This window comes from Gorilla gorilla, chromosome 3 (genome assembly GCF_029281585.2).
Source record: "Gorilla gorilla gorilla isolate KB3781 chromosome 3, NHGRI_mGorGor1-v2.1_pri, whole genome shotgun sequence".
NCBI lineage: Eukaryota > Metazoa > Chordata > Mammalia > Primates > Hominidae > Gorilla > Gorilla gorilla.
In genome coordinates this window covers 95,487,290-95,559,378 of record NC_073227.2, presented here as the reverse complement: position 1 = coordinate 95,559,378, position 72,089 = coordinate 95,487,290, and positions in this window count along the sequence as shown.

Genomic DNA, 72,089 nt, shown 5'->3' with positions numbered 1-72,089 from the left:
TTGAGGTGTGGTGGGAGATTCCTGGCTGCTTTGTTTACCTACTCAAGCCTCAGCAATGGCGGATGTCCTTCCCCCAGGCTCACTGCCACCTTGCAGTTCGATCTCAGACCGCTGTGCTAGCAGTGAGCGAGGCTCCGCAGGGGTGGAAGTCTCCAAGCCATGTGTGGGATATAATCTCCTGGTGTGCTGTTTGCTAAGGCCTTTGGAAAAGTGCAGTATTAGGGTGGGAGTGTCCCAATTTTCCAGGTATCATCTGTCACGGCTTCCCTTTGCTAGGAAAGGGAATTCCCCAACCCCTTGTGCTTCCCGGGTGAGGTGAGCCCCACCCTGGTCCGTTGGCTGTACCCACTGTCTGACAAGCCCAAGTGAGATGAACCCGGTACCTCAGTTGGAAATGCAGAAGTCACCCGTCTTTTGCGTCACTCATGCTGGGAGCTGTAGACTGGAGCTGTTCCTATTCAGCCATCTTGGAACCTCCGGATAAAGGTTTTAAACAGACATATCTGGGTGAAGAAAAATATCTGAGAGTTGTTGATATGTGGATAGTAATTGAATCTGTGAGGTAGGGTGAGTCTGCCTAGAGGAAGGGTGTTAAATAAAGAGGTAAAGGGCTTAGGAAAGAGGAGGGCCAACAGTTTAAAAGACTGGAGGAGTAGGAACAGTAAAGGAGGAGACAAATAAAAACCAGATAAAGGGGGAGACATTTTAGAGCCCAAAAACAAGAATCTTTTTCTCATAGAAGCTACTCATTGAGAGTGCTTCTCCTGAAAGGTCAGGAAAAAAAATGGTTGAAAGTAGCCCATTGAATTTTACAACCTGTAGGTGATCATTGATGACCCTGGTGAGAGCAGTTTTGGTGTCATGGTCAGGTCAGAAGTGGTCTGGGGCAGGTAGAGAAACGGGTGGAGAGGGCATGCTGCTCTTCAAGGTCCTAGAGCCCACTCCCCAGAGCCCATGCCTCACTAGGTGCAGGGGAGATGGGTGGTTAATGGATGTGGGTGAGCATGAATTGTGGCAGCTGTGTTTCTGGAGGAGGGCTGTCATGAATTTTCCTGTTGGCTGTTATAATTTTTATAGGGGTAATTTGTTTTGCTTTGTGACTTTTTAAGAATTTGCACTAAAAGAAAAATGAGAGGCTTTCCAGGGACAGCTTCTTTGACAACCCAGCAGCACCACACACATCCTGAGAAAGTTAAGGCTTAAAGGGGATGTGAAAAATTTACAGGAAATTTATTAGTTGTGTTTCAAGCTGTGCACAGTGCAACAGACTAACAGTATATTAATACCTTCCTGGGAGGCTGCCATTCACCTAGCTGCAGAATTATGGAGATAAAAATGGTCTGTGAAGTGAGAAACTCACTCAGGATATATAGTGGGGCTGTTGGAAGAAATGACCCTAACACTCATGACAATCTTCTGGCTTTTTACAGAGAATAATTCTTCAGAGAAGCCAGCCTATTCTTAAAAAAGTTGCTGAGGAGCAATGCTGCAGGGCTCACATAAGAGTAATTGTGACCCTGTCTTGTCTGAACAAATGGGAGTTGCTGACCTGGGAAGGTAAATATAGATGCCCCTAGAATTAGGAGAACTGACAATTTCAATTTAATTTTTTTCTTGACTTTGGTGGACACCATGATTTTCTTTCTTGCATATTTCACTTTCTAATTGTGTTTCCCTCAACTTAACATGAAAATAAACTTGCTTCATCAAAGTACACCTGTTTGGATTGAGTGCAAAGCACCCAGGAACTTCTGAAGGATGGAGAGAATCCAGTTTGGGTTGTTTTAATTTTCCTATGGAGATTCTACAACAAGGAAAATCCATAGGCAGATGATCTATAAATGACTGTGCAGTGGGTGGAGTAATCCAGGTCTTTTAGCCTGTTCTTGCATTGCTATAAAGAAATACCTGAGACTAAGTAATTTATAAAGAAAATAGGTTTAATTGGCTCACGGTTCTGCAGGCTGTAAAAGAAGCATGGTGCCAGTAACTACTTCTAGTGAGGGTGTCAGGAAGCTTATAATCACAGTGCAAGGCAGAGGGGGAAGAGATGTGTCACATGGTGAAAGTGGAAGTGAGAGAGAAGGAGATACTTCCACACTCTTTTAAACAACTGTATCTCGAGTGAACTCAGAGTGAGAACCCACTGTCACAAGGAGGGCACCAACCCTCCTTGTAATTCAGAAGATATCTGCTCCCATAATCAAAACACCTCCCACCAGGCCCCACCTCCAACATTGGGGATTACATTGCAACATGAGATTTGGAGGGGACAAACATGCAAATCATATACTTCCATCATCCCACCTCTGGCCCACCAAATCTTATATTCTTCTCATATTGCAAAATACAATCATCCCTTCCCAGTAGTCCCCCAAAGTCTTTACTCATTTCAGCCCCAACTCAGAAGTCTGAAAGTCTAAAGTCTCATCTCTAATTCAAGCCAAGTTTCTTCCACCTATATCCTGTAAAATCAAAACAAGTTATTTTCTTTCAAAATACAATGGTGGTATATGCATTGGGTAAACATTCCCATTTCAAAAGGGCAAAATCAGCCAGAAAAAGGGGCAATAGACCCCACAGAAGTCTGAAACCCAGGAGGGCAATTATTAAATCTTATGCTCCAAAATAATCTCCTTTGGTTTCAAGTCCCACATCCAGGGTACACTGGTGCAAGGGATGGGCTCCCAAGGTCTTGGGTAGCTCTGCCAATGTGGCTTTGCAGGGTGCAGCCCCTGTGGCTGCTTTCTCCAGTTGGATAGGGTGCCTGTGGCTTCTTCAGGCTAAGAGAGCAAGCTGCCAGTGGATTTACCATTCTCAGGTCTGGAGGGTGGCAGCCCTCTTCCCACAACTTCACTAGGCAGTGCCCTGGTGTATACTCTGTGTGGGGGCTTCAGCTCCACATTTTCCTTTGGCACTGCTCTAGTAGAGTTTCTCTGTGGGGGCTCCACCCCTGTAGTAGGCCTCTGCTGGGCACCCAGGATTTACCATACATCCTCTGAAACCTAGGTGGGAACTGTCAAGCCTCCTTCACTCTTACATTCTGTGTGTCCATGGAATTAGTGCCGCATGGAAGCCACAAAGGCTTATGGTGGCATGTGCTCTCCTGATCAGCCACCTGAGCCATAGTTGGAGCCCTTTGAGCCTCAGTTGAGCTGGAGAGGCCTGAATGTGAGGAGCAACATCCTGAGGTCTTGCAGGGCAGTGGTGTCCTGGGCCTGGCACCCAAAATTATTTTTTCTCCTAGACTTCTAGACTTTTGATGGGAGAGACTGCCTCAAAAACTTCTGAAATGCCTTTGAGGCCATTTTCCCAAAGTTTTGGATATTAGCATTGGCTCCCTTTTAGTCCTGCTAATCTCTTTAGCAAGTAGTTGCTCCACAGCCCACTGCAAATTTCCCACACTTTTATGCTCTTCTTCCCTTTTAAATATAAGTTCCAACTTTACGTCATTTCTTTGCTACTGCATCTGAACATAGGATGTTAGAAACAGCTAGGCCATATCTTGAATGCTTTTTTGTTTAGAAATTTCTTCCACTAGATACTCTAAGTCATCGCTCTTAAGTCCAACCCTTCACAAATTCCCAGCACATAGTCATAATGCAGCCAAGCTCTTTGCTAGGGTGTAACACAGATGACCTTTACTCTACTTCCCAAAAACTTCCTAATTTCCATCTGAGACCTTGTCAGTCTGGACTTTACTGTCAATATCTCTATAAGTATTTTGGCCAAAACCATTTAACCAGTCTCTAAGCAGTTCAAAGTGTCCTTTATCTTCCTGTCTTCTTCTGAGCCCTCCAAACTCTTTCAACCTCTGCCTGTTACCCAGTTCTGAAGCTGATTGTATCTTTATAGCAATACTCCACTCCTTGGTACCAATTTTCTGTATTGGTCTATTTTTGTATCACTGTAGGAAAATATCTGAGGCTGGGTAATTTACAAAGAAAAGATGTTTAATTGGCTCATAGTTCCACAGGCTGTGAAGGAAGCATAATGCTGGCCATCTGCTTCTGGGAAGGCCTCAGGAAACTTATAATCATGGCGGAAGGTGAGGGGAGAAGCAGGCGTGTCATTTGGCGAAAGTGGAAGTGGGGTGGGGAAGTACCACACTTTTAAGCAACCAGATCTTGGATGAACTCATAGTTTGAACTCATTACCATGAAGAGGGCACCAAACCATTCATGAGGAACCTGCCCCTATGACCCAAATGTCTCCCATTAGGTCTGACCTCCAACATTAGGGATCACATTTCAACATGAGATTTGGAGGGGACAAAAATCCAAACCGTATCACCAGTGGTGACAGCAGAATATGTAAAGAAAGTGACATAGAGCTCAAGAATCAGGAACTGAGCTGATAGCTAGGGTACAAAGGTGTTCCCAGACTAAGGTCCAACCATTTGGAATGTTTTACTCCTTATTCATCAATGAGTACGACAGATGAGTTTATCTAAAAATTCCTAAACATGTTTTGTTCTGTGGACTCATTCAGTGCCACGGTCTGAATGAGCGTGGTTGCTTTAACTAAGAGTTTTCATGTGAACCTAAAAATTATTTTAGAATCTAGGAATATAAATTAATTCCAAGACCCACCACATATGGAAAACAGGAATATGTCAAGGATTTGTTAAGAGGTTGCATAGGGGTTACTGAGCCTTCAGGCCTTGATTATTAGCAGTCTTAGCTATGAGAGCAAGGACCAATTTTCTAAAAGTCTCTAAAATACTGCATAATTGTGGAATTAAAAGATAGAAGCAAGCAACTAAAGTGCACTTCCTAAACATGAGTGGTCCCTCCTGAGTCTCTTAGGTAAAACAATTTTGATTTTATTTTAAAATGCCATATTCTTACATATTTTTTTGATGATGTCTTTTTAGGACTCTTTTGATCTCAAACATTGTGTTGTGCTCAAAGGAACCTCCATGATGGAATTAGTTTCAGAACACAGACTTGAAAATGAACCCTAGATTTAAAAATGGGAATATGTTTAGCAGCTAAAGCCATATGAAGCGTCACTCCACTTTTAACGCTTTTTCTTCCTAATCTCTCCTTTAAAGGCAAACTCTTAAGACGAAGAATTTCCATACATTTGTCAAATGCCTTCAAGTTGAAAGTCTCATCAGAATCCTAATGGATGCAGAAATAACACCAACTTTCAGATTAAATAACTACCTCAAACTCTAAGTTATAGTTTTTGTTGCTGGAAAATTATCTGATTCTCATACCTCAGTGGTTTGGAAAAACCAATAAAAATCAAATGATATGACTGCTATGTAGTTGGCTTACTTTAAAATTTGCCTTAGGATTGGATAATCAATAAAATCTATTTATTATATATCTAGCTGAATGAGAACCATACTCTGAAATAAGGTTTATTTATTAGGCAGTTTATTCACATACATTTCATAATTTAAAAAATTTTGAAGTGTATATGCACAGATAAACATACATTTGGACATATATTCAAATACACACACACAGAGGGAGAGAAAGAGAGACTGCAAATTAGAGAGGAAGATAAGAGCACCACAGGTAGGGCATACTTGCAGGTGCACATTTAATTGCAGATTTTCTGAATTATGTTCTTTATTCTATCAAATCATTCAGGCAAACATTTCTTTAGTCCTCCTGGTTTCAGTGACATTAGAATGCATCTTAAGAGCTTGTAGGAGATTTGCCCTGTCCCCACTGGTCTTTGGGATAATTACTTTGGATGATTTTCCTTAATCCTTCTCCTTGGTGATTCTGTAGGGTGCCTCAGTATGCCTCTTTGCTGACATTCTGCCTGCTTCTTGTAATTGCTTCCTGCTCTGTGCTCCTTTGTCAGAGACCCTGAGGCGAGATGAGGAATAGTAATTGTCACTGATCTCATAACTTGTCCTCAGAGAAGCAATGCCATAAACAGGCCTCATATTTAAAATACTACAGTATGTATTTCTGCCCAGTAATGTACTCAGGGTTTAAATATAATGCATGTTTTTCCAAATGGTGGGCATTAAGGGAGAGTTTAATGTACTCAACAAGGACACAGACATTTGAGAAGTTGGGTCATTTTTCAGGGGGTACAAAAGATGTTGCTCAGATAGGAAGAAATGAAGGGAAAAATAAAGATGTCAAAAATTTTGTTTTAGTAGTAATATTGTTTTCTACCCAAGAATTACAGAATCTAAGGGTTGAAGGAACACTTTCGAACGCTGTCTAAACTCACACCCAATGCTTGAACCCCTCTGAAGCAGGTTCACGGTGCACTGGTATCAATCCTAGGGGAGGACTCTAAATATCTCACCACACTACACCTTGGGCTGTCCCAATTTCTATCACTTGCAGTAGTCTGGTGAGACAGAGCACTCATACACAAGTTACACAAAGCAGGTTTATTCCTTATAGATAGGCAGCGAGGGACAACAGATGCCTAAGATTCGTGATGAGCTGGTCCGCCCAAGGCTCAGGAAAGCTGCCCAAGACAGATGGAATCTTGACTGTGTGTGCCCCAGTTGCACTGAAGCTGAGGGACCCTGAAAAGCAGCCCGCCCTGGGTTTCATATCCTAGGGGTAACGTGACTTGCTGGAATAAAAATTTGGGGAGGTCAGTGGCTGTGAACAGCATTTTCTTCCTGGGGCATTTTAAGTGGCTCAGCACAGGTTATAAACAAATCAAACTTTGAGTTGGTGGTAGGTAATGGGGAGAAAAGCAAAAATTAACTGAGCAGCTCCTGTGTGCAGAGAACCGTGCCCAACAGTGTGTGGATGTCAGGGTGCACACAGGTGTAGGCTGGGCCCCTCTCATAAAAGTTTGAAACTCACTCACCCGTGGAGTAGTCCAAGGGTGGGATGAACAGAAAACACTCTCTACCAATAGCTGGGTTGATAAGTGAGGGGCAGGAGAACAATAAAGGAAGTGTAGAGCAATTCCACAGAGACCCTGGCCTTTGGCGGCAATGTCTGTGTGTACACGTACGACAACAAAAAGAGACAAGCATGGCTGTCTTTAGAGAAAAGTCCTGAGATGGTGGGGGATGGGAAGTAAAGTCAGATCACCATGGGCTTAAGCCCAAATATCTAGTGAAAGCAATGACTGTTGTTCCTTTTGTGTGTTCTTTGTCAGAACATAAAGAGAATACAGCTGTTCTGTCTGCAGAATTTCTTTTCTTGGCCCCATGAAAAATGATATCAGAGTATTTCATTTGTCTTCCATTTTTTGAAGCTGAAGCAGTCCAGTGTTTCCTTAGCCTGATCAAATGTCCCTTGCAACAATATTGACTTAGACGATGACAAATAAAGATATTTTCTCTAAGGTAAATCCTGTCACTCATGACATTAGAACAGGTATGGGCTAGCTGGAAATGCCTCTTTTAACATTGCTAACATGAAGAACAAATGGATTTGAAAAATGTACGCGCTCTTGGTGAAACTTTCTTTCATGTAAAATACAATTTATTTTAAATTCAGAAGGTGATCTATTTTATAGACTATAAAATGCTATGATTAAATTTCATAAAGCCAAGTGCTGGTATATTATTACATAAAAAAGACGATAACAACATTTTTCTTTTCACTTTGCTTTAAAAGCCAGAGGGGAAAAGAACTACCAAAAAATATAGACTTAGCATCCAGGAACATTATAAAGAAGGTGTCCAGATTAAGCAAAGAGTGTTAAAAAAAAAAAGGCATTTACTAATTTGGGTATGCTCTTCTGAAAGCGTCTACACAAAGCCACTTTCCTTTTCAAAAATGTGCACTGTGCTTCAGAGAGCGCTTGTACCTTTGGTTTTGCACAGGTTTCCAACACCATAACCAGGGATGGATAAAACGCCTTGGGCACTCTTGCAAGGATCATGGGACTGAAGAAACTTCTCTTGACTTGTTTCTTGTTCCCATCCTAACCTCCTCCTAGACCTTCTGTCTTCTAAGTTTGTTACTAATCTTTTTCTACTCTATATCATCCGTTAGTTTTGATGTGTAGCACTTTCCCCTGTGATGCGATTTATATTTGATATTTCCACTGCCTCATGCCACACTGTATTCGATGATTTCCAGATCTGGTGGACATCCAGAGACTTTTACATTGAGACAGCCTCCTGTGGATGGCATTCCTGCAGCATCCTTCTTTCTCTCTTGAGCAGAACTTAGACAAAAACAAGCACATTTGCAGCAAGTTTTAGGGCATTAAGGAAAAAAAAAAGGGATTGTGGCAAAGGATACGTTGCTAGGTGAAGTAAATACTTATAGACAGAAAAGAAATCCTGTGGATTATTTGTTGTTTGTTTTTTTTACTATTAAAGCACTTCAAGGTCAGAGAACAACCAGATCAATGTGAAATCAAATGAACTATTAAAAATAATAGAATTTAGTAAGGCATTTGTATACAAGATAAAGATATGAAAATCAGCAGTTTTTCTCTGTTCTGGCAAAAAGCATCTAAAAGTGGAAATGGAAGAAAAGTTCCATGTTTGATATAGCAACAATATCCATAAAATATGTAGCAATAAAGATAATAAGATATAGGACTTATATGAAGAAAATCATAAAACTGTTATTGAAAGACATAAAGCAAGAGCTGAACAAATGGAAAGACACACCATGTTCTGGGATAGGGAGGCTTAAAATCACAAAACATCAATTTCATCAAAATTAATAGATAAATGTACAATTCTCAGTAAAATTCTAAATGCGTTTTTTCTTTATATAATTGAAAAAATAATGTTAAATTTATATGGGCTAGGTGCAGTGGCTCATGCCTGTAATCCCAACACTTTAGGAGACTCAGGCAGAAGGATCGTTTGAGGCCAGGACCTCGAGACCAGCCTCAGAAACATAGTAAGACCTCCATCTCTGCAAAAAATAAAAAAAATAGCTGGACATGGTGGTGTGTACCTTTAGTCCTAGCTACTCAGGAGGCTGAGGCTGGAGGATTGCATGAGTCCAGGAGTTTGAGGCTGCAGTGAGCCATGATTGTGCCCCTGAACTCCAGGCTTGGGGACACAGCTAGACCCTATTTCTAAAAACAAAGTTTATATGGAAAGACAAATAGTCATGAACAGAAAATTTTTTGGAAAAACAACTAACCAAAAGTGACTGCTTCTCAAATATCAGAACATACTATAAAGCCACAGTAAGAAAATAGATATTATTGCTAAAATAATAGACCAATAGCTCAGAAAAATTGAAGAAAGAATCAGAGTAGAACCAAGTACACAGGAGAATGTGCAGAATTCACCCAAAATATATTCATTGCAAGCTTTCTATATACGAGGTTTTTATTCTAGGCATGGAAAATTTAAGCATTGCTATGTAGATGAGAAAAGGATAGATTATTTAATGAGTGAATATGGCGTAACTGACCATTATGTGGAGAAAAATAAAATTAAACCTCTCCTATGTTCTATATACAAATACATTCCAGTGTCAAAGTATAGTTTTTAAGAAGTTAAAAACATAACTCATATAAATATAGGTTTGAAGCAGGTCAAAGATTTATTTAGTTCATTAATGAGGGAACCAGCAGATGGTAAAGCTGGTTCAAAAAGTATTTGGAGAACAGAGATTTATATAGTTAGTCTAGGACAGGCAGGCTGGAACAAGCATACTAAGAGATGAAACTGGTTAATGTTCCTCAGGGAAATAAAACTGTAAGTTGAATTATTTCTCCATTTGACAGAAATAATTTGCACTCTATTGGAGAAAAACCTACAAGTTTACATGAAAAGGCACAGAGTCTGGGTCCTAATCAATAGTAAATAGCAAGTCAAAAGTGCTACATCTTCTGGTCTCTAGGGCCAAGAGATTTAAAGAATCCTCTAATGGACCTGTTAGCATGCTAGTATGACAGTGAAAGCATAGGCAGTCATTCTTTTGCTGTATTTCTAAGTTTTGGATATTAAAACGAATACCAGATATATTAAAGAATTAAGTGTAGACAATAAAGCAACTAAAAAAAAAACACCTGCAGGGAGTGAGGAGATTTAAAACAAGACAACATTCAGAAGCTATAAAACATAAGCTCTTTAAAGTTGGGGAAAAAGTTTTTGCATGGAAAAAGATACTATAAACAAAATCGATCAATAAAAGTTAGATTTGGAAAAATATTTATAATGTAGGGATGAGCAAAGGGTTAAGTAAAAAGAGTTCTTACAGATTGCTAAGGCTGTAAACACTCAATGGAAAAATGGGTAAAGGATATTCAGAGGCAACTACTGAAAAAATGAAGATGTTCAAATTCACTACAGACCAGGGAAATACAAATTAAAGTAACAATGAGATAACATTATACCTGACAAAATACCAGAACTTTAAGAGTGCTATTTCTTGCTGGTGGGCATGCAGGGGAAATAATATTATCATACTCTGCTTATGGAAGTCGAAATTGTTATAAACTTTTGGAAAATAAACTAAGAAAAGCTATTAAAATAAAAAATACACATACCCCTCAACCCAGAATATCTCACTTCTGAGAAACTTTTTGAAAGAAAAGCACCAGGTATAAGAATGTTCAAGGACATTTATCAATAGGGAATGCTGACTAAATTATGAAATATTCATCCTTTATAATATTATGCCTTGATTAAACAAAAAAGAATTGGACCTATATCAGATGATTGGAAGGGGCTTCCATGAGTTGTTATGAGAAAAGCATGATACAGAAAAGTTTATATAATCTCATTTTTATAAGACAAAAATGCAATTTCCATCACATATGTTTGTGTGTATATAGATGCTTATGTATAATTACATCAGCATGAAGAGAAATATATAAAGATAAATTTCCTAGGCAGTTAATGTGGATAACAAGGGAAGAGAGAGAGAAAGAAAACCAAGCAAATTAAGGAAACAAAAATAACAAGGTGGACTGCAACAAATGCAGTCAGGCCTGGGCTTTAGGGTACAGATGCAAAAGCCTCTGTTAGGAAGGTTTTCTGTGTGCTTTGCCTGTGGAATATCTCTTTCCTTTTGCCTGTCCATCACACAAGATCTGACTTATTTTTGAATTTGGATTTGTGTCTCTTTAAAATGCTAAGATGAGCCTTAAGCTGGGTACAGGAAAACCAGTCATATTCAGGTTCCAGGCTGATGAGGAAACAGGCTCAAGGGCTTAAGTCACTTTCCAAAAGTCACTTCCTTTTTTGGCTCTGTAAGATGAAGTGATTTCATTTGTCAAGCTCTGAAATTCTTTGGGGAAGAGCAAGCTGACTTATTTCCACACAGGTGAGGCAAACTGCTCTGCCTTGATGTTTTTCTGTTCTTTACTTCCTGGGCAGCTGCCACTGCAGGGGCTGAAAATAACCCCGGGACACTGAATTAGAGAGGTATCCCATCACTGTGGACCTGGGAGCCAGAGTCCTGCCTCTGCTATCTTACTGTCAAGGAGGAAACAGCTTAGAACAGGCTCTTTCTTCCCAGGACAACCCGCACTACACAGGTGGCCTGATTTGGGCTGGATGAAGCAGATCCTGCACCTGACATTTCCAGAGCCTCTCGGGGCACAAAGCCCCTTATTGCTGTGAAGGGAACTTGACAACATTCTAATTTTGTGATTTTAAAAGTAATGCAGGTTAAATATAAGATATTTAAACATTCAGTGAAGTATATCAAGGAAAAATTAATTTTTTTGTAATCTCATGTGCAGAGATCACAACTTTTAGTGTTTGGTATATATAGGTTCTGTCATTTTTTTCCCCTTTCACTTTTATTGCATTTATTCATTTAACAAGTATTTATTGAGAATTGGTTATGTGCTAGGGACTATGCTTGGATAAAGAAGTGAGTAAGGTAGAGAAGTTTCTGCCCTAATATATTATATTTGAGCCTATTTTTTAAAAAAAACATGGTTATCATACTATAGATATATTTAATATCCTGCCATTTTTACTTAATATTGATCACCAGGGTACTCCAAAATCTCTACAGTAGTCTTTGTGACATCGATTGTAATGTGTACATGTATCACCTCCTCCCTCTATTTAACTCCCTGAGGTTGAATGGGTGGTGCCATTTTCTTGCAGATCTACTTCTTGGCCACTCTTGATTTTGCCAGGACAAGCAACAGAGACAAGCTGAACCCAAAAATGTCTTTCCTCAGGATTTTTGAATTGAGAGCCAGTGAGCATTTCCAATCTGGGGATGGAGATAGGAGAATTTGAAGGGTGCAGCAGTCAGATCTGTTGTTAAGCTGGCATAGGAGAAAATGAGACTGAAAGATAGACATTGGTAGAAGTGTGTGTGTGTATGTGAGAGAGAGAGAGAGAGATGGAGAGAGAGAGAGAGAGAGGGAGAGAGAGAGAGAGAAAGAAGTAGAAAAAGAGAGAGATTCAGAGGGAAAGAAGAAGAGATATATAGAGAGAGATAGAGAGAGAGATATTGAGGCCAGGCATGGTGGCTCATGCCTGTAAACCCAGCACTTTGGGAGGCCAAGGCAAGAGGATCACTTGAGGGCAGGAGTTTGAGACCAGTCTGGGCAACATAGTGAGACCTCATCTCTACAAAAACAAAAACAAAAAACAAACAAACAAAAAATTTAGTTGGGCATGGTGGTGTGCACTTATAGGTCTAGCTACTCAGGAGGCTGAGGCTGGAGGATGACTTGAGGTCAGGAGTTTGAGACCAGCCTGGGCAACATAGCGAGAACCTGTTTCTACAAATTTTTTTTTAAAATTTAGCTGCACATGGTGGTATGCACTTACAGTCTTAGCTACTCAGGAGGCTGAGGTGGAAGGATAGCTTGAGCCTCGGAGTTCAAGGCAGCAGTGAGCTATGCTCACATCACCACTGCACTCAAACCTGGGCAACAGAGCAACACCTCATCTCTGAAAAAAATTAAAGAGAGGATTTTGTTCCAAGATGGCCGAATAGGAACAGCTCCGGTCTGTAGCTCCCAGTGTGATCAACACAGAAGATGGTGATTTCTGCATTTCCAACTGAGGCACCTGGTTCATCTCATTGGTACTCGTTAGACAGTGGGTGCAGCCCATGGAGAGTGAGCCAAAGCAGGACGGGGCATTACCTCACCTGGGAAGTGCAAGGGGTTTGGGGATTTCCTTTCCTAGCCAAGGGAAGCCGCGACAGACTGTACCTGGAAAATCGGGACACTTCCGCCTAAATACTGTGCTTTTCCAATGGTCTTGGCAAACGGCACACCAGGAGATTATATCCCGCGATGCCTGGCTCAGTGGGTCCCATGCCCATGGAGCCTTGCTCACTGCTAGTGCAGCAGTCTGAGATCGACTGGTGAGGTAGCAACCTGGCAGGGGGAGGGGTGTCTGCCATTGCTGAGGCTTGAGTAGGTAAACAAAGTGGTTGGGGAAGCTCGAACTGGATGGAGCCCACCACAGATCTGCAAGGCCTGCTGCCTCTGTAGACCCCACCTCTAGTGGCAGGGCATAGCTGAACAAAAGGGAGCAGAAACTTCTTCAGACTTAAATGTCCCTGTCTGACAGCTCTGAAGAGAGCAGTGGTTCTCCCAGCACAGTGTTTGAGCTCTGAGAACAGACACACTGCCTCCTCAAGTGGGTCCCTGACTCCCATGTAGCCTAACTGGGAGACACCTCCCAGTAGGGGCCAACTGACACCTCATACAGGTGGGTGCCCCTCTGGGATGAAGCTTCCAGAGGAAGGATCAGGTAGCAATATTTGCTGTCCTGCAGCCTCCGCTGGTGATACCCAAGCAAACAGCATCCCGAGTGGACCTCCAGCAAACTCCAACAGACCTGCAGCTGAGGGACCTGATTCCTAGAAGGAAGACTAACAAACAGAAAGGAATAGCATCAACATCAACAAAAAGGACATCCACACCAAAACCCCATCTGTAGGTCACCAACATCAAAGACCAAAGTTAGATAAAACCACAAAGATTGTGAGAAACCAGAGCAGAAAAGCTGAAAATTTTAAAAACCAGAGAGCCTCGTCTACTCCAAAGGATTGCAGCTCCTTGCAAGCAATGGAACAAAGCTGGATGGAGAATGACTTTGATGAGATGACAGAAGTAGGCTTCAGAAGGTTGGTAATAACAAACTTCTCTGAGGTAAAGGAGGCTGTTCGAACCCATCGCAAGGGAGATAAAAACCTTGAAAAAAGATTAGACGAATGGTTAACTAGAATAAACAGTGTACAGAAGACCTTAAATGACGTGATGGAGCTGAAAACCATGGCATGAGAACTACGTGATGCATGCACAAGCTTCAATAGCCAGTTCAATCAAGGGGAAGAAAGGGTATCAGTGATTGAAGATCAAATTAATGAAATAAAGGGAGAGGAGAAGTTTAGAGAAAAAAGAGTAAAAAGAAACATCCAAAGACTCCAGAAAATATGGGACTATGTGAAAAGACCAAATCTATGTTTGATTGGTGTACCTGAAAGTGACAGGGAGAATGGAACCAAGTTGGAAAACACTCTTCAGGATATTATCCAGAACTTCCTTAACCTAGAAGGCATGCCAACATTCAAATTCAGGAAATACAGAGAACACCACAAAGATGTTACCTCCTCAAGAAGAGTAACCCCAAGACACATAATTGTCAGATTCACCAAGGTTGAAATGAAGGAAATGTTAAGGGCAGCCAGAGAGAAAGGACGGTTACCCACAAACGGAAGCCCAAGAGACTAACAGTGGATCTCTTGGCAGAAACGCTACAAGGCAGAAGACAGTGGGGGCCAATGTTCAACATTCTTAAAGAAAAGAAATTTCAACCCAGAATTTCATATCCAGCCAAACTATGCTTCACAAATGAAGGAGAAATAAAATCCTATACAGACAAGCAAATGCTGAGAGATTTTGTCACCACCAGACCTGCCATACAAGAGCTCTTGAAGGAAGCACTAAACATGGAAAGGAACAACTTGTACCAGCCACTACAAAAACATGCCAAATTGTAAAGACCACTGATGCTAGGAAGAAACTGCGTCACCTAACAGACAAAATAACCAGTTAACATCATGAGAGGATCAAATTCACACATAACAATATTAACCTTAAATGTAAATGGACTAAATGCCCCAATTAAAGACGCAGACTGGCAAATTGGATAAAGAGTCAAGACCCATCACTGTGCTGTATTCAGGAGACCCATGTCATGTGCAGAGGCACATATAGACTCAAAATAAAAGGATGGTTTTGCATATGTTGCACCAGCCTTGCATCCCAGGGATGAAGCCCGCTTGAACATGGTGGATACGATTTTTGATGTGCTGCTGGATTCGGTTTGCCAGTATTTTATTGAGGATTTTTGCATCGATGTTCATCAGGGATATTGGTCTAAAACTCTCTTTTTTTGTTGTGTCTCTGCCAGTCTTTGGTATCAGGATGATGCTGGCCTCATAAAACGAGTTAGGGAGGATTCCCTCTTTTTCTATTGATTGGAATAGTTTCAGAAGGAATGGTACCAGCTCCTCCTTGTACCTCTGGTAGAATTTGGCTGTGAATCCATCTGGTCCTGGACTTTTTTTGGTTGGTAGGCTATTAATTATTGCCTCAATTTCAAAGCCTGTTACTGGTCTATTCAGAGATTCAACTTCTTCCTGGTTTAGTCTTGGGAGGGTGTATGTGTCGAGGAATTTATCCATTTCTTCTAGATTTTCCAGTTTATTTGCATAGAGGTGTTTATAGTATGCTCTGATGGTAGTTTGTATTTCTGTGGGATCGGTGGTGATATCCCCTTTATCATTTTTTATTGGTCTATTTGATTCTTCTCTCTTCTTTACTAGTCTTGCTAGCAGTCTATCAATTTTGTTGATCTTTTCAAAAAACCAGCTCCTGGATTCATTGATTTTTTGAAGGGTTTTTTGTGTCTCTATTTCCTTCAGTTCTGCTCTGATCTTAGTTATTTCTAGCCTTCTGCTAGCTTTTGAATGTGTTTGCTCTTGCTTCTCTAGTTCTTTTAATTGTGATGTTAGGGTGTCAATTTTAGATCTTTTCTGCTTTCTCTTGTGGGCATTTAGTGCTATAAATTTCCCTCTACACACTGCTTTGAATGTGTCCCAGAGATTCTGGTATGTTGTGTCTTTGTTCACATAATCCAGCATATAAACAGAACCAACAAAAAAACATATGATTATCTCAATAGATGCAGAAAAGGCCTTTGACAAAATTCAACAGTGCTTCATGCTAAAATCTCTCAATAAATTAGGTATTGATGAAATGTATCTCAAAATAATAAGAGCTACCTATGACAAACCCACAGCCAATATCATATTGAATAGGCAAAAACTGGAAGCATTCCTTTTGAAAACTCGCACAAGACAGGGATGCCCTCTCTCACCACTCCTATTCAACATAGTGTTGGAAGTTCTGGCCAGGGCAATCAGGCAGGAGAAGGAAATAAAGGGTATTCAATTAGGGAAAGAGGAAGTCAAATTGTCCCTGTGTGCGGATGACATGATTGTATATCTAGAAAACCCCATTGTCTTAGCCCAAAATCTCCTTAAGCTGATAGGCCATGTCAGCAAAGTCTCAGGATACAAAATCAATGTGCAAAAATCACAAGCATTCTTATACACCAATAACAGACAAACAGAGAGCCAAATCATGAGTGAACTCCCATTCACAATTGCTTCAAAGAGAATAAAATACCTAGGAATCCAACTTACAAGGGACATGAAGGACCTCTTGAAGGAGAACTATGAACCACTGCTCAATGAAATGAAAGAGGATACAAACAAATGGAAGAACATTCCATGCTCATGGGTAGGAAGAATCAATATCGTGAAAATGGCCATACTGCCCAAGGTAATTTATAGATTCAATATCATCCCCATCAAGCTACCAATGACTTTCTTCACAGAATTGGGAAAAACTACTTTAAAGTTCATATGGAACCAAAAAAGAGCCCGCATTGCCAAGTCAATCCTAAGCCAAAAGAACAAAGCTGGAGGCATCACGCTACCTGACTTCAAACTGTACTACAAGGCTACAGTAACCAAAGCAGCATGGTACTTGTACCGAAACAGAGATATCGACCAATGGAACAGAACAGAGCCCTCAGAAATAATGCCACCTATCTACAACTATCTGATCTTTGACAAATCTGACAAAAACAAGAAATGGGGAAACGATTCCCTATTTAATAAATGGTGCTGGGAAAACTGGCTAGCCGTATGTAGAAAGCTGAAACTGGATCCCTTCCTTACACCTTACACAAAAATTAATTCAAGATGGATTAAAGACTTACATGTTAGACCTAGAACCATAAAAACCCTAGAAGAAAACCTAGGCAATACCATTCAGGACATAGGCATGGGCAGGGACTTCATGTCTAAAGCACCAAAAGCGATGGCAACAAAAACCAAAATTGACAAATGGGATCTAATGAAACTAAAGAGCTTCTGCACAGCAAAAGAAACTACCATCAGAGTGAACAGGCAACCTACAAAATGGGAGAAAATTTTTGCAATCTACTCATCTGTCAAAGGGCTAGTATCCAGAATATACAATGAACTCCAACACATTTATGAGAAAAAACAAACAACCCCATCACAAAGTGGGCAAAGGATATAAACAGACACTTCTCAAAAGAAGACATTTATGCAGCCAAAAGACACATGAAAAAATGCTCATCATCACTGGCCATCAGAGAAACGCAAATCAAAACCATAATGAGATACCATCTCACACCAGTTAGAATGGCAATCATTAAAAAGTCAGGAAACAACAGGTGCTGGAGAGGATGTGGAGAAATAGGAACACTTTTACACTGTTGGTGGGACTGTAAACTAGTTCAACCATTGTGGAAGTCGGTGTGGCGATTGCTAAGGGATCTAGAACTAGAAATACCACTGGACCCAGTCATTCCATTAGTGGGTATATACCCAAAGGATTATAAATCATGTTGCTATAAAGGCACATGCACGCATATGTTTATTGTGGCACTATTCACAATAGCAAAGACTTGGAACCAACCCAAATGTCCAACAATGATAGACTGGATTAAGAAAATGTGGCACATATACGCCATGGAATACTATGCAGCCATAAGAAATGATGAGTTCTTGTCCTTTGTAGGGACATGGATGAAGCTAGAAACCATCATTCTCAGCAAACTATCACAAGGACAAAAAAACCAAACTCTGAATGTTCTCACTCATAGGTGGGAATTGAACAATGAGAACACATGGACACAGGAAGGGGAACATCACACACTGAGCCTGTTGTGGGGTGGGGGCAGGGGGGAGGGATAGCATTTCGAGATATACCTAATGTTAAATGACGAGTTACTGGGTGCAGCACACCAACATGGCACATGTATACATATGTAACTAACCTGCACATTGTGCACTTGTACCCTAAAACTTAAAGTATAATAATAAAAAAAAGAGGATAATAAATCAGAAAAAAAGAAAATGTACTAAACATTTATATTTGACTAATGTAATTCCTTACAGCAATAAACAGTAAAACATACCAATTAAAAAAATAAATAAAAAAATAAAGGGATGGAGGAAGATCTACCAAGCAAGTGGAAAGTAAAAAAAAAACAAACAAACAAAAAAAAACAAACAGGGGTTGCAATCCTAGTCTCTGATAAAACAGATTTTAAACCAACAAAGATCAAAAGAGACAAAGAAGGCCATTACATAATGGTAAAGGGATCAATTCAACAAGAAGAGCTAACTATTCTAAATATATATGCACCCAATACAGGAGCTCCCAGATTCATAAAGCAAGTTCTTAGAGACCTACAAAGAGACTTAGACTCCACACAATAATAATGGGAGACTTTCACATCCCACTGTCAATATTAGACAGACCAATGAGACAGAAGCTTAACAAGGATATCCAGGAATTGAACTGAGTTCTGCACCAAGCAGACCTAATAGACATCTACAGAACTCTCCACCCCAAATTAACAAAATATACATTCCTCTCAGCACCACGTCGCACTTATTCCAAAAATTGACCACATAGTTGGAAGTAAAGCACTCCTCAGCAAATGTAAAAGAACAGAAATCCCAACAAACTGTCTCTCAGACCACAGTGCAATCAAATTAGAACTCAGGAGTAAGAAACTCACTCAAAACTGCACAACTACATGGAAACTGAACAACTTGCTCCTGAATGACTACTGGGTACATAACGAAATGAAGGCAGAAATAAATATGCTCTTTGAAACCAATGACAACAAAGACACAATGTACCAGAATCTCTGGGACACATTTAAAGCAGTGTGTAGAGGGAAATTTAAAGCACTAAATGCCCACAAGAGAAAGCAGAAAAGATGGAAAATCCACACCATAACATCACAATTAAAAGAACTAGAGAAGCAAGAGCAAACACATTCAAAAGCTAGCAGAAGGCTAGAAATAACTAAGATCAGAGCAGAACTGAAGGAGATGGAGACACAAAAACCCTTGAAAAAAATCAATGAATCCAGTAGCTGGTTTTTTGAAAAGATCAACAAAATTGATAGACTGCTAGCAAGACTAATAAAGAAGAAAAGAGAGAAGAATGAAATAGACACAATAAAAAATGATAAAGGGGATATCACCACTGATCCCACAGAAATACGAACTACCATCAGAGAATACTGTAAACATCTCTATGCAAATAAACTAGAAAATCTAGAAGAAATTGATAAATTCCTGGACACATACTCCCTCCAAAGACTATACCAGGAAGAAACTGAATCCCTGAATAGACCAATAACAGGCCCTGAAATTGAGACAATAATTAATAGCCTACCAACCAAAAAAAGTCCAGGACCAGACGGATTCACAGTGAAATTCTACCAGAGGTACAAGGAGGAACTGGTACCATTCCTTCTGAAACTATTCCAGTCAATAGAAAAAGAGGGAATCCTCCCTAACTCATTTTATGAGGCCAACATCATCCTGATACCAAAGACTGGCAGAGACACAACAAAAAAAGAGAGTTTTAGACCAATATCCCTGATGAACATCCATGTGAAAATCCTCAATAAAATACTGGCAAACCGAATCCAGCAGCACATCAAAAATCTTATCCACCACGATCAAGTTGGCTTCATCCCTGTGATGCAAGACTGGTTCAACATACGCAAATCAATAAATGTAATCCATCACATAAACAGAACCAACAACAAAAACCACATGATTATCTCAATAGATACAGAAAAGGTCTTCAACAAAATTCAACAGCTCTTCATGATAAAAACTGTTAATAAACTAGGTATTAATGGAATGTATCTCAAAATAATAAGAGCTACTTATGACAAATCCACAGCCAATATCATACTGAATGTGCAAAATGGGAAGCATTCCCTTTGATAACTGGCACAAGATAGGGATGCCCACTCTCACCACTCCTATTCAACATAGTATTGGAAGTTCTGGCCAGGGCAATCAGGCAAGAGAAAGAAATGTATTCAATTAGGAAAAGAGGAAGTCAAATTGTCCCTATTTGCAGATGACATGATTGTATATTTAGAAAACCCCATTGTCTCAGTCCAAAATCTCCTTAAGTTGATAAGCAACTTCAGTAAAGTCTCAGGATACAAAATCAATGGGCAAAAATCACAAGCATTCCTGTACACCAATAAGAGACAGAGAGCCAAATCATGAGTGAACTCCCATTCACAATTGCTACAAACAAAATAAAATACCTAGGAATACAACTTACAAGAGATGTGAAGGGCCTCTTCAAGGAGAACTACAAACCACTGCTCAATGAAGTAAAAAAGGACACAAACAAATGGAAGAACATTCCATGCTTATGGATAGGAAGAATCAATATTGTGAAAATGGCCATACTACCCAAGGTAATTTATAGATTGAATGCCATCCCCATCAAGCTACCAAAGACTTTCTTCACAGAATTGGAAAAAACTACTTTAAAGTTCATATGGAACCAAAAAAAGAGCCTGCATTGCCAAGACAATCCTAAGCAGAAAGAACAAAGCTGGAGGCATCATACTACCTGACTTCAGACTATACTACAAGGCTACAGTAACCAAAACAGCATGGTACTTGTACTAAAACACAGAGATAGACCAATGGAACAGAACATAGGTCTCAGAAATAACACCACACATGTACAACCATCTGATCTTTGACAAATCTGACAAAAACAAGAAATGGGGAAAAGATTTCCTATTTAATAAATGGTGGTGGGAAAACTGGCTAGCCATATGTAGAAAGCTGAAACTGGATCTCTTCCTTTCACCTTATACAAAAATTAATTCAAGATGGATTAAAGACTTAAATGTTAGACCTAAAACCATAAGAACCCTAGAAGAAAACCTAGGCAATACCATTCAGGACGTAGGCATGGGCAAAGACTTCAAGACTAAAACACCAAAAGCAATGGCAACAAAAGCCAAAATTGACAAATGGGATCTAATTAAACTAAAGAGCCTCTGCACAGCAAAAGAAACTACCGTCAGAGTGAACAGGCAACCTATAGAATGGGAGAAAATTTTTGCAATCAACCCATCTGACAAAGGGCTAATATCCAGAATCTACAAAGAACTTAAACAAATTTACTAGAAAAAAACAAACAACCTCATCAAAAAGTGGGTGAAGGATATGAACAGACACTTCTCAAAAGAAGACATTTATGCAGCCAGCAGATACATGAAAAAATGCTCATCATCACTGGCCCTCAGAGAAATACAAATGAAAAGCACAATGAGATACCGTCTCATACCAGTTAGAATGGTGATCATTAAAAATCAGGAAACAACGGCCTGGAGAGGATGTTGAGAAATAGGAACACTTTTACACTGTTGGTGGGACTGTAAACTAGTTCAACAAATGTGGAAGTCAGTGTGGCAATTCCTCAAGGATCTAGAACTAGAAATACCATTTGACCCAGCCATCCCATTACCAGGTATATACCCAAAGGATTATAAAGCATGCTAATATAAAGACACATGTACATATATGTTTATTGTGGCACTATTCACAACAGCAAAGACTTGGAACCAACCCAAATGTCCATCAATGATAGACTGGATTAAGAAAATATGGCACATATACACCATGGAATACTATGCAGGTATAAAAAATGATGAGTTCATGTCCTTTGTAGGGACATGGATGCAGCTAGAAACCATCATTCTGAGCAAAGTATCACAAGGACAGAAAACCAAACACCACATATTCTCACTCATAGGTGGGAATTGAACAATGAGAACACTTGGACACAGGATGGGGAACATCACACCGTGGGGCCTGTCATGGGCTGGGGTGCAGGGGGAGGGATAGCATTAGGAGAAATACCTAACGTAAATGACGAGTAATGGGTGCAGCAAGCCAACATGGCACTTGTATACCTATGTAACAAACCTGCACGTTGTGCACATGTACCCTAGAACTTAAAGTATAATAAAAAAAATTAGAGAAAGAGAGAGAGAGAGAAAGGCAATAGTCCTAAAATCCTCCCAGCACTGGGCTCTGTGCTCTGCCTGACTTCTTGGCTGCCTGTCCTTTGGACACCTGAGTTTGACAATGTATTCTGCTTTTGTTTAAGCTATTTTGACTTTGGTTTCTGTCACTGGCCATTATGAGACTTGCCTTCTAAAAGAGCAATATATACTTGTTTATTTATATTTTGGACATAGTTTTAGTTTCATTTAGTGTCTTTTTTTGTTTTTAGTAGGAATTTGAGGGAGTAAAAAAATGGAAAGAAAACCAATGATGATGTGAATATAGAGGCCGCATCATTTAGGCAGTATTTGGTCTTGCTCATAGGGATCACCTTGAAGCTGGAAGTTATAGGACTGAGAAATACCTCGAGTTAGCTACCATCAAACTTTCTAAAACCACAGAACCCTTTGAAATACTATCCAAATTTACACAACTCAATTCATGATAAAAAATAAAAATTAACAATTTGCTAAAACCTTTATCCAATATAGTCCCTTGAAAATCTTGATTTACTAAAAAATGTGAAAAAAGGAAGAAGGAATTATTATTACCCTCAAGTAAAATATTGATGGTGGTTAGAAGTAACCAGTTAATCATCATGGAACCCTCAGCAAACTCCTTCCAGACCCACATGTGAGGGCAAAGAGGTTAAAGAATACAATTTGAAACCCATGGCACTCCCGGATATGGTCCTAATCAGAAATCAGCAGCTCTTGCTTTCAGGGACTTAATTCTATCCCTGCTTTGCTCAACCCTCTGCCTATATACGAAAATCAATTGCAAAGAAATGTATTCATATATGTGCAAAGCACAAGTGTTCAAATACTTCTTTCTGTCACAAATTCTGAGTCTAATCTTACTAATCAATGTGCATAGGTCAGTTTCTCACAGGTGTTTCACTGGAAAGCTGTTGGCAACCACATAGCCATCAGGGGATCGAGGAAGGTCCGTTTTCTCTGTGCTCACCCCATGTCTTCGAATGCAAAATGAGGTGTAGGCTATCAAATTACTTAATAGGTCATGTAATCCATCACTGCTGTTTGAAACCCTCAATTATGTAGAGTTTTATGAAACTATGGAAATGTAAGGCAGAGGGAAGAAAATCCCCTCTGATGTAAATGCAAAAAAACGACAGGTAATGAGATTGTAGGCGGCCTGGGGAGAATCAGGCATTTCTAACGTGTAATGGCTTGTGGGAGAGGATTAGGTGTCTGATCTTATTTTCAGAGCAAACATGCAGGAGCAGCTGCATCATGCCGGCTTCAAAGGCAAACAGGCAGCTCCGTGACTAGGCCCACACCGGGAATGTCATGGTACTAATGACTTCCATTCACTCTTAAAATAATATAACAACTTTTTCCTGAAGTTGAGCTATTTGATCCTCTTTCCCATCGTTGTCAGGAGACTGAGATTTGTCCTGTGGGAGGAGCATGATGAGTCCCATGCCAAGCGATGAGGCCAGGGGAGCTTGTTTGCAGAGGCATCTGCATTCCCCACTTCCTGTTTATTGGTGTCCTTCAAGTCCCTGTACCCTGGGTCTGTGGCTCCAGGCTTCTCAGAGCAAGAGGCCCAATGCCCTGCCTATGCCCTGAACCCTCAGTCTAATGCACTCAATCTTGGCTTCCACTTGGGGGCAGAAGAGAAACAGTTTACCCTACATTGACTCATTAAATTGGATAGTTTTGGTTGGTAACTGGCAATACCCCTTTGGCCATGAACCAGCACCTCTATATGTCAGTCATTTCAGTTGGAAGTTCCAAATGTAATGCAAACTGTTGTAAGCAAAAGGGGATCTTTAAAAAAAAATTATTTAGGGAAGGGTTCATGGGTAGACTTTTAGTTAAAGCTAAATCTAGGGATAAAAAATAATGCCACTAAGGAGATACCACAAGAAGAATGGCTGGATGCTGGCCAGGCCAAAATAATAGATGCCCATCACTGTCATATCCTACAAAAAATGAATGAACAAGACAGACAAGAGCTTAGAGCAGAGTGGGGATCCACATAATGCACAATTGCAATGTGGCATGAGAAATGTTAAGATGGAGAATTACTACGATCTATAGAGCACATGGGAGGAGCACCCAGCCTAGTTGAGAGCAGCGTAGGGTCAGGGAATACATGCGATTCCAATGTATACTTTACAGAGTAAATGGCATTGAAGTAAAGTGTGTGTTAGAATTAGATGAGAGGTGATTAATGAAGAAGGTTGAGGGCAGAGAGTGATGAGCATCTTCTTTCTCACATGTAACTGCCAGGTCATCCATCTAAGAGTGATAGTGTTTTCTAAATAAGAAATAAAGACACATTGTGTCAAAGGTACAAACATATTTAGAGAGATGAAGACTGTGCCAAGAAATTTAGGCTGTATCATCACCATCTCTTTTCCCTCTGCTCTTCTCTTAGGAAACTAAACAGCCAGTCTCATAAGTGGGCCCTGCTCTCAGGGCTGAAAGGGAATGAAGAAATTGCACCAATAGTTGGTCAGATGCTTTTCTTATTTGCTCAGTTAATCCTCACTACCATTCCATGAGGTCAGTACTATTTCCAATGTATAGACATAGATAAAATAAAATAAAACGGCCAAAAACAACCTAGGAAACAAAAAACTCCAAGCATTTAGAGACTTAAGTAACTTAAGATCACGCAGCTAGTCAGTGTAGGAGCTGGGGTTCAAACCTTGTTGTGCCTGGTTCAGGATACCTGATTCTACTACTCTGTCTCTAAGGAAATATTCTAAATTTTATTGGAGTCTCTTGGAGCTCTAATTTTGGTTGTTTAACTAACATGAGATTCTAATCATAAAAATTTAAATTCTGGTAGGTAGAGAGCCATTTTGATATTTTGAGCAAACCAGTTGGAAAGGTATCCACCTATTCAGTCAAAGCATGATAATCAATGCTGCTTGCCTTATTGTCTTTCCTCTGGCAGGAGATTTCTGGCAGGAGTTCTCAAATTGTACGCCACTATATTTTGCTCAGTATGAAACTGAGCGCTTAGCTTCCCTTGAACAGAATTACACATCCATTTACTTGCCATAGCTTCATAATGGATAACATACATCTTTCTCCCCCCATCACCTTGATTTTGGGGATGGGCCATATGCCTTGTTTTGGCCAATGGATGAAGTCAGCTTTGAGATGAGCAGATGCTTGAAATGTGCTTTGTGATTAGATTTGCTTCTCTTGCATTCTGGTGATCTGCCACATGAAGAATATGTTCCCTTTTTCTGGGACCTAAAATATGACATCGGAGCAGACCTACAACCCACAGTCTGGAGCAGTGCCCGGCTGACCTGAAGCAGGAGGAAGAGCTGCTCAGCCAAGCTCGCTCGGGCTACATTAGTCAAACTGCAGCTTCCCTGCCATCCCAGAAGCATGTGTATAAATGCTTGTAATTGTAAATTGCTGAGTTTGGGGAAGTATTGTTATATAGCACTATTATAGAAACAGCTGGATAATGTAATCAGTGAATAATGTTACCTTTTACCACAACCGAGTATACTTACCACCTTGAAAATTTCAGTCAGATATAACTTTGAGCTCAGAGGGTTGTGGGGTGCATATAGAGTATAAGTGAGTATAATTTGCTATTACTGTAAGCTAAAATGGCATTGAAAATCTTTTGAACGCTTACTGGAATGTGTAAGAACTTTGTCACATGAGTTTATAAGGAAGTAAAGTAAGAACAAAATTCTTCTCAAACGTATTCTCTACAACAAGATTGAGGAAATGATTGGATAACAGAGTGAGTTTTATAAATCTTGTGAGACATTTTTCCACTCATAGTAATGATCATGTTGTAGTTGCTTCTGGCTTATTTGGTGTTGCTTTGAGGCTTTTAGTCCCTTCTTGTATGTGGACAAACATTCCTGTATTCATAAGTATGCTGTGAAAGTAAAAAGGTGGAGGACTATTCTTCTAGTGTAAGATTTTTATAAGTTGTTGTAAAAGCTCTTATTAGTTGCTCTACTGATTAAACAAAATGATCCACTTCTTATTTTACCTGAATAATACAACGATGACTGGAAATGAGTAAGGAAAAGAGAGATCAGACTCTTACTGTGTCTATGTAGAAAGGGAAGACATAAGAAACTCCATTTTGACCTATACCCTGAACAATTGCCTGGCCCTGAGATGCTGTTAATCTGTAACTTTGCCCCAACCTTGAGCTCACAGAAACATGTGTTGTATGGAATCAAGGTTTAAGGGATCTAGGGCTGTGCAAGATGTGCCTTGTTAACAAAATGTTTACAGGCAGTATGCTTGGTAAAAGTCATCGCCATTCTCCTGTCTCGATAAACCAAGGCCACAGTGCACTGCAGAAAGCTGCAGGGACCTCTGCCCTGGAAAGCCGGGTATCGTCCAAGGTTTCTCCCCAAGTGATAGTCTGAAATATGGCCTTGTGGGATGGGAAAGACCTGACCGCCCCCCAGCCCGACACCCATGAACGGTCTGTGCTGAGGGGGATTAGTAAAAGAGGAAGGCCTCTTGCAGTTGAGGTAGAGGAAGGCCACTGTCTCCTGCCTGCCCCTGGGAACTGAATGTCTCAGTATAAAACCCGATTGTACATTTGTTCAATTCTGAGATAGGAGAAAAGCTGCCCTGTGGCGGGAGGCGAGACATGTTGGCAGCAATGCTGCTTTGTTATTCTTTACTCCACGGAGATGTTTGGGCAGAGAGAAACATAAATCTGGCCTACGTGCACATCCAGGCATAATACCTCTCCTTGAACTTATTTGTGACACAGATTCCTTTGCTCACATGTTTTCTTGCTGACCTTCTTCCTATTATCACCCTGCTCTCCTACCACATTCCTCTTGCTGAGATAGTGAAAATAGTAATCAATAAAAACTGAGGGAACTCTGAGACCGGTGCTGGTGCAGGTCCTTGGTATGCTGAGTTCCGGTCTCCTGGGCCCACTGTTGTTTCTCTATACTTTGTCTCTGTGTCTTATTTCTTTTCTTAGTCTCTCATCCCACCTGATGACATATACCCACAGGTGTGGAGGGGCAGTCCACCCCTTCAGAAAGGCATATGCTTCTATTGCCTGGAAGTTAAATATGGAAGCTATGGAGTGCTCAGGTTTCCATTTGGATACCGAATTACTTTTCTTTTCTTTTTTCTTGGTCTTATAAACATTTCATGTACTGATATTTGTTGTTAATTTATCTTGAAATATGTTGAACAGACAGACCTTTTAAATTAATTCATTCAAGATATATATTGAGTACCTTTTCTGTACCAAGTACTGTGCTAGGTCATAGGTATGAAATGGTGAAAAAGATAGATACAATCCTTGCCCACAAAATGCCTAAGTGGGTTTTAACTCAGATTGCACATTAAAGTATTATTATAATAAATAATAAGAGAGCATTAAAAAGAGATTCTGATTTCATTGGAATGGGATGGGGACATCAGTATCACTATTTAAAAAGCTACCCAGGTTCTAATAAGTAGCCAGGTTTGAAATCTGAAGTTTAGCAGGTATTGACATTTTTTTTAATGTTACTGTGGACAAGGCACTGTACTAAGCACCTTGCGTGTAGAGCTTACTCTATCCTTAGAGTGTCTGGTGGGGTGGATATTACAATGCCTCCTTTACTGATGACTGGTTAGTTTACTTTTGTAAAGCAAATAGAGTTTACAAGAGAGACAGGATTCTAACACAGATTTGTTTTAACCATTGTGCTGCAACGGCTTTGAAATACAGTTTGTGTGAAATAGCCACAAATAATTAAAGTAAAAGTTAATGCAATAAGAGCTTATTGGAAACCAGACAAAATATTTCTGAAAAAATGATATAAATCAATGGAGAAATATGAAGTGATATTGATTTATAAAATCTATCAATCGATTTATAAATTTATAAAATCCTAAAATCTGTTTTGTTCATTTTTCAGGAATTTTACATACTTTAGAGGCTTAAATTTTCATGTGCAAACTCCTTTCTTCCTTCCTTTTTCTTTCTCTCAATAGTGAACCTATACTGGAGAAAACTGATGAGTCTATGGTAGATGTTGAGTGACTGTGTGTATGTGTGTATACTCATTTACTTGTCAGATTTAGTCATTGAAAAGCTTCTCCACTCAACTTTGATTTGAGAAACTTTTAGGTCACCATATAAATTCTCAGGCTGAAATTTGTAAGTGTGCTAACTCAAATTTAATATTACCTAGCCTGATGATTTCAGGCAAGAATATCAAGGGTTAAAATTCCCTTTCTTATATACTCCTGTGTTGAGGAATTAAGAATGTACAGTCTTTTTCAATACCAAACTAGCCTTAAACCAAATGCAAAACATCAAAGTGCTCTGAAAAGTGAAGGCTAAATTCTTTTCAAAGAGGTGTTTGTGGGGCAGACAACGTAAGCCACGATCATTCTTTGTTCTCAGTAACCTGCCCCATCTGTTGAATAGGATATGTTACTGGTACAGGAGGAGATAAATGGACATATGCTTAAATGCTTACACTGAGCCAGAATAGAATTTTCAGCCATATTCTTGTCACTAAGCCTGCCACACCAACATTTGTAGACAAGAGTGTCAAATTTACATCAAGCTGTTGTCATCCAAGATAGAATTGTATATTTCAAAACACTGGACAAATGTTTTTCCATCAGCTGCTGGCTAAACATTTTGTTCCTATATACGTCTATGCATAAACATGTACACACACCAGGATTCACAGGCAAGGCAAACTACATTGCAGATCTCTGGTTACTGTGACCATCATAGACAGATTCTGTAGAAAAGTAGTAATTTTAAATTCAATAAATTGATTCAAATTATAATATCATCTGTTTCCACCTTTCCTTTAATGGAGTGGAAGATAATCAGTAATTAGTTGTACCTTCTTTCTTAAGTCATACAACTTTATTTGACGTCAACAGAGGCATGCTTCTTAAGAGAATTATCTTCCTTTTACACTTTCAGCAAAAACTGTATCTAATTTTTATTGTCTATTTCGTAGGACAATGTGGTTGTTTTTCTTCTCTATTCTTTTTAATGATGATAGTATTTGATGGGGATGGGAGGAATAGCTGTGGAAAAGTTTACCAGCAGAAATCGACATTGAAATCTTTCTACTCCAATTTCTTTCACACTGGGAAATGCTGTAATAGCAAGTTTTATCCTGGACAAATAGAAGCAGCCACATGTTTCTGAAGAATCTTTTTAAGGAGCCACGTATGTTTCTAGTACTATGTGTGCACTCATGGTTGAAGTTTTCATGAGGATTCTCTGGAAACAGTAGTGGTTCCTCTTTTAACATTTGTTTTAGTGGATTGGTTCATAGCATTTTCCAAACTGCAGTCTATTCTCCACCATTGACTTTTTTCCTTTCTATATGCCTAAGTCTATATCATAAACATTTCTTTGATAGCTGGGCATACCCTGACTTCATTAATAGCTTCTAGAACTTTTGCAATACCAAGACAAAAATAAGAACCTAGAAAATACCTGGCAAAAAATGAACCATCAGTATGTTAAAAACCAATTAAGTCAGTAAATTGAGGAAAGAAATAGATGTGAAAGGTACGTCTGGCCTGTAGTGTCACCTTTCATCAGTAAGTGCCACTACCAAACACATGATAGTACTCTTGCCTCTAACTTTTCTGATTCTGAAGTTCACATAACTTTAATTTTCCCAACTTAATTCTGAAAGTTGATAATTAAGCTTACTGAACATGCTTTATGTTTAGGGTTGCTTGAACCGGACCCTCAGATAAAGGGAGAGCATCTTTTTAGTCCTATGTTGTACACGCACTTGCTCCATCTTCATCCATCAACATCATCAATACCCCAGTTGCTGATTTTGTCATTGCTATCACTTACTGAGCCACTGATATGTCCTAGACATAAGCACTTAAAATATTTCATTTAATCCTCACCACAAGCTCATTAGTTGCATATTACTATTTTTATTCTATACATGAGAAAGTGGAGCCTTTATAAAGATTAAGTCATAGGTCACCAGAAAACATCTAATAAATGACAAAGTTGGAATATGAACAACATCAAAACATTCCCATGGACAAATAGCTGCATCAAAGAAGCAAAGTCAAGATGGCTGGTCAAAATCACACTATCAAGCTGTCATCATCTCCATGAGATGTGAGCTGTGGGCAGATGTTTTCTAGAAGTGCAAGGAAAACGTTTCTGTGATGCTGACTAATTTAAAGTTACTATATTTGTTATTCAAAAATGAGTTTTAGGATGAATTTGAATTAAGTTCCTTGAAAAAACTCAGTGAAAACTCTGAAAGATAAAAGTGCTTTTTCTGTGGATGTTTTTGTAAACTAGAACAAACATTTAATACCCTAAATCCTTCTAATGCTACAGAATTATTCATAACAGAGTTAAAAGGAATGACTTATGCCTGTAATAGTCAAAGCAAACCTGGATATGCATGGAAATCTAATGGTGTTCTTATTTCAAATGTTAGACTGGAAATTAATTTCTTCAAATATTACAATTTGGCCAAATACCATGTAACTTCACATTTACTAATGTATAAACTTGATGAATTAACTTGAAATTGACACTATTTCAAACTCTTTTATGACTATTTCTTTTTCCTATTATCTTTGTCTATCAGTTGGCATTGGCTACTTTCTAAAGACTTCAATTTGCTTTCCAAAATAGTTCAACTTTTAAAGTTAAGCACAGTGATTTCTCTTGCATTTTTGCATTCCTATATATATTGAAGTAGAAGAAAACACTATAAGGAAAATACCTTGCAAAAATGTATTTTAAACATTGTATACTACTACATATTTATTTCTTTAAACATTGTTATATGTTATATATGTGTTATATATGTATATCTATACATATAACATACAAATGTGTGTTGGTACATACACATTTATATGTATGTACACATACACACAAAAGTATATGTGTAACATATATACCCAAATGTATAACATATATATGTATGTTGTATACATATATGTATGTATATACATATATGCATATTATATATATTTGTTTGTATAATGTATATGTGATATATAGTTCTTCAAACATTGTTATAGTAACATTTCTTTAAACATTGTTATATGTTTAAATATATTTAATATATAAATTAAACATAATATATTTAACATATTAAATATATTTAAACATTGCTATATGTTACTATAACAATGATTAAAGAAATATGTACCAAGCTATTAACAGTATTTGTCTCAGAGTAGTATAACTTACTTTTTCTAGTATTTGCTTACTGGTATTTTAAATTTTTCTACAATGAATTTAAATTATCTTGAGAACAAAGAAAACTCACTCCATAAAGATCTTTGGGAATAACTGGATTAAAAAGGAAGTAAAGAATTGGATGGGGAGATAAATTAGAGCTAAAGCAGGCTTAGAACAAGAGTAGATTTGGCTCCCAAAGCCTACATATGTGTCCTTTCAGCTTGAATTTACAGCCTCTATCTAAGGGAAACACTCATCAGCCTTTTTTCCATTTCTTGTCTCCTAACTCTGCCGGAAGTACCCACTTCTTGCTATAGAGGTGAAAATTCCAGTGCTTGTTTTCCCTGCCTCCTTGCAGTTTGAGTTTGGCCATGTGAACTCTCCTTGTTAGTGGGCCCTGAGGGGATCTTCTGGGAATGTTCTCAGGGAGGGACTTCTGGGAAAGATTTTCCTCCTGATAAAAAGAGATGGGTGAGAAAAAAAATGTTATTTTTTTTTGGCCTTTGGATGTGGCTGTGATGTTGTGGTCTTCGTGAACCACGAGGGAACAAGCTTGACATCAAAAGCCAGCCAACTGGCTGAGATTGGTAGACCAGGAAAATTAACAAACAAACAAACAAACAAACAAACAAACAAACAAACATACATACGTGTGTCCTTGATAATGTCATCAAGCTACTGCAGCAATGCTTGAATTTCTCTGGGCAGAACGCAGTGCTAAAACATACAGTTGAGGCCATGGTGGTTGGGGTGAAGGGAGGGTTCAGAAATAGGCATAGGGGAAATGAAGATTTCTCTAAGCTATGCTAAATAGAGCACATTGAAATGAAGTTACCCAGAGATTTTTCCATTGCAACCATTCAAATTATTTGACATTTTGGAGATCATGGTGAGACACACAGTGGGAGGCCATAAAGAAGTTAAAGAAAGACCAGAATTTAATTAATATAAAACATATTGAAAAAGATTCCCAACTTTCTCTAGCATTACACCTCAAAATTTCAAGTATACTCCTTTATCGCAGGTTGTCAGTATATTTTATCTTCATCGATTGAGAAAATACATGATAACAAAAGATACTGTTAATACGATAATGTTTTTATGCTAATTTTTTATGTTCTCAATTACAACAGCACTTCCATTTATTAAAAAATAGTTCAGAGGAGTAAGAGACAAATTGTGTGTGCAGTCTTTGGACAAAGCTTATTGCACATACCCATCTGTGGCTTCTCCATAGACCGTAGGTTGTAAACCCTCATCTTACAGGAATGTCTATAGTCAGTTGTGGATGAGAAAGCAGTATTGTAATGGAGAAAATTGAAACTATTCATTATTTTATGTGAGTAGAGCAATGGGGCTGAATTCTGGTTCCTTAAAAGGAATTCCAAATGAAACTCCTTATTCTTTTTAAAAATTATTTTACTTTAAGTTCTGGGATACATGTGCAGAACATACAGGTTTGTTACATATGTATACATGTGCCATGGTGGTTTGCTGCACCCATCAACCCATCATCTACATTAGGTATTTCTCCTAATGCTATCCCTCCCCTTGCCTCCCAACCCCCAACAGGCCTTGGTATGTGATGTTCCCCTCCCTGTGCCCATACATTCTCATTGTCCAACTCCCACTTATGAGTGAGAATATGCAGTGTTTGGTATTCTGTTCCTTTGTGAGTTTGCTAAGAATAATGGTTTCCAGCTTCCTCCATGTCCCTGCAAAGGACATGAACTCATTCTTTTTCATGGCTGCATAGTATTCCATGGTGTATATGTGCCATATTTTCTTTATCCAGTCTAACATTGATGACCATTTGGGTTGGTTCCAAGTCTTTGCTGTTGTGAAAAGTGCTGCAATAAACATACCTGTGCATGTGTCTTTATAATAAAATGGTTTATGATCCTTTGGGTATATACCCAGTAATGCGATAGCTGGGTCAAATGGTATTTCTAGTTCTAGATTCTTGAGGATTTGGCAAACTGTCTTCCACAATGGCTGAACTAATTTACACTCCCACCAGCAGTGTAAAAGCATTCCTATTTCTCCACATCCTTACCAGCATCTGTTGTTTCCTGACTTTTTAATGAATGCCATTCTAACTGGTGTGAGATGGTATCTCATTGTGGTTTTGATTTGCATTTCTCTAATAACCAGTGATGATGAACATTTTTTTCCCTATGTTTGTTGACTGCATAAATGTCTTCTTTTGAGAAGTGTCTGTTGATATACTTTGCCCACTTTTTGATAGGATTGTTTGTTTTCTTCTTGTAAATTTGTTTAACTTCCTCATAGATTTTGAATATTAGCTGTTTGTCAGACAGATAGATTGCAAAAATTTTCTCCCATTCTGTAGGTTGCGTGTTCACTCTGATGATAGTTTCTTTTCTGTGCAGAAGCTCTTTAGTTTAATTAGATCCCGTTTGTCAATTTTGGCTTTTGTTGCCATTGTTTTTGGTGTTTTAGTCATGAAGTCTTTGCCAATGCCTATGTCCTGAATGGTATTGCTTAGGTTTTTTTCTAGGGTTTTGATGGTTTTAGGTCTTATGTTTAAATTTTTAATCCATCTTGAGTTAATTTTTATATAAGATATAAGGAAGAGGTCCAGTTTCAGTTTTCTGTATATGGCTAGCCAGTTTTCCCAACACTATTTATTAAATAGGGAATCCTTTCCCCATTGCTTGTTTTTGTCAGATTTGTCAAAGATCAGATGATTGTAAATGTGTGGTGTTATTTCTGAAGCCTCTTTTCTGTTCCATTGGTCTATATATCTGTTTTGGTACCAGTACCATGCTGTTTTGGTGACTGTAGCCTTGTAGTTTAGTTTGAAGTCAGGTAGTGTGATGTTTGTTCTTTTTGCTTGGGATTGTCTTGAGTGTACAGGCTCTTTTTTGGTTTGATATGAAATTTCAAGTAGTTTTTTCTAATTCTGTGAAGAAAGTTAATGGTAGCTGATAGGAATAGCTTTGAAACTATAAATTACTTTGGGCAGTGTGGTCATTTTTACTATACTGATTCTTCCTTTCCATGAGAATGGAATGTTTTTCCATTTGTTTGTGTCCTCTCTTATTTCCTTAAGTAGTGGCTTGTAGTTCTCCTTAAAGAGATCCTTCATATCCCTTGTAAGTTTTATTCCTAGGTATTTAATTCTCTTTGTAGCAATTGTGAATGGGAGTTCACTCATGATTTGGCTGTCTGTTTGTCTATTATTGGTGTACAGGAATGCTTGTGATTTTTGCACATTGATTTTGTATCGTGAGACTTTGCTGAAGTTGTTTATAAGCTTAAGGAGATTTTGGTCTGAGATGATGGGGTTTTCTACATATACAATGATGTCATCTGCAAAGAGAGATAATTTGTCTTCCTCTTTTTCTATTTGAATATGCTTTATTTCTTTGTCTTGCCTGATTGCCCTGGCCAGAACTTCCAATACTATGTTGAATAGTTTTCATGTTGTGCTGTTTTGTGCTATGTTGCGCTAGTTTTCAAAGGGAATGTGTCCAGCTTTTGCCCATTCAGTATGATATTGGCTGTGGGTTTGTCATAAATAGCTCTTATTATTTTGAGGTACGTTCCATCAATACCTGATTTATTGAGAATTTTTAATCTGAAGTGGTGTTGAGTTTTATTGCAGGTGTTTTCTGCATCTATTGAGATAATCATGTGGTTTTTGTCATTGGCTCTGTTTATGTGATGGATTATGTTTATTGATTTGTGTATGTTGAACCAGCCCTGCATCCCAGGGATGAAGCCGACTTGATTGTGGTGGATAAGTTTTTGATGTGCTGCTGGATGTGGTTTGCCAGTATTTTACTGAGGATTTTCGCATCAATGTTCATCAGGGAGATTGGCCTGAAATTTTCCTTTTTTGTGTGTGTCTCTGCCAGGTTTTGGTAGCAAGATGATGCTGGCCTCATAAAATGAGTTAGGGAGGACTTCTTCTTCTATTGTTTGAAATAGTTTCAGAAGGAATGGTACCAGCTCCTCTTTGTACCTCTGGTAAAATTTGGCTGTGAATCATCTGGCCCTGGGGTTTTTTTGGTTGGTAGGCTATTAATTACTGCTTCAGTTTCAGAACTTGTTATTGGTGTATTCAGGGATTCGACTTCTTCCTGTTTTCATCTTCGGAGGGTATATGTGTCCAGGAATTTATCCATTTCTTCTAGATTTTCTAGTTTATTTGTGTAGAGGTGTTTATATTATTCTCTGATGGTAGTTGGTATTTTTGTGGGATCAGTGGTGATATCCCCTTTATCATATTTTATTCTGTCAACTTGATTCTTCTCTCTTTTCTTCTTTATTATTCTGGCTAGCAGTTGATCTATTTTCTTAATCTTTTCAAAAAACCAGCTCCTGGATTCATTGATTTTTTGAGGCGTTTTTTGTGTCTCTATCTCCTTCAGTTCTGCTCTGATGTTAGTTATTTCCTGTCCTTTGATAGCTTTTGAATTTCTTTGCACTTGCCTCTCTAGTTCTTTTAATTGTGATGTTAGGGTGTCAATTTTAGATCTTTCCCACTTTCTCCTGTGGACATATAGTGCTATAAATTTCTCTCTAAACACTGCTTTAGCTATGTCCCAGAGATTCTTGTACATTGTATCTTTGTTCTCATTGGTTTCAAAGAACTTATTTATTTCTGTCTTAATTTTGTTATTTACCCCAGTAGCCATTCTGAAGCAGTTTGTTCAGTTTCCATGCAGTTGTGCAGTTTTGAGTCAGTTTCTTAATTCTGAGTTCTAATTTGATTGCATTGTAGTCTGGGAGACTGTTTATTTATGATTTCTGTTATTTTGCATTTGCTAAGGAGTGTCTTACTTCCAATTATGTGGTCAATTTTAGAATAAGTGCTATGTGGTGCTGAGAAGAATGTATATTCTGTTCTTCCTGTTTTCATCTTTGGAGGGTATATGTGTCCAGGAATTTATCCATTTCTTCTAGATTTTCTAGTTTGTTTGTGTAGAGGTGTTTATATTATTCTCCGAAGGTAGTTGGTATTTTTGTGGGATCAGTGGTGACGTCCCCTTTATCATTTTTTATTCTGTCTATTTGATTCTTCTCTCTTTTCTTCTTTATTATTCTGGCTAGCAGTCGTTCTATTGGGGTGGAGAGTTCTGTAGATGTCTATTAGGTCCACTTGGTCCAGAGCTGAGTTCAAGTCTTGAATATTCTTGCTAATTTTCTGTCTCATCGATCTGTCTAATATTGATAGTGGTGTGTTAAAGTCTCCTACTATTTTTGTGTGGGAGCCTTAAGTCTCTTTGTAGGTCTCTAAGAACTTGCTTTATGAATCTGGGTGCTCCTGTATTGGGTGCATATATATTTAGGACAGTTAGCTCTTATTGTTGCATTGATCCCTTTACCATTATGTAATCCCCTTTTTTGTCTTTTTTGATCTTTGTTGATTTAAAGTCTGTTTTATCCGAGACTAAGATTGCAACCCCTGCTTTTTATTGCTTCCCATTTGCTTGGTAAATCTTCTTGTATCCCTTTATTTTGAGACGATGTGTGTCTTTGCATGTGAGATAGGTCTCCTGAATACAGCACATGGATGGGTCTTGACTCTTTATCTAATTTGCCAGTCTGTGCCTTCCAATTGGGGCATTTAGCCTGTTTACATTTAAGTTTAATATTGTTATGTGTGAATTTGATCCCGTCATTATGATGCTAGCTGGTTATTTTGCCCATTGGTTGATGCTGTTTCTTCATAGTGTCGATGGTGTTTCCATTTTGGTTTGTTTTTGCAGTGGTTGGTACTGGTTTTTCCTTTCCGTATTTAGTGCTTCCTTCAGGAGCTTTTGTAAGATAGGCCTGGTGGTGGAGGAGGAGCCAAGATGGCTGAATAGGAACAGCTCCGGTCCACAGCTCCCAGCGTGAGCAATGCAGAAGATGGGTGATTTCTGCATTTCCATCTGAGGTACCAGGTTCATCTCACTAGGGAGTGCCAGACAGTGGGCACAGGCCAGTGGGGGTGCGCACCGTGCGCGAGCTGAAGCAGGGCGAGGCATTGCCTCACCTGGGAAGCGCAAGGGGTCAGGGAGTTCCCTTTCCGAGTCAAAGAAAGGGGTGATGGACGCACCTGGAAAATCGGGTCACTCCCACCCGAATATTGCACTTTTCAGATCGGCTTAAAAAATGGCACACCACGAGACTATATCCCACACCTGGCTCAGAGGGTCCTACACCCACGGAATCTCGCTGATTGCTAGCACAGCAGTCTGAGATCAAACTGCAAGGTGGCAGCGAGGCTGGGGGAGGGGCGCCCGCCATTGCCCAGGCTTGATTAGGTAAACAAAGCAGCCAGGAAGCTCGAACTGGGTGGAGCCCACCACAGCTCAAGGAGGCCTGCCTGCCACTGTAGGCTCCACCTCTGGGGGCAGGGCACAGACAAACAAAAAGACAGCAGTAACCTCTGCAGACTTAAATGTCCCTGTCTGACAGCTTTGAAGAGAGCAGTGGTTCTCCCAGCACACAGCTGGAGATCTGAGAACCAGCAGACTGCCTCCTTAAGTGGGTCCCTGACCCCTGACCCCCGAGCAGCCTAACTGGGAGGCACCCCCCGGCGGGGGCACACTGACACCTCACACGGTAGGGTATTCCAACAGACCTGCAGCTGAGGGTCCTGTCTGTTAGAAGGAAAACTAACAAACAAAAAGGACATCCACACTGAAAACCCATCTGTACATCACCATCATCAAAGACCAAAAGTAGATAAAACCACAAAGATGGGGGAAAAAACAGAACAGAAAAACTGGAAACTCCAAAACGCAGAGTGTCTCTCCTCCTCCAAAGGAACGCAGTTCCTCACCAGCAATGGAACAAAGCTGGATGGAGAATGACTTTGATGAGCTGAGAGAAGAAGGCTTCAGATGATCAAATTACTCTGAGCTACAGGAGGACATTCAAACCAAAGGCAAAGAAGTTGAAAACTTTGAAAAAAATTTAGAAGAATGTATAACTAGAATAACCAATACAGAGAAGTGCTTAAAGGAGCGGATGGAGCTGAAAACCAAGGCTCGAGAACTACGTGAAGAATGCAGAAGCCTCAGGAGCCGATACGATCAACTGGAAGAAAGGGTATCAGCAATGGAAGATGAAATGAATGAAATGAAGTGAGAAGGGAAGTTTAGAGAAAAAAGAATAAAAAGAAATGAGCAAAGCCTCCAAGAAATATGGGACTATGTGAAAAGACCAAATCTACATCTGATTGGTGTACCTGAAAGTGATGGGGAGAATGGAACCAAGTTGGAAAACACTCTGCAGGATATTATCCAGGAGAACTTCCCCAATCTAGCAAGGCAGGCCAACTTTCAGATTCAGGAAATACAGAGAACGCCACAAAGATACTCCTCAAAAAGAGCAACTCCAAGACACATAATTGTCAGATTCACCAAAGTTGAAATGAAGGAAAAAATGTTAAGGGCAGCCAGAGAGAAAGGTCGGGTTATCCTCAAAGGGAAGCCCATCAGACTAACAGCAGATCTCTCGTCAGAAACCCTACAAGCCAGAAGAGAGTGGGGGCCAATATTCAACATTCTTAAAGAAAAGAATTTTCAAACCAGAATTTCATATCCAGCCAAACTAAGCTTCATAAGTGAAGGAGAAATAAAATACTTTACAGACAAGCAAATGCTGAAAGATTTTGTCACCACCAGGCCTGCCCTAAAAGAGCTCCTGAAGGAAGCACTAAAGATGGAAAGGAACAACCGGTACCAGCCACTGCAAAATCATGCCCAAATGTAAAGACCATCGAGACTAGGAAGAAACTGCATCAACTAACGAGCAAAATCACCAGCTAACATCATAATGACAGGATCAAATTCACACATAACAATATTAACTTTAAATGTAAATGGACTAAATTCCCCAATTAAAAGACACAGACTGGCAAATTGGATAAAGATTCAAGACCCATCAGTGTGCTGTATTCAGGAAACCCATCTCACGTGCAGAGACTCACATAGGCTCAAAATAAAAGGATGGGGGAAGACCTACCAAGCAAATGGAAAACAAAAAAAGGCAGGGGTTGCAATCCTAGCCTCTGATAAAACAGACTTGAAACCAACAAAGATCAAAAGAGACAAAGAAGGTCATTACATAATGGTAAAGGGATCAATTCAACAAGAAGAGCTAACCATCCTAAATATATATGCACCCAATACAGGAGCACCCAGATTCATAAAGCAAGTCCTGAGTGACCTACAAAGAGACTTAGACTCCCACACATTAATAATGGGAGACTTTAACACCCCACTGTCAACATTACACAGATCAACGAGACAGAAAGTCAACAAGGATACCCAGGAATTGAACTCAGCTCTGCACCAAGCGGACCTAATAGACATCTACAGAACTCTCCACCCCAAATCAACAGAATATACATTTTTTTCAGCATCACACCACACCTATTCCAAAATTGACCACATAGTTGGAAGTAAAGCTCTCCTCAGCAAATGTAAAAGAACAGAAATTATAACAAACTGTCTCTCAGACCACAGTGCAATCAAACTAGTACTCAGGATTAAGAATCTCACTCAAAGCCGCTCAACTACATGGAAACTGAACAACCTGCTCCTGAATGACTACTGGGTACATAATGAAATGAAGGCAGAAATAAAGATGTTCTTTGAAACCAACGAGAACAAAGACACAACATACCAGAATCTCTGGAACGCATTCAAAGCAGTGTGTAGAGGGAAATTTATAGCACTAAATGCCCACAAGAGAAAGCAGGAAAGATCCAAAATTGACACCCTAACATCACAATTAAAAGAACTAGAAAAGCAAGAGCAAACACATTCAAGAGCTAGCAGAAGGCAAGAAATAACTAAAATCAGAGCAGAACTGAAGGAAATAGAGACACAAAAAACCCTTCAAAAAATCAATGAATCCAGGAGCTGGTTTTTTGAAAGGATCAACAAAATTGCTAGACCGCTAGCAAGACTAATAAAGAAAAAAAGAGAGAAGAATCAAATAGACACAATAAAAAATGATAAAGGGGATATCACCACCGATCCCACAGAAATACAAACTACCATCAGAGAATACTACAAACACCTCTATGCAAATAAACTAGAAAATCTAGAAGAAATGGATAAATTCCTCGACACATACACTCTCCCAAGACTAAACCAGGAAGAAATTGAATCTCTGAATAGACCAATAACAGGAGCTGAAATTGTGGCAATAATCAATAGTTTACCAACCAAAAAAAGTCCAGGACCAGATGGATTCACAGCCGAATTCTACCAGAGGTATAAGGAGGAACTGGTACCATTCCTTCTGGAACTATTCCAATCAATACAAAAAGAGGGAATCCTCCCTAACTCATTTTATGAGGCCAGCATCATTCCGATACCAAAGCCGGGCAGAGGCACAACCAAAAAAGAGAATTTTAGACCAATATCCTTGATGAACATTGATGCAAAAATCCTCAATAAAATACTGGCAAACCGAATCCAGCAGCACATCAAAAAGCTTATCCACCATGATCAAGTGTGCTTCATCCCTAGGATGCAAGGCTGGTTCAATATACGCAAATCAATAAATGTAATCCAGCATATAAACAGAGCCAAAGACAAAAACCACATGATTATCTCAATAGATGCATAAAAAGCCTTTGACAAAATTCAACAACCCTTCATGCTAAAAACTCTCAATAAAACAGGTATTGATGGGACGTATTTCAAAATAATAAGAGCTATCTATGACAAACCCACAGCCAATATCATACTGAATGGGCAAAAACTGGAAGCATTCCCTTTGAAAACTGGCACAAGACAGGGATGTCCTCTCTCACCACTCCTATTCAACATAGTGTTGGAATTTCTGGCCAGGGCAATTAGGCAGGAGAAGGAAATAAAGGGTATTCAATTACGAAAAGAGGAAGTCAAATTGTCCCTGTTTGCAGACGACATGATTGTATATCTAGAAAACCCCATTGTCTCAGCACAAAATCTCCTTAACCTGATAAGCAACTTCAGCAAAGTCTCAGGATACAAAATCAATGTGCAAAAATCACAAGCATTCTTATACACCAACAACAGACAAACAGAGAGCCAAATCATGAGTGAACTCCCATTCACAATTGCTTCAAAGAGAATAAAATACCTAGGAATCCAACTTACAAGGGATGTGAAGGACCTCTTCAAGGAGAACTACAAACCACTGCTCAAGGAAATAAAAGAGGATGCAAATAAATGGAAGAACATTCCATGCTCATGGGTAGGAAGAATCAATATTGTGAAAATGGCCATACTGCCCAAGGTAATTTACAGATTCAATGCCATCCCCATAAAGCTACCAATGACTTTCTTCACAGAATTGGAAAAAACTACTTTAAAGTTCATATGGAACCAAAAAAGAGCCCGCATTGCCAAGTCAATCCTAAGCCAAAAGAACAAAGCTGGAGGCATCACACTACCTGACTTCAAACTATACTACAATGCTACAGTAACCAAAACAACATGGTACTGATACCAAAACAGAGATATAGATCAATGGAACAGAACAGAGCCCTCAGAAATAATGCCGCATACCTACAACTATCTGATCTTTGACAAAACTGAGAAAAACAAGCAATGGGGAAAGGATTACCTATTTAATAAATGGTGCTGGGAAAACTGGCTAGCCATATGTAGGAAGCTGAAACTGGATCCCTTCCTTACACCTTATACAAAAACCAATTCAAGATGGATTAAAGATTTAAACGTTAGACCTAAAACAATAAAAACCCTAGAAGAAAACCTAGGCTTTACCATTCAGGACTTAGGCATGGGCAAGGACTTCATGTCCAAAACACCAAAAGCAATGGCAACAAAACACAAAATTGACAAATGGGATCTAATTAAACTACAGAGCCTCTGCACAGCAAAAGAAACTACCATCAGAGTGAACATGCAACCTACAAAATGGGAGAAAATTTTTGCAACCTACTCATCTGACAACGGGCTAATATCCAGAATCTACAATGAACTCCAACAAATTTACAAGAAAAAAACAAACAACCCCATCAAAAAGTGGGCAAAGGACATGAACAGACACTTCTCAAAAGAAGACATTTATGCAGCCAAAAAACACATGAAAAAATGCTCATCATCACTGACCATCAGAAAAATGCAAATCAAAACCACTATGAGATACCATCTCACACCAGTTAGAATGGCAATCATTAAAAAGTCAGGAAACAACAGGTGCTGGAGAGGATGTGGAGAAATAGGAACACTTTGACACTGTTGGTGGGACTGTAAACTAGTTTAACCATTGTGGAAGTCAGTGTGGTGATTCCTCAGGGATCTAGAACTAGAAATGCCATTTGACCCAGCCATCCCATTACTGGGTATATACCCAAAGGACTATAAATCATGCTGCTATAAAGACACATGCACACGTATGTTTATTGTGGCATTATTCACAATAGCAAAGACTTGGAACCAACCCAAATGTCCAACAATGATAGACTGGATTAAGGAAATGTGGCACATATACACCATGGAATACTATGCAGCCATAAAAAATGATGAGTTCATGTCCTTTGTAGGGACATGGATGAAATTGGAAATCATCATTCTCAGTAAACTATCGCAAGAACAAAGAACCAAACACCGCATATTCTCACTCATAGGTGGGAATTGAACAATGAGATCACATGGACACAGGAAGGGGAATATCACACTCTGGGGACTGTGGTGGGGTGGGGGGAGGGGGGAGGGATAGCACTGGGAGATATACCTAATGCTAGATGATGAGTTAGTGGGTGCAGCGCACCAGCATGGCACATGTATACATATGTAACTAACCTGCACAATGTGCACATATGCCCTAAAACTTAAAGCATAATAAAAAAAAAAAAGATAGGCCTGGTGGTGACAAAATCCCTCAGCCTTTGCTTCCCTATAAAGAATTTTCTTTCTTTTTCACTTATGAAGGTTAGTTTGGCTGGATATGAAATTCTGGGTTGAAAATTCTTTTTTTAAAGAATGTTGAATATTGGCCCCCTACTCTTTTCTGGCTTGTAGGATTTCTGAAGAGAGATCCACTGTTAGTCTGATGGGCTTCCCTTTGTGGGTAACCCGACCTTTCTCTCTGGCTTCCCTTAACATTTTTTCCTTCATTTCAACCTTGGTGAATCTGACAATTATGTGTCTTGGGGTTGCTCTTCATGAGGAGTATCTTTGTGGTGTTCTCTGTATTTCCTGAATTTGAATGTTGGCTTGTTTTGCTAGGTTAGGGAAGTTCTCCTGGATAATATTCTTAAATGTGCTTTCCAACTTGCTTCCATTCTCCCTGTCACTTTCAGATACATCAATCAAATATAGGTTTGGTCTTTTCACATAGTCCTATATTTCTAGGAGGCTTTGTTCAATCCTTTTCATTCTTTTTTCTCTAATCTTGTCTTCATGCTTTATTTCATTAAGTTGATCTTCAATCTCTGATATCCTTTCTTCCACTTGATTGATTTGGCTGTTCATATTTGTGTGTGCCTCACAAAGTTCTCGTGCTGTGTTTTCCAGCTCCAGCAGTTGATTTATGTTCCTCTCTAAACTGATTATTCTAGTTAGCAGTTCCTGTAACCTTTTATGAAGGTTTTTAGCCTCCTTGTATCTGGTGAGAACATGCTCCTTTAGCTCAGAGTAGTTTGTTATTACCCACTTTCTGAAGCCTACTTCTGTCAATTTGTCAAACTCATTCTCCATCCAGTTTTGTTCTCTTGCTGGCGAGTGGTTGTGTTCCTTTGGAGGAGAAGAGGCATTCTGGTTTTTGGAATTTTCAGCATTTTTGAGCTGGTTTTTCCACATCTTTGTGGATTTATCTACCTTTGGTCTTTGATGTTAGTGACCTTCGGATGGAGTTTTTACATGGTCATCCTTTTTATTATGTTGATGCTATTCCTTTCTGTTTGTTAGTTTTTCTTCTAACAGGCCCCTCTGTTTCAGGTCTGCTGGATTTTGCTGGGGGTCCACTCCAGAAGCTGTTTGCCTGGGTATCACCAGCAGAGGCTGCAGAACAGCAAAGATGGCTGCCTGTTCCTTCCTCTGGAAGCTTCATCCCAGAGGAGCACCCGCCAGATGCCAGTGGAAGCTCTCCTGTGTGAGGTGTCTGTCAACCCTTGGAAGCACCGGGGTCAGGGACCCATTTGAGGAGGAATCTAGAGAGGCAGTCTGTCTACAGCGGTTTTGTCAAAACTCCTTATTGTTTAACTAAGAAAAATAAATTCCCCAAACAGTTTCTGACTTTTATTTCCTTGGTTCATCTTCCTCTCATTGTATCACAGGGCTACTTGATTGTATTTCAGTATTCAATTTATATATTTCATATTCTGCTGAATGCATAGAATATAAATTAAAAATTCTTTTTCTCAAGCAAGTCAATTCCTATGTTGTCTATCTAATATAGGATTTATTTACCTCAGCACTACTGACATTTTGGGTTGGACAATTATTTGTTGTGGGGGAGCTGTCCTGTGCCTCGTAGGGTATTTTGCAGCATCTCTGACCTCTACCTGCTAGATGCCAGTAGCACTCCCCATATGTGACAACCAAAAATGTCTCCAGACATTTCCAAGTGTGCTCTCGAGGGCAACCTTTGATTAGACTGTCAAACTCCCTGTAATAATTTTCTGGTTCCTTAAACAAAGAATATTTGTACAACATATTGAGACATGCATAAATGGTACATATTAATAATAATAGTCAATATTTATTGAATGCATACTCTATGTCAGACATTGTGCTAAGTACATTAAAACCATTATCTTGTGTAATTCTTATATAAAAACTGTGAAATAAGCTATTAATATATTATAACCCTCTCTGATCTTCCCTACCATTGTTTACCAGAGCACAGAGAGTGTAAGCAACTTGATGTAACGAATATGATGAAGGCAGGTTTTCAATTCAGGCAAATGGACTACAGAATAATGCTCTTACTACCTATGATATAAGGTGTCCCTGATAACGTATGGCCTAAGGGGTAATATAGCCTAAGTAAAAGGAGCAGTGCCTGGATGTACTTAAATTAAATTTATTTTTTCCCTCTTGTTTTCACACAGAAGGACATATATTAGCTACAGTCTACCTCCTCACTTATTCCCATCTGTTGGGTATTTGAGATGAGAACTAGGGATGCCCAGCTCTGCCCCATTTTCTCTTTTTTCTCTTTGAAGTCTAGCCACCCACAGAAAGTATCACTCTTTCCCCTTTGAACCTCCTGCCATAAATTGTCTAGGGGCAATTACGGCACTTTGAGTGGACCAGCACAGCCTCTGGCTGGTGGTGCTCTGTCTAATCTGGGGTTTGTTTTTAGGAAGCCCCTTATTGTTACACATCTGGGGCACTGTATTAGTCTGTTCTTGTGTTGCTATAAAGAACTACCAGAGGGCCAGACTCAGTGGCTCACACCTATAATCCCAGCACTTTGGGAGGCCAAGGCGGGTGGATCACCTGGGGTCAGGAATTTGAGACCAGCCTGGTTAACATGGCAAAACCCCATCTCTACTAAAAAAATACAAAAATTAGCTGGGCATGGTGGTGCATGCCTGTAATCCCAGATACTCAGGAGGCTGAGGCAGGAGAATTGCTTGAACCTAGGAGCTGGAGGTTGCAGGGAGCCAAGATCACGCCACTGCACTCCAGCCTTGGTCAAACAACAACAACAACAGCAACAACAAAACTACCAGAGACTGGGTAATTTATAAAGAAAAGAAGTTTAATTGGCTCACAGTTCCACAGGCTGTATAGGAAGCATGGCTGGGGAGGCCTCAGAAAACTTAAAATCATGGTGAAAGGTGAATATGAAGGAGGCGCATCTTACATGGCCAGAGCAGGAGGAAGAGAGAAAAGGGGGAGGTGCTACACAGTTTTAAAACAACCAGATCTCATGAGAACTCATTCACAGTCATGAAAACAGCAAGGGAGAAGTCCACCCAATGATCCAATCACCTCCCACCAGGCCCCTCCTCCAACATTGGAGAATACAATTCATTCGACATAAGCTTTGGCTGGGCACACCAATCCAAACCATTATCAGGCACATTTTCTCCTCTCAGCTTTATCAGCAATAAAGGTGATATCTTGCTCTGTGCCATATTCCTTGACTCTTCTAATTTGTTCAGAACTCAGCAGGGGAAGTTGGCTATATTAGTTTTCTATTGCTTCTGTAACCAGTTACTAGCAACTTAGTGGCTTAAAATAATATGAATTTGTTATGTTACAATTCTAGAGGTCAGAAAGCAAAATGGGTCTTACAGGGCTGAAATCAGGTGATTGCTGGCTGTATTCCCTCTGGAGGCTCTGGCGGAGGAAAGACTCCTCTTCCTGGTCTTTTCCAGCTTCTGGAGGCTGCCCACATTCTTCTAGAGGCTACTCACATGGCCCCTTTTCTCACTTTCAAGTCCAACAGTGCGGCATCTTCAAATCTCTTGGATTCTGAGATTCTGCCTCTCCTTCCCATCTTTTTAGGACTCCTTTGATTACATTGGGCCCACCTAAATATTCCGCAAACATTTACCTAGGTCAAGATGCTTAACAGAGTCCCTTTTGTCATGTAAGGTAAGATACTAACAAGTTTCAGGAATTAGAATATGAATATCTTTTGGGTGGTGGGAGCATTATTCTGCCTTCCAACAAGGGCATTATGAATAGATCACTCCTCAACTCCCTGATTGTAGTTTACTTATTGAAAGTCTGCCACCAATAAATGGACTCACTCAGATGACTAGTTAATTTTTTGTTTTTAAATATTTAGATGCAGCCCAGGATTGAGCTAGGCCCAAGGCAGAGGCCTGACTTCTGTTTCTTTGTCATTAGCTTTGCTTATAATTGTTCAGCTAAAGGTTCTTACTGCCATGCCATCTGACCAGGTTACATTCACTAAATTATGTAGGAAATTCGCAATGACTCAGGAAAGTTAGTGCTACTTGGTAGAGCTATCACCTGTATGTGTTGCAAGTTAGATTGTTGACTTTCTTATCTCTTTAATGACAATTTTTACTTACTTTCTTCTAGGTGTTGTAGACAGGAGTGAGATAAATGAAAAGTGTGTATGTGTATATATATATGATATATATGTGTGTATGTGAATATGCATGATTTATTTTATTTTATTAATTTATTTTATTTTTCCATAAGTTATTGGGGTACAGGTATTATTTGGTTACATGAGTAAGTTCTTTAGTGGTGATTTGTAAAATTTTGGTGCACCCATCACCCGAGAAGTATACACTGCACCATATTTGCAGTCTTTTATCCCTCACCCCTGCCACTCTTCCCCCCAAGTCCCCAAAGTCCACTGTATCATTCTTATGCCTTTGCATCCTTATAGCTTAGGTCCCACATATCAGTGAGAACATAACAATATTTGGTTTTCAATTCCTGAGTTACTTCACTTAGAATGATAATCTCCAGTCTCATCCAGGTCACTGCAAATGCTGTTAATTCATTTCTTTTTATGGCTGTATGGTATTCCATTGCACACATATACCACAGTTCCTTTATCCACTTGTTGATTAATGGGCATTAGGGTTGGTTCCATGATTTTGCAATTGTGAATTGTGCTGCTATAAACATACAAGTGCAAGTATCTTTTTTGAATAATGACTTCTTTTCCTCTGGGTAGATACCCAGCAGTGGGATTGCTGGATCAAATGGTAGTTCTACTTTTAGTTCTTTAAGGGATCTCCACACTGTTTTCCATAGTGGCTGTACTAGTTTACATTCCCACCAGCAGTGTAGAATGTTCCATGTTCACCACATCCATTCCAACATCTACTGTTTTTTGATTTTTTAATTATAGTAATTCTTGCAGGAGTAAGATGGTATTGCATTGAGTTTTTCATTTGCATTTCCGTAATTATTATTGATGTTGAGGATTTTTTTTTTGTATGTTTGTTGGCCATTTGTATATCTTCTTTGGAGAATTGTCTATTCATGCCCCTAGCCCACTTTTTGATGGGATTGTTTGCTTTTTTCTTATGGATTTCTTCGAGTTTGCTGTAGATTCTGGATATTAGTCATTTGTCAGACGTACAGATTGTGAAGATTTTCTCCCACTCTGTGGGTTGTCTGTTTACTCTGCTGACTGTTCCTTTTGCTGTGCCAAAGCTCTTTGATTTAATTAGGTCCTAGGTGTTTATTTTTATTGCATTTACTTTTGGGTTCTTTGTCGTGAAATCGTTGCCTAAGCCAATGTTTAGAAGGGCTTTTCCAAAGTTATCTTGTAGAATTTTTATAGTTTCAGTTCTTAGGTTTAAGTCCTTAATCAATCTTGAGTTGATTTTTGTATAAGGTGAAAGGTGAGGATCCAGTTTCATTCTCCTACATGTGACTAGCCAATTATCTCAGCACCATTTTTTGAAAAGGGTGTCCTTTCCCCACTTTATGCTTTTGTTTGCTTTGTCAAAGATCAGCTTGCTGTAAGTATTTGGTATTATTTTTGGGTTCTCTATTCTGTTCCATTGGTCTATGTGCCTATTTCTATGCCAGTACTACGCTCTTTTGGTGACTATGGCCTTATAGTATGGTTTGAAATCAGGTAGTGTGATGCCTCCAGATTTGTTCTTTTTGCTTAGTCTTGCTTTGGCTCTACTGGCTCTTTTTTTGATTCCATATGACTATTAGGATTTTTTTTTTCTAGTTCTGTGAAGAATGATGGTGGTATTTTGATAGGAATTGCATTGAATTTGTAGATTGCTTTTAGCAGTATGGTCATTTTCACAATGTTGAGTTTACCCATCCATGAGCATGTGATGTGTTTCCATTTGTTTGTGTCATCTATTATTTCTTTCAGCAGTGTTTTGTAGTTTTCTTTGTAGAAGTCCTTCGACTCCTTGGTTAGGTATATTCCTAAGTATTTTTTTTGTTTTTTGTAGCTATTGTAAAATGGGTTCAGTTCCTGATTTGATTCTCTGCTTTATTGCTGTTGGTGTACATAGAAGAGCTACTGATTTGTGTACCTTAATCTTGTAACTGGAAACTTTGCCGAATTCTTTTATCAGTTCTAGGAGCTTTCTGGAGGAGTCCTTAGGGTTTTCAAGGTAAATGTTCATATCGTCAGTAAACAGTGACAGTTTGACTTCTTCTCTACCAATTTGGATGCCCTTTATTTCTTTGTCTTGTCTGATTGCTCTGGCTAGGACTTCCAGTACTGTGCTGAAGAGGAGTGGTGAGAATGGGCATCCTTGTCTTGTTCCAGTTCTCAGAAGGAGTGCTTTCAACTTTTCCCCATTCAGTATTATGTTGGCTGTGGGTTTGTCATAGATGGCTTCTATTACATGAAGGTATGTCCTTTGGATGCTGATTTTAAAGAGTTTTAATCATAAAGGGATGCTGGATTTTGTCAAATGCTTTCTCTACATCTATTGAGATGATCATGTGATTTTTGTTTTTAATTCTGTTTATGTGCTGTATCATATTTATTGACTTGAGTATGTTAAACCATCCCTGCATCTGTGGTATGAAGCCCACTTAATCGTGGTAGATTATCTTTTCAATATGTTGTTGGATTCAGTTAGCTAGTGGTTTGTTAAGGATTTTAGCATCTATGTTCATCAAGGATATTGGTCTGCAGTTTTCTTTTTTGGTTATGTCCTTTCCTGGTTTTGGTATTAGGGTGATGCTGGCTTCATAGAATGAATTAGGGAGGGCTCCCTCTTTATCTTGTGGAATAGTGTCAAAAGGATTGGTATAAATTCTTCTTTGAATGTCTGGTAGAATTCTGCTGTGAATCTGTCTGGCCCTGGACTTTTTTTTGTTGGTAATTTCTTAATTACCATTTCAATCTCACTGGTTGTTATTGGTCTGTTCAGGGTATCTAATTCTTCCTGATTTAATCTAGGAGGGTTGTATTTTTCCAGGAATTTATACATCGCTTCTAGGTTTTCTAGTTTATGTGCATAAAGGTATTCATAGTAGCCTTGAATGATCTTTTGTATTTCAGTGGTGTCAGTTGTAATATCTCCTGTTTCGTTTCTTAGTGAGGATATTTGGATTTTCTCTCTTCTTTTCTTGGGTTAATCTTGCTAATATCAATTTTATTTATCTTTTCAAAGAACAAATTTTTGTTTCACTTATCTTTTGTATTCTTTTTTATTGTTTCAATTTCATTTAGTTCTGCTCTGATCTTGGTTATTTCCTTTCTTCTGCTGGGTTTGGGCTTAGTTTGTTCTTGTTTCTCTAGTTCCTTGAGGTGTGACCTTAGATTGTCTGTTTTTGCTCTTTCAGACTTTTTGATGTAGGTGTTTAGGGCTGTGAACTTTCCTCTTAGCACCATCTTTGCTGTATCCCAGAGGTTTTGATATGTTGTGTTATTATTGTCATTCAGTTAGAAGAATTTTTTAATTTCCATTTTGATTTCGTTTTTGACCCAATGCTCATTCAGGAGCAGGTTATTTAATTTCCATGTATTTGCATGGTTTTGAAGGTTCCTTTTGGAGTTGATTTCCAGTTTTATTCCACTGTGGTCTGAGAGAGTGCTTGATATAATTTCAATTTTCTTAAATTTATTGAGGCTCATTTTATGGCCTATCATATGGTCTATCTTGGAGAAAATTCTATGCACTGTTGAATAGAATGTGCATTCTGCAGTCGTTAGATAAAATGTTTTGTATATATCTGTTAAGTCCATTTGTTCTAAGGTGCTGTTTAAATCCATTGTTTTTTTGTTGACTTTGTGTCTTGATGACCTGTCTAGTGCTGTCAGTGGAGTACTAAAGTCCCCCACTATTATTGTATTGCTGTCTATTTCGAGGCTTTTCTTAGGTCTATTAGTAAGTTTTTAAATAAATTTGGGAGCTCCAGTGTTAGGTGCATATATGTTTAGGATTGTGATATTTTCCTGTTGGACAAGGCCTTTTACCATTATATAATGTCCCTCTTTGTCTCTTATAAACACTGTTGCTTTAAAGTTTGTTTTGCCTGATATAAGAATAGCTACCTCTCTCACTTTTGGTGTCCATTTGTATGAAATGCCTTTTCCCACCCCTTTACTTTAAGTTTATTTGAGTCCTTATGTGTTAGGCAAGTCTCCTGAAGGCAACAGACAGTAGGTTGGTGACTTCTTATCCATTCTGATGTTCTGTAATTGTTTTTTTTTTTTTTTTTTTTGAGATGGAGTCTTGCTTTGTCACCCAGGCTAGAGTGCAGTGGCACGATCTCAGCTCACTGCAAGCTCCACCTCCCAGGTTCATGCCATTCTCCTGCCTCAGCCTCCCGAGTAGCTGGGACTACAGGCACCTGTCACAGTGCCTGGCTAAATTTTTGTATTTTTTTGTAGAGATGGGGTTTCACTGTGTTAGCCAGGATGGTCTCAATCTCCTGACCTCGTGATCCACCTGCCTCAGCCTCCCGGGGTGCTGGGATTACAGGTGTGAGACACTGAGCCTGGCCGATGTTCTGTAACTTTTAAGTGGAGCATTTAGGTTATTTACATTCAATGTTAGTATTGAAATGTGAGGGACTGTTGCATTCATCATGCTCTTTGTTGCCTGCATACTTTGTTTGTTTTTTTTTTTTTGGTTTTTAATTTGCATTTTTATTTTTATAGGTCCTGTGTGATTTATGCTTTGAAGAGGTTATGTTTTGATGTGTTTCAGGATCTGTTTCAAGATTTAGAGCTCCTTTTAGCAGTTCTTGCAGTGGTGGCTTGGTAATGGTGAATTCTTTCAGCATTTGTTTGTCTGAAAATGACTGTATCTTTCCTTCATATATGATGCTTAGATTTGCTGGATACAAAATTCTTGGCTAATAATTGTTTTATTTGAGGAGGCTGAAGATAGGGCCCCAATCCCATTTAGCTTGTAAGGTTTCTGCTGAGAAATCTGCTGTTAATCTGATAGGTTTTCTTTTATAGGTTGCCTGGTGCTTCTGTCTCACAGCTCTTAAGATTCTTTCCTTTATCTTAACTTTGGATAACCTGATGACGATGTGCATAGGCAAAAATCTTTTTGTGATGAATTTCCCAGGTGTGCTTTGTGCTTCTTGCATTTGGATGTTTAGGTCTCTAGAAAAGTGGGGGAAATTTTCCTCTATTATTCCCCCAAATATGTTTTCCAGGCTTTTAGAATTGTCTTCTTCCTCAAGAACACTGGTTATTCTTAGGTTTGGTCATTTAACATAATCCCAGACTTCTTGGAGGCTTTGTTCATATTTTCTTATTCTTTTTTCTTTGTCTTTGTTGGATTGGGCTAATTCGAAGATCTTGTTTTTGAGCTCTGAATTTCTGTCTTCTACTTGTTCAATTCTATTGCTGAGACTTTCCAGAGCACTTCACATTTCTTAAAGTGTTTCCAAAGTTTCCTGAATTTTTGATTGTTTTTTCTTTAAGCTATCTATTTCCTTGAATATTTCTCCTTTCATGTCTTGTATCATTTTTTGGATTTCCTTGCATTGGGCTTTGTCTTTCTCTAGTCCCTACCTGATTAGCTTAATAACTAACCTCCTGAATTCTTTTTCAGGTAAATCAGGGATTTCTTCTTGGTTTGGATCCATTGCTGGTGAACTAGTGTGATTTTGGAGGGGTGTTGAAAAGCCTTGTTTTGTCATATTACCAGGGTTGGTTTTCTGGTTCCTTTCCATTTGGGTAGGCTCTGTCAGAGGGAAGGTCTAGGGCTGAAGGCTGTTGTTCAGATTCTTTTGTTCCACAGGGTGTTCCCTTGATGTAGTACTCTCCCCCTTTTCCTATGGAGGAGGCTTCCTGTGAGCTAAACTGCAATGATTGTTGTCTCTCTTCTAGGTCTAGCCACCCAGCAAGTCTACCCGGCTCCAGGCTAGTACTGGGGGTTGTCTGCACTGAGTCATGTGGTGTGAGCTGTCTATAAGTCTGTCAGCCATGGATATCAGTGCCTGTTCCAGTAAAGGTGTCAGAGGGTGCAATGGACTCCTTGAGGGTCCTTAGCTTTGGTGGCTTAATGCTCTATTTTTGTGCTGGTTGGCCTTCTGCCAAGAGGTGGTGCTTTCCAGAAAGCATCAGCTGTAGTAGTGTGCAGAGGGACCATGGGTGGGTGGGGCCCTAGAATGCTCAAGATTATATGTTCTTTGTCTTCCACTACCAGGGTGGATAGGGAAGGACCCTTAGGTAGGGGTGGGGCTAGGTGTGTCTGAGCTCAGACTCTCCTTGGGTGGGTCTTGCTGTGGCTGCTGTGAGGGATGCAGGTGAGATTCTCAGAGCACTGGAGTTGTGTCTCTAGGAGGATTATGGCTGCCTCTGCTGAGTCATGCAGGTTGTCAGGGAAGTGGGCCAAAGCTGGCAGTCACAGGTCTCACCCATCTCCCATGCAAACCGAACGGCCGGTCTGACTCCCACTGTACTCCCAGGAACATCTCTGAGTCTGTTTCCAGGCAGAGGGTGAGATAGGCTTGAAAACTTGCTTGAGGCTATCCACCTCCCAGCTGCAAAAGAAAAGGACTTTAGTTCTTCCCCCGCCTGTGAAGTCTGCACTCTGGATTTGCACCCTCCCCTGAGTTCTGGCCAGGAGGCTTTCCACCCCATTCAAATTGTTACAAAGTTCAGCTAGAGAATTCCTTCTCCCTGTGGAGTTTTACCCACTGCTCCTCTGGCCACCCTCCCGATAGATCCCTGTGGTGTCAGGCAGGAATGGGCTGCTTGGGGACCCAGCAAGCCCCCAGGGCCTTTTTGCTGCTTCCTCTACCCCTGTATTTCACTTGGCTAACTTGACTCAGCTCCATATAAAGTTGGAAACTTCTCCCACAAACAGACCTTCAGCTTCTCCAGTGGAGGTGTGTGTTCAGTAGAGGAGAGTCTCTGTTTCCCACTTCCCTAGCTGGGGCACTCACAGTATTTGTGGTGTCTCCTGGGTCCTGTAGGAATAGTTCTCTTCTTTCAGAGGGTCTCTGGGTGCTCTTGAAATTGCTGGTTTGTTCTTGCAGTAGATCTGGAGCTAAAATTCACAATGCAAAACTCCACATGCTGCTCTGTCTGGAGCTGCAATCTAGTCCTGCCTCCCGTCTGCCATGGAATATGCATGATTTTTGAAGTCAGGATATTTATCATGTTTAGCATGTTATTTGCATAAATAAAAGGGAACCAACTGCCAATATCCAAGACAATGAGAAAAAGACCTTGAAGGCATTTTGGAGACCTTTGTAGTAGCCCCTGTCAACACAGGCGTAGAGGCCTAGGAAGAAAGAATGGTTTCATGGGCCAGGCATAGGACCTCACTGCCCTGTGCAGCCTCAATACACTGCTTCCTGCATCCCACCCAATCTGGCTCCAGCCTCGGTTGAAAGGGCCCCATATATAGCTTGAGTGGCCTTCTGAATTGCACCACAGTAAGCCTTGGTGGCTTCCCTGTGGTGTTAAGCCTGTAGGTGCACAGAGTGAAGCCTTGGCAGCCTCTGCTTAGATTTCAAAGGATATATGAAAAAGCCTGGGTGCCCAAGTAGAAGCCTGCTCCAGGGGTAGAGCCCTCACAGAGAACCTCTACTAGGGCAGTGTGGAGGGGAAATGTGGGGTTGGAGCTGCCACACAGAGTCCCCAATAGGGCACTTTCTAGTGGAGCTGTGGGAATTGGGCCACTGCCCTCCAGATCCCAGAATGGTAGATCCACCAGCAGCCTGCACCCTGAGCCTGGAAAAGCTGTGGACACTCAATACAGCTGTGAGAGTAGCCTTGGGTGCTGAACCCTGCAAAGCCACAGGGGTGGAGTTGCCAAAGGCCTTGGGAACCCACTTCTCTTATCAGTTGCCCTGGACGTGGGACATAGAGTTAAAGAAGATTATTTTGGAGCTTTAATGTTTAGTGACTGCTGTGTTTCAGTTTTGTGTGAGGCCTGTAGCCCCTTTATTTTAGCCAATTTCTCCCTTTTGGAACAGGAATGTTTACCCAATGCCTATAACACCATTGTATCTTGGAAGTTAACAACTTGTGTTTGATTTTACAGGCTTATAGGTGAAAGAAACTTGGCTTGAGTCTCAGATAGAACTTAGGAGTTGGGAGATCTCAGTTAATGTTGGAATGAGTTAAGACTTTAGGAGACTATTAAGAACGTATGATTGCATTTTGCAGTGTGAGAAGGACATGAGATTTGGGAGGGAACAAGGTGGAATGATATTATTTGGATATCTTTCCTTACTGAAATCTCATTTTGAAACGTAATCCCCAATGTTAGAGGTGGGGCCTGGTGGGAAGTGTTTGGATCACGGGAGTCGATCCCTCACGAATGGCTTGGGCTATCTCCTTGGTAATAAGTGAGCTCTTGCTCTGAGTTCACATGAGATCTGCTTATTTAAAAGTGTGTGGCACCTTCCCCCCCACCCTCTCACTCTCACTCCTGCTTTTGCTATGTGACATGCCTATTCATCCTTCACCTTCTGCCATTAGTAAAAGCTGCTTGAGGTCTTCCTAGAAACCAAGCAGATGTCAGCATATCACGCTTCTTATAAAGCCTGTAGAACCATGGGTCAATTAAACCTGTTTTCTTTATAAATTACCCCATCTCAGGTTTTTTTTATAGTAGTGCAAGAATGGCCTAATACACCATGTCCCTCCTTCTAGGAGCTGGAATGTTCTGACTCCTAACTGCAGTGTGGCTCCACAGCCTTTCCTATCCTGCAAAGAGTCAGATGAGTTAGGCTGGTCAGAATGGAATGTTGAACAGTCAGTGTGAGGAACTGGGCCATGGCAGTAGATTAATCAATAAGTTTTCCATAAAAAGAGAGAGCTATGAATAGTGATAGGAGAATAGGGGACGTGGCCTTAAGGAGCAGACGGCCCAAGGGAAAGTGTTATGTAGAGTCTCACCCTGAGGCTGGGGTGAGCCAGGAGAAATGGTGCCACCTAAGATTAGCTAGTAAGGACAGGATACCAGAAGGGCCACTACTGAAGGTGATGCAAGAATGGGTTGCCAAGGTGAGGGGTGAGGGAGGTGGTTGAAAGGATATACATGTGTAGGATGGTTGAGGCAAAGAGGAGAATGATGTTACTGACTGGGGAACTTAAACACCAATTATTGAGTGATTCTGGACTTTGCCATGAGTGATGTTTGCTGTGTCACTCCATTTCCCGGGTGCCTGGTGCCTGTCTGAGAGGTGGGGCTGATGTTGAAATGAGCTATGGTAGACTGAATAGGAAAATGAATGCAGTTCATTCAGAGAATGCTCCCTTCCTGGAGCAAGGATATCTGATGTAGACTATTAAGTTCTTTCCTATTTGGTGTGGTAACAACGCTTTATTTTCAGCAAAGCCTTGAAAAGTGAGGAAGATACAGAATCCATGCTTGGGGGAAATGTGGCAGGAGATGGCAGCATGGACAAGCGCCATGGGCTTGGCCCTGAAGCGATGGGGACTTGAGCTGGCTGTGAAAGGAGGCAGGCAATCAGAGGAGACTGTTACTCTCCCTCACTGTCCTAAATCTTTGAAAATGTAAAGGATGCTGCTGAATTTTCTACAATTTTGGGGGATGTGAGCACAGTTATTTTGTTTGAATAATAATGAGAAGGATGTTTCCATAAGGTGGAGTGCTTGGGGGATTTGAATTATATTACTAATTCTATAAGAATAATGAAGTGGATATTAAAAACCAGTGTTTTAATACAGCATAACTGCTTACTTCTAATTAATTGTGAAATGTAATAATGTGGTAAAATTATAAATTTTACTAGCTTTAAGCAGGTCCCCTGACCATAACTGAAAAGGTATGAGCATCAAATAAAATAATAAGAATCAAGAATTACAACATATTGAACTTTAAAGGAATCGTTAAGTTCCACAGGGATTTTTTTAAAATGGTTGAAGGTGAAGAAAAAGCTTTGGTCAAATGGTATTTCTAGTTCTAGATCCCTGAGGAATCGCCACACTGACTTCCACAATGGTTGAAGTAGTTTACAGTCCCACCAACAGTGTCAAAGTGTTCCTATTTCTCCACATCCTCTCCAGCACCTGTTGTTTCCTGACTTTTTAATGATTGCCATTCTAACTGGTGTGGTTTTGATTTGCATTTCTCTGATGGCCAGTGATGATGAGCATTTTTTCATGTGTTTTTTGGCTGCATAAATGTCTTCTTTTGAGAAGTGTCTGTTCATGTCCTTCACCCACTTTTTGATGGGGTTGTTTGTTTTTTTCTTGTAAATTTGAGTTCACTGTAGATTCTGGATATTAGCCCTTTGTCAGATGAGTAGATTGCGAAAATTTTCTCCCATTTTGTAGGTTGCCTGTTCACTCTGATGGTAGTTTCTTTTGCTGTGCAGAAGCTCTTTAGTTTAATTAGATCCCATTTGTCAATTTTGTCTTTTGTTGCCATTGCTTTTGGTGTTTTAGACAAGAAGTCCTTGCCCATGCCTATGTCCTGAATGGTAATGCCATTTGACCCAGCCATCCCATTACTGGGTATATACCCAAAGGACTATAAATCATGCTGCTATAAAGACACATGCACACGTATGTTTATTGCGGCATTATTCACAATAACAAAGACTTGGAACCAACCCAAATGTCCAACAATGATAGACTGGATTAAGGAAATGTGGCACATATACACCATGGAATACTATGCAGCCATAAAAAATGATGAGTTCATGTCCTTTGTAGGGACATGTATGAAATTGGAAATCATTATTCTCAGTAAACTATCGCAAGAACAAAAAACCAAACACCGCATATTCTCACTCATAGGTGGGAAGTGAACAATGAGATCACATGGACACAGGAAGGGGAACATCACACTCTGGGGACTGTGGTGGGGTGGGGGGAGGGGGGAGGGATAGCATTGGGAGATATACCTAATGCTAGATGACGAGTTAGTGGGTGCAGCGCACCAGCATGGCACATGTATACATATGTAACTAACCTGCACAATGTGTACATGTACCCTAAAACTTAAAGTATAAAAAAAAAAAAGTGAAATAGAAAAAAAAAAAAGAGAAAAAGCTTTGTTTTACAAAAGAATGGCAACTAATACATGTGGAAGGAATGATTGCATTAGAAAATCATAATTTTGCCACCAACACTATAATAGTCAATATAGGGAAGACTCATTCATGGATACATAAATAAATAGGTGAAAAGTTGTCAGGAAAAATATTCACATCATCTCAAAGGATCTTTTATTATTTTATTTATTATAAGGGGAAAAAGGCATCTTTACAATAAAGAAATATGGCAAATTCCTTTTTAACCAAATGATCAAACTTAGCATCATAAAAAATGAGACGTTATCTGCCTCCTAATGTGATGTACTGTATTCAACATTACTTGTATAATGCTGTCAAAATCTTGCCAGAAATGTTTAACCTGAATTAAATCATAGGGAAATTATCAGGCAAATCCAGGTTGTGGAACATTTTACAAAACAACTGACTTTTCAAAAATGCCAATGTGATAAAAGACCAAAAAGGCGGGGAGCTCAGGGGGTTGATACGAAGAACTGTTTTGGATGAAAGGAAACTAGAAAGATGTGGCAACAAAATGCAACGTGTCATTTTCGATTGCGTCCTGGAATTACAGAAAGAAAAACAGATTTAAAGACTTTATTGGACCAATCAGAAAAGTTTGAACATGGACTATATATCTGATGATATTGTATGAAAGTTAAATACTTCGAGTATAATAATAGTATTGTGCTTATGTAAGAGAATGCTCCTATTATTGAAAGATCAGTGAGGAAGTATTTAGGGTGGAAGTATAACATCTGCAATTTTTTTCAAATGGTACTACACGTACACACACCCACACACATACACATCGAGAGAGTGAGATAAAACTAAGATGACAAAATGTTTAAAACTGGGTAATCTAGAAGACATGTATATGGATGACTTTTATACTATTCATTCAATTTTTCTGTAAGGTTGAAATATTTCAAAATAATAGGTAGTATCCAAAGTAGGCTATCTGAAACCAGGTGGTTTCAATAAATTATCAAGACACAATACTAGTGTCCTGTCAAAAATATTCCTGTAATTCCTATTCTGCCAGAGTGTCCTGGCAGGTATTCTATTACATATTAGTACCACCAAAGGGGAAAGTATAGCAAATGAATTAGTTATTGTCTGCAGACACTTGCTGTTATGGCTGGTTTGCAAACGCTTGGATTAGAGGGTTTAGAAAAAGAATAAATAAACAAAATTTCACAAGCTTATCCTAGTTGACAGCCCCAGCTGCTAAAGGCCTAACCCTAATGAGATGTGGGGCAGGCTGCAGTGGTGACCGTAGCTACTGCACAAGGTCCTATTTGTGTCAGAAAGGCAGGTTTCATGCTTTGAGGGGGCTGCACAAAACATGCATACCAAAGAAAGGCAACGAGAGGGAACTAAACAGAAAACCAATCAAGTTGAATAATCTCGATATAATAGATAAATTATTATTTTTGTACTTTACCGAGATCTGTATTCTTTCTGTGATATAGATTCTGAGTAAAGATAGTTTAAAGAGTTAGGGTTTTTTTTTTTCCCCCTTCACTGGGAAAGACCTTATCTGGACTTTATTTTTACACATACCATGAAAGCCAATTGAGAAAATAATGAAGAAATGCAAAGTAAGTGAGCGTGTTTTATGTTGACTGTTATAATTTTATGTAATAAACTGCCCTATACAAAAGTTCCCTGAGAGCTATTGTAATCCAGAAAAGTATCACTTACTGTGCTTCTTTATGACTCATACGGGAAATCTGGTCTGGCCTAACTGAGCCAGACCAGCTGCGCACAGCGGTCAGACGCGGGCCCTGCATTGGTGGGAAAGAGACTGTCTATGAGCTTCTCAGTGGTGGTATCAGCCTTTCCCTTTGATCTCTCGAGTTTGTCCTTAACAAATTCTGGGACCTAAACTTTCTCTTAAATTTTGCTCTGCAGGCCTGGAACTGTCCTTGTTCAGGGGATTGTGATGGTATAGTGTATTTGGTGGGGTTGGACATAATTCTATTCAGCCAATTCATAATCTGGGGGGTTGGCCTCAGCCCTTGGGCTCCCAAGTGCCACACCCCCTTTGGGAGGTGTCCATAGGGCCCACCAGACCTGGCCACTAGGACATTGGAGAGAGTCCTGGTGAAGCAGAATGTTTTTACATGGCTCACTTCAAAGTGTTTCATTAAAATTGAAAAAAAAAGTGCTGTTTCTATTTTTTGTTTAAATTACTGAGCAATGTGTGCCATGGCATTCTCAACTCCCATTTCACATCCCTCTTGCCCTTCACCTTGACCTTGAGCCTCACTCACTCCCAGCTCTGAGACAAAGAGAGGCTATCTGTTGTCCAAATAGCTTGGTAATTTTTTAGAGACTGAAATTTTAATGGTTTGTTTTATAGGCTATGTTAAAGTGACCGCATCAAAATGTGGGCCGAGTTTTAGGTTTCCATGTAACTCTTGACATTTTTTTTTTCTTTCTAAAAATTTGTCTTGGGCTGGAGAATGGACCTTCCTTGACACCTCAATCAAAGTTCTTTTTGTTTATTTACATAATCCTTTCTGGCACTGAGACTTAGCCCCAAACCCCAGATTAGCCCTTGCTGGTCCTTCTTGGTGCTAGTTCCCATATCCTGCACTCCCCGCTTCCCTCCCAGACTCCGTGCCCTCTGGTGGGATCTTGCCATATCTGGGCAGACATGTTGGAGCCTCCCTGTTGTAACCAGTACTGTAGGAGGTTAGGCTTTCTGGTACTGAGTACTGTCTGCTGGTTTGAACCTCTCAGTGATGTCCACTGCTTGGTTTGTGCTGTGATTTTGCCAACCTGCTTTCCTGCAGTTGGCCTCTTAGACCAGGAGAATTCCCTCCAGCCCTGACATATAGCATGGATTCCTCCCAGTTCTGATTTCCTCCAAGTTGAAACTTTGAGTAGGAGGAATCCACATGCTGATGTCAGGCTAAATTGAAAAACTTTGCTGAAGTCTTTGAAATCCATTAGAAATAACAAGGTATGCTCCAGAACAGAGGAACATTTTGACGATTTGACCAACTTCACTTGACCCCTCAAGTTACATTAGTTGAAATCCTCAGGAATAACAAAAAAAGGGGAAGAATACAAGGAAGGTGGGAAGAATACAAGGAAGGTAGGAAGAGAAGAGAACAAAGAGGGAGAAGACACAAGAATATAACATCTGTGGGTGGTGTGAAGTTATTGAAACATTAACTAGAGTTAGAACTTAAAAATATGGTGTATCAACAGGTCACCGTGTTGCCTATTCCCAGCTCAAGCACTTACCACCAAAACCTGATAAAGTCAAGGAGTCTGGATCTGATTCTGGAGGTGGAGGCTGCCTACAACCACCATTAACTCCTTTTCTTGCTGAGAATGATGGTTTCCAGCTTCATCCATGTCCCTATAAAGGACATGAACTTATCATTTTTTATGGCTGCATAGTATTCCACGGTGTATATGTGCCACATTTTCAGCAAACTATCGCAAGGACAAAAAAACCAAACACCGTATGTTCTCACTCATAGGTGGGAATTGAACAGTGAGAACACATGGACACAGGAAGGGGAACATCACACACCGGAGCCTGTTGTGGGGTGGGGGGAGCGGGTAGGGATAGCATTTGGAGATATACCTAATGTTAAATGACGAGTTACTGGGTGCAGCACACCAACATGGCACATGTATACATATGTAACTAACCTGCACGTTGTGCACATGTACCCTAAAACTTAAGGTATAAAAAAAAAAAGACACAATGAGCAAAGAATAGTCTCAAGAATAGTCTCTTAAATAACTGGTGTTAAGGAAACTGGATATCCACATGCAAAAAAATAAAACTGGACCCTGTCTTATACCATACACAAAAATCAACTCAAAATGGGTTAAAGATATGAAACTGAAACACCTAAAAGTGTAAAACTTTTAATAAAAATCATAGAGGAAAAGCTCCTTGATGTATGCCTAGGCAAATATATTTTTGCTATCTCACCAAAAGCACAGGCAAAAGCAAAAATAAACAAGTGAGACTATAAACTAAAAACAAAACAAAACAAAACAAAACTCATTTTCTTCTATCTTTAGAGGGAGGTATTCTTAGGGTAGAATCCAGCTCCTCCAGTTTGGTACTTCAAGGACCAAAATAAAGTACCAAAATAAGTGCATGTAGAAACACTCTGTCTTCCAGGAGAGAAGGTTTTAAACCGTGTCACAATATATAGCGACAGAAACCAGCTCTAGCTAATTCCAGCAGAAAGAGGATTTATTAAAGCAAATATAGACGGCCTTAACAAGTGAAAAGATGATAAGCCTCCCTCATAATAAGATAAATAAAATTTAAACTACACTAAACTATTACTTTCACCTATCAGATTGGCACAAATCCACAGATTGGACAACATACCCTGGTAAAACTGTGGGGAAACAGGCACTCTCAGATGTTGCTGGTAGCGGTGCAAAATGACAAGCCCATGCCATGGAGGACAGTTTGGCAATATTCATCAACATTATAGATGCACTTATCCTTGGATCCAGAAATCCTGTTTCTAGGAATTTCTTCTAAAAACATACTTACTACATAAAAAATGACATACGCAGCACTGTGCTGTTTATCACAGCAAAATATTGGGAACAGGCCAAGTAAACATTAATAGGTATAGGCTAAAATAAACTGTGATATGGATCCACACCATGGAAATCTATGCTCTATACCACTGTAAAAGAGAATGAGAATGCTCTCTTGTACTCACATGGCAAAATGTCAAAGGGCAAAGGAATGCACATCTACACACATAGTGTATAGACAGCATGCCACCTTTTGTGTAACAAAAAAGAGTGATAAGAATACCGATTTCTACTTGCATCTGCAAAAAACAATGCTGGAAGCATCCATACACTTTAAGAGTAGTTACTTAGAAGTTGTGAGGGCCAATGAGGTGCACTGGGAGAGGAACTGAAACTTCTTCATGTGTATGTACCTTGTATTGCTTTGAATTTAGAGCATTGTGAATAAATTTAGAATACGAAATAAAAAGATACTGTAATTTCCCAGGGGACCTAATAACCAGGCCTAGAGGCTACTCATTGAGAAACAACAGACCAAATCCCTCTGCCAGCTGTGTGAAATAAGCCACACATAATCCATTCTGAGGCTGGCAGCAGTGGTGGCCACAATGACATCCAAAGGGGCAAGGTGGCTGCAGTTCTAGTGGCAGCGTCCGTGTTCAGTGTCAGGGATATGAGCAGAATACGACAGCGTGTGTGTCTTCACTGCGGCACACAGATGGAAGGCAGAATGTCAAGCAAGAGGCTGACCCCCTCAGCTGTTGGGCTGCGGACACTAGGGCTGGAGCCCCCAGGCTGGCTGTTTGTAACAGCAAACAACCTCAACTATTTTCCATGCGCTGTATTACAAATAGTGTCATTTTCTAAATGTCCTTTCTTTTAAAAAAGTTTGGGAAGCAATGGATTAGGCAGCAAAACTTTTGTAAAAAGGACCCAGCTTGCCTCCAGTGAGGATAAAAAAATCACAAGGATCAAAGCATTCTGATTTGTTAAATTTAAAGATGTTTATTTGTTCCAATGTGCTTAGAGTGGATTTATTGCTGTTGATGTTAAAGTACTCAGTGCTCCACTCCAGAGGCTGGTATCCAAAGAAATGGCTCCACTAAAGCTGCCTTCCACAGAAGGTTATTTACCTGAGGGGTCACATTAGTGAGTGTCTTCCCCAGATATACAAGGAAACTTTGGGAAGGGTGACACTTAACTTTCTGTAGTCTCTCACTTAAAGGAAGGTACAGAAAAAATAAGTTTTGATGGAGGGGGTGGAGGAAAGCCAACATAAGATGCACCAGAGTGGACTGTCTCAAAACGCTCTTTAATTCTCCTAGTGTAGCCCATATAGGGCCACCTCCCGGGGTACAAAGTGAGGTGGAGATGGGTTAGTAATTGATCTGTGCAGGGAGAGGGCAAATTGAAGATATCCAGCACAACCTCAAAAACTACAGAACAGTGCTAGTTGCATACAGTTGTGTTAGCTTATTGAGTGAGGAATGCTACCATTAACAAAATCTCTTCTTGACTATTTTGACTTTTATTCTCTGTTCTTTCACCCATACTGTCAAAGGATAGAGAAAAAACAGGAAGAGAAGTCCTTTGCCCTGACTCCAAGCCAATTCTCATACTCTTGATAGGTCTGTTCTGGATTTCACTCATCTGTCCATTTATCCATCCATCCATTTTTCCAAACATCCATACAATAAGCATATTTTTTCAAGCATTGGCACAATTTATTTTGTACCAAGTTCTATGCTGGGAACTGGGCATAAAAGAGGGGAAAAGTACTCAGTGCCTGCTTTCAAGAATCTTGAAGTCTTATGTCAAAACAGACATGCAAATAAATGATTATAATGTGATAAATGTTAAAATTATAGACATCCGTATAAAGATCATGGAAAAGTAAGGTGTAAACCTTCACAGGGAAGAAGTGATGCTGGAGTTTATACTGGAGTAGGAGCTTCTTATATGGCTCCTTTTGATGAATTAGAAAAAGGCACCCTGTCTGGGAAGACAAAATAGACAAAGGTAACCCTGCCAACCTGGACACAGTCTTGAGCCAGATGCAAGCACTGGTAAATGAAATTCAGGCTGGACGTCTCCCCCCAGGCCAGGATAATTTGTGCATCCTTCAGATTGTCCAGCTTTATGCGGCAGCTCTGTCCCTTAGATCTAATTCTCCACAGGCTGCTATATCAGGACTTTTCTTTCATTGGCTTAGTCTAAGGTCCTCCCAGAAAAGTGGATAGGTAGATGGGTGGGGGTGGATATCAGCTTAACTCCCTCAAAACAAGGAATAAAAGAATTTTTTTTTGAGCCAGGTGGTGCTGATGTAAACTGTTATTTTTACTGCTTTGTCAGTGTGCCAGCCGATTATAAACAATCTGAACTTGCTCTCTATATGAGTGAATTCACATCTCAACACTTCTGTTGTTTCTTCCCTTTTTCCTTTTGAAGACTTGGAATAAAACTTCCATAGAATGAAGCAAATTTGATGTCTTTATTTTATTTCTTTTTTTGTCAATAAACCATCAGGCAAAAGGATGCAATCTAAGGGAATTTATTGACAGAGTCTTGTTGAAATTGTGGTAGAGATTTAGAAAGCTCAGTCTCTGCAGTTGTTTGTGAATATGGTAGTCCCCCCTTATCTCCAGGGAATATTTTCCAAGAGCCGCAGTGTATGCCTGAAAGCATACACTGCTTTTTTTCGATACATACCTTCCTGTGATAAACTTTCCCCTTTTTACTCAAAGGAAGCACTTTATGGCTTCTCTTTGGCATACCTGAATTGCCAGCATTACTACTGTTGTGCTTTGGGGCCATTATTACATAAAAAGAAGGTTATTTGAGCACAAGCACTGTGATACTGAAGCAGGTGATCTGATAACCTAGACAGCCACTAAGTGACTCATGGGCGGGAAATGGCACAAATACTCTGGACAAAGGCAGGATTCTTGTCTTGGGCAGGAGGGAGCAGAGCACAAGATTTCCTCACACTACTTAGAACAGTGTGCAAATTAAGACTTAGGAATTGTTTATTTCTGGAATTTTTCAGTTTACATTTTCCATCCAAAGTTGACTGTGAGTAACTGGAATCTCAAAGGTAAACCGCAGGTAAGTGGGGACTACTGTCACTGCAGCGAGTTGCAGTGTTCCATTATTTTTTATTTCACAGGATGTTAGTGTTTGCGTATGGGGAAGGTGCTCAGCTTATGTAAACTAATAGAACCCTTTATGGTGGCCTGGTCAGGAAACAAAACACCATTTGAAATGATTGGAGTCATTTCTTACACATTTCCCTGTACTTGCAGCAGTGAGAAACCGGGCCACACCTTTGAGTGTCATTTTTTTTTTTTGGTATTATTCAATACATTTCTGATATAGGTTTTGGTTCAGATACATAGCTTCTCTCTACACAATGTGAATGATCATTGTGTTTTATTTTAATTCTATCTTTTCTGTCCAAGAGCTCAAAGGGAGACAAATCAGTTTTTCCATTCAGAAGAGTAGGAATGCGCAAAGTGAGAAACACTGGGGGAACATGGGGGAACAGAAGACAAAGGAGACAGAGGTGTTCAGGTTGTTACCACAGGCTGCGGTGGACAGCAGACAGCTTTCTTATGGGCAAGTCACATGGGCTCTTGAGACTTAGGTATCTGTAACATTACCCAAATTAGAATGGGATTCATTGCATTGCTTTCTTATGTCTTTGGCTTGATGCCAGCGTCCAGCATGCTCAAGAAATCTGTTTGTGAAAAGCAAGACAATAGTCAGCAAAGAAATGGATTCCATTTTGGACAATGGAATTTTTATTCTTATTTTAGGAGGTATAATTTCAAGTGGCACCCCTGGTATTTGTGTTCATTCACAAATTTTGTTGACGTGCTATTAAGACCCATGTTTCTTGCTTTTTCTTTAGAGAATAGTTGCCTCCGTAGTTTATGACTTCTTCCACTGTACAAAGCAAAAGTTGGTCATTTTATGGTCAATTTGTCCATTAACAACAAACAACAGTTTAAATCTGTCAGGTGGAAAGTCCACATTGCCTAAATTAGCTGGATAACTGCAAAGACTCCTCTTTCCTTGAGACTGTTAGAAGTCTCTCTCATTGTTTGCGAGTGGCTGGCAGTCTTCAACACCATGACCCCCATACTGCCTTTGACACCTACTTTTTGGCACACTGCAGCTCTGCGCACATGCCTGTAACCTATTATAAATGAGCACAATTTGAGATGAGTTGGTTGGAAAAAGAAGAGTAAATTTCATCTTCCTAAACCTATAATTTCTGATTTGGTTTAAAATTGGAAGGATTTAAATAAAGTCTAGCTAATCAACAAATATTTAATGACTTCAACTATGTGCCAGGCACAAGAGTATATAGCAACGGACTTTGAGACAGGGGCTCAGTTCTCATGAAACTTGTCATCTAGGGGAAGAAGACAGACAACAAACAACTATAAAATAAACAATGCAGTTTCAGATGGTGATCAATACTGGGAAAAAATGAAATAGAGTGATGTGCCCGTGGGAAGCTATTTTAGGTTAGGTGGTCAGGGAAAGTCTTTTTGAAGAGGTGGCTTTTGATTTCTTAAGCTATGATTTATTGTTATGATTTATATGATATTGCTATGATTTATTCCTATGCTAGCCTGAGTTTTCTACTAACTCATTCAATCTACACAGCAGCCATATGAGAAAGTACTATTGCCTCCTTTCTATAAAAGAGGAAACTGAAAGATCCATTTGGAGACTTGACTGGGAACACACTGATGGGCAATTGTAGAGCCAAATTTGATCTCAGGGAGTTTAGCTGCAGAATCTGTGCTTATAATCACTACATATATTGCCTGCCTTAAGCTGAAACCTGAAGGACTGAAAGAAGCCAGCCAGGTAGAGTTGAAAGCAGCTGTGTTAGGCAGAGGTAAGAGCCAGTGGAAAGTTTCTGAACACGAAGGAGTTTGTGGAGTCTGAGGAGCAGATCAAAGACCATTGGACAAAAGCAGGAGCAGTGGGTGATGAGGGCTCAGAGCTCGGCAGAAGTCAGACCATGTAGGGCCTTGCAGTTCTTGGTAAGGAGTTTAGATGTAATTCTAAGGAAAGCCATTACAAGAAGGGAAGCAGTTCTGCCTTTAGACTGAACTAGAGGGGCCCCTGTCCTGGGCTCCATGCTTTAGTAAAACACACACACACACACACACGTGCATGCAAATGAGAGATTCTTCAGGCTCTAGGCATTGTTTAACAGTGAAAAGGGTGAAACAAATGATAATCTATATGCTTACATTAAAATGGTTTTAATACTTTCTGCAAAGCAATAATTATATGCAGCCTCATTAAAACATTTTAATGTAGTAAATACAATTTGAAATTTATTTTTGAATCTAAGTGTTAACTTAAGAATTTTATTGGCTGGGCATTGTGGCTAACACCTGTAATCCCAGTGCTTTGGGAGGACAAGGTGGGAGGATCACTCGAGGCCAGGAGTTTGAGACCAGCCTGGGTAACACAGTGACATCCTATCTCTAAAAAAAAATAATTTTATTGACAATCCAGTTTGCTACTGTCTCAGCAGGAGAAAACTTCTTCAAGTTGAAATTAATAAGAAAACAAACTAAGAAGAATAACTCAAAAGGTGGTTTCATTTGACATTACTGTCACTAGAACATAAATTATGTGCAAATATTGATTATAACAATATAATTACTGATTATGCTAAAATGAAGGCAAGAAAAAATAAATTTTATTTCATAAATAGATAATAATTTGTGGACTATGTATACCTTATTACTCTTACAAACATTGCTGGCCCATCAATGGGACACTCAGAGATGTGTAATAATAATCTAATTTAGTCATCTTTGATATTTTGCCAGCTTTTACTCATGTGAAAACCATACAGAGCTCTTTCGATTTTTTGTTGTTAGACACAGACATTTCTTTCTCTTTTTTTATTATTCTACTTTAAGTCCTAGGGTACATGTGCACAACGTGCAGGTTTGTTACATATGCATATGCCATGTTGGTGTGCTGCACCCATTAACTCGTCATTTACGTTAGGTATATCTCCTGATGCTATCCGTCCCCCCTCCCCTCACCGCATGACAGGCCCTGGTGTGTGATGTTCTCCACCCTCAGTCTAAGTGTTCTCATTGTTCAGTTCCCACCTATGAGTGAGAACATGCGGTGTTTGGTTTTCTGTCCTTGTTATAGTTTGCTGAGAATGATGGTTTCCAACTTCATCCATGTCCCTACAAAGGACATGAACTCATCATTTTTTATGGCTGTGTAGTATTCCATGGTGTATATGTGCCACATTTTTTAAATCCAGTCTATCATTGATGGACATTTGGGTTGGTTCCAAGTCTTTGCTATTGTGAATAGTGCTGCAATAAACATACGTGTGCGTGTGTCTTTATAGCAGCATGATTTATAATCCTTTGGGTATATACCCAGTAATGAGATGGCCGGGTCAAACGGTATTTCTAGTTCTAGATCTTTGAGGAATAGCCATACTGTCTTCCACAATGGTTGAACTAGTTTACAGTCCCACCAACAGTGTCAAAGTGTTCCTATTTCTCCACATCCTCTCCAGCACCTGTTGTTTCCTGACTTTTTAATGATCGCCATTCTAACTGGTGTGAGATGGTATCTCATTGTGGTTTTGATTTGCATTTCTCTGATGACCAGTGATGATGAGCATTTTTTCATATGTCTGTTGGCTGCATAAATGTCTTCTTTTGAGAAGTGTCTGTTCATATCCTTCACCCACTTTTTGATGGGGTTGTTTGTTTTTTTCTTGTAAATTTGTTTGAGTTCTTTGTAGATTCTGAATATTAGCCCTTTGTCAGATGAGTAGATTGCAAAAATTTTCTCCCATTCTGTAGGTTGCCTGTTCACTCTGATGGTAGTTTTTTTTTTTTTTTTTTGCTGTGCAGAAGCTCTTTAGTTTAATTAGATTCCATTTGTCAATTTTGTCTTTTGTTGCTATTGCTTTTGGTGTTTTAGACATGAAGTCCTTGCCAATGCCTATGTCATGAATGGTATTGCCTAGGTTTTCTTCTAGGGTTTTTATGGTTTTAAGTCTGACATTTAAGTCTTTAATCCATCTTGAATGAATTTTTGTATAAGGTGTAAGGAAGGGATCCAGTTTCAGCTTTCTACATATGGCTAGCCAGACACAGACATTTCTTAAAATAGGAGGATGGAATATATTTTATTTAACAGGTATTAGCTAGATCTATTAATTTAAACATTTAAATAAACATTAGGTAGCCTCTATTTGTCCCTCTGCCAAGGCCTGCAAACATAAGGAGTGGACCTAGGGAAGTGACAGGATCTGATTTACATTTTTAAAAGATGAGAAAAAGCAGCAAAATGATACTTATTTCTAAAAGTGGCATTACCTGATTTATGCTTTCAGAAGACAAAAAATGCCATATTCATTTCTGAAATATAAAATTTTAAAAAATGTTCTTTCATTTATTGTTTTTTTTTCTTAAAACTTCAGATTAGACATTTAGCATGGGGTAGAAGAAATACGTACTTTTCACTTAATCCTTATAGTACAACATATCAAGTCGGAATTCTTGGATGCTGACTTCCTATAGCAGTGATTCCTAGTGCTGCACCTTACAAATGCTTGTGGAGTTTATAAAGCGTACGTTTGCCAGGGGCCCCGCCCCAGAGATATAAGTTAATTGGTCTGGAAAAAACTTTTTATAAGAACTCCTAGGTCATTCTTACGTGAGGTCAGTGTTGAGAACCATTGCTTCAGCGGTTCCTTGCTCTGTCTTAAAACTGGCCTCTTACCCCTTGTTTGGCAATTTCAGTGATTTGTTCCCCCTCTTTTCTTGTTTAGGCTTTTCTGGTAGGAATTATCTCTTTATTCCCCTGGGAATTTTCTTTCTTTAAGTGGGTACAAAGGAAATTATTATCACTTTATTGGACCATGCTTAGAGGAAATAATAAAATCACGAGGGCTAAAAATATATTGACTTAAGATGCCACCTCAATGAGATTTGAACCTGTAACCTTTTATACCAGCCCCAGGGAAAGACATATGATGTGATTAAAATATTATTAGACAGAATAAATATACAATGTATAAGTATAAATTCACAAATCTGGATTTACATTACACATGAGATTCTGTTCACAGAATCCCAGGACTAACATGGGGCCATCCATGCCAGGGTTTCTCTGAATACATTTAATGTTGGACTCAGGACAAAGTTCCTTCCCAAACTTTATAGCAAACTGAGTGATGATTCCATTATGAAGCACAGAGCACCTGAGCCTATAAACAAGGCGCACCAGAGGGACGATAGGCTGGCTGGGAAGACTTTCATGAGAGAGAATCATAAAACTGCTTTGAGAGACCTCTGCTAAAAAATATGGCTGTGGTTAACGTGGTTGTTGCCCAAATTCTAAGCAACAACCTTTTGTGATCTGAGGCAGTAAATTCCTTTTATTATCATAAACAATAAGTCTCTTGAAAAGACAGAGTCAAGGAAGCTTCAGAGTACAAGAGGTCCTCTGTGTACTGATTTCTTGTTTATAGGCCCTTACTAGCAGTTTGCATTAGGCTTTTTGATATTTTTTTCTTTTTATTGAACCCTTTCACTGCATGTTGTCTGTTCACCTATGTTAATTTTTTTTCTTAAAGTTTTCCCATTCCTGCTAGCAAACTACCATCTTCCACTGCCAGAATTGTTATAACAGTCTCCTCATGCTCTCCCTGTGCCCTGTCTTTGGTCTGTTTAATCTACTCTTTACGTTTCACCATCATCATCTTTCTTAAGTGTAAATGTATTATGTACCTCTTTTGCTTAAAAACCTCATTTATTCCCCATTGCTCCTAGGTTAAAATTTAAATCGCTAAAGAGGGCTGACAAGGCACTTTATAACCAGTTCTTTTCCTACTCTGTCACTTCCTCTCCTCCCACTCGGTCCTTACCCTCTACTCCCTCCTTACCAGTTTAGGGTGATCCACTAATATCCTCCTGCATCAGAATTATCTATGATGCTTGTTAAAAAAAAAAAACCCCAGATTCCCGTATTCCATTTAACACTGATTAAATCAGAATCCCTGGGATTTCCTAAGGGGAGTCTTCTAAGTGCCAATTTGAGAACCACTTGCCAGGCTATTGAAATTGCTTAA